Raw genomic sequence first — 72,089 nt, forward strand, 5'->3', positions numbered from 1 at the left:
CAGGCAATTGGTGAAGGCACCGATCATCTTCATCACGTCCATCATTCATGGCTCACGGTTTTGACTTCTTGGTTGCTCATCACCCCAAGACCTCATGTCCTTTCTTCTTCCTCGTGATCGAGGTGCACTTGCATTGTTGTCTGCTCTTAGCTTTTGACAGTTGGGTCTGGTATGTCCTTGCAATCTGCAATAGTGATAAACATATTTCGTTCTAGGACCCTGTTATGATCTTGGAATTGATCTCCTTCTAGCTCCATATCTGGATTCTGATTGATTACGGGACTTATTTATCACCCGTTGATCAATCACATTCTTCTTCTTCTCAACCTTAATTTTCTCAGGACTAGACCTATCCATAGTCGTCTCCTTAGCCATCACAAACTTCACTTCTTTTGTGACCTTGGCTGACGAGCTACTTCCTTCGGTGTATCCTAACCCGGACTTGTCTGAGGCAATTTTTTGAGATGAAATAACATCATCTAACTTCTTGGAGGAGACCCTATCTATCTTGGCATGAGCTTGCACTACCTCTTGCTCAGGAAATCTCATCTTTGTGTAAGCTTCTGATAGCTCACCATTAAGGGCTTCAATCTCACACTTTGCCTCCTTGTATCTGACCAGCAAGCTTTTGTAATCTTCCTCAGCTCTCTTCATTTTCTTCATAGCTGCCTTTGCCACCTTGGTGTACTCACCTGATTTTTCAAGAAGTAAGGTGTAATTCTTTTGAAGACTAGATGTATCTTCTTCTTCTTCAGCCTCTGATTCTTCAACAATCCCAGTAGACTCCGAATCAGAATATTCGCCAAGTTCCTTCACAAGTGAACCCAAATCATCCAAGGATTCCACATGTGCAATGGTCATGAATGTAGAGTAGTTTCCTTCTTCATCACAACTATCTTCAGAGTCAGAATTTGATGAATCAATATCACTTAAGGTAGTGGCATAGACCTTTCCTTTTGACTTCAAGTAATTAGGACATTCCTTTTTGAAGTGTTCATGTCCATTACACTCGAAGCACACAACGTTCGCAGGAGATTAAGAATCCTTTCCTTCACTTTTCTTAAAGTCTTTCCTATCACCTCTTGAGGATGGAAACTTCCCTCCGTTGAATGGTTTCCCACTATTCTTCATCTTCAGAAATTTTCGGAAGTTTTTCGCAAGGTACGCTACTTCCTTCTCCACTCCTTCTTCTTCGGAAGGATCATCCATTTTTTCGGTGATGGTTTTGAGAGCAAGCGATTTACTCGTCTTGTGGGAAGGCAGTCCTAGTTCATATGTTTGGAGAGACCCAATCAGCTCTTGAATTTTGATCTCATCCAGGTCTTTGTTCTCTTCTATGGTTGTGACTTTTGCTCGAAAACTCTCCGGTAAGGACCTCAAAATTTTTCTCACCAATCTAGTATCCTCAATCTTCTCACCGAGATTGAGCTTAGCAATAACAATTTCGTTGAGCTTCCCATAGAATGAATCAAACGATTCATCTTCACCCATCTTGAGCTCTTCAAACTTGGTGGTAAGCATTTGGAGGTTTGTGTCCTTCACCTTCTTAGTCCCCTCATATATAGTCTCCAAAATCTCCCAAACTTCCTTGGCTACCGTCATATGAGAGATCTTGTGGAATTCATCAGGAGACACACCACAAAAAATAGCATTTAACGCTTTACTATTAGCATTGGTTGCTGCAAGAGCTGCCTTATCCCAGGTGGATTTTTTAGCCTCTGGCCTGGTCCAACCTATTTCAACCGCATCCCACACGGTGTCATCAATAGAGCATAGAAATGCCCTCATTCTAACTTTCTAGAAGGGATAATTATTATCATAAAAAAATGGTGAAAAATTGAGAGATTGAGACCTATCCATCTCAACAAGGAGTCAAGGATCACACTCAGGTAATTAAACCACAACAAGTGTACCCACTCTGATATCAATTGAAAGTTCAAAAACGTGTAAAACACCTTTGAACATTTGGACCCCTAATTACAAAATTACCAATTCAAGCTTTATATCAAACAGTTAATGTGCGGAACATGATAACAAGCTTACAACGGAATTGATAAACAATCTAAGCCGAATATAAACACATCCACAGTAGTAAATATAAGGTAAATATAAAGGAAGGAAAGATGCAAACACACGGATAACACACGGACAACACACGATATGTTATCGAAGAGGAAACTGAAGTTCTCGGCGTAAAACCTCTCTGCCGCCCTCCAAGCGGTAAATAATTCACTAAAGAATGTAGTTGGGATACATGAACAGCAAAAGACCCTCCAAGCCTAATCTACCCAAGTACCTAAGCCCTCCAAACTTCTTTAACTTACCGGATTCCGTTACTAGACTATAGCATCAACCAGTGTATATTGGTTCCTTCCAAACTACTTCCCTTAACACCAAATGAACCTTCTCACAGACGTGGGTGTGGTGAGATAAGGATTTGGTCAATGGCCTCTCAAGGACGTGACAATGGAGAGGAAGAGAGTAGAGGAATTTGAAGAGTCTCTAAAGTAAAGATTGGGGATGAGGCAATTTTGTTTTTCTCTAGGGTTTCTTTCACAAAAATTCTCTTTCGAAGCTCTATCAATTTAGTGGGTATAAGGGTCTATATATAGTGGTGTGTGTTTGGAATACGAAGAGTTAGTTTTTGCCAAATAGGGCAGATTGGCGGCTTGACTTCGTGGCTTGTCCAAGTCGCGAGTTCAAGTTGCAACGTAACGGCCTGGGTAGCCTAGAACTTTTGTCCTATAGTGCGACAGCTGGCGCGACCCTTTAGCTTCCCTGTGTGCATCTCACATGCCAACATTTAACGGCTTGCAAGCTGTGAGTTAGCTGCGAGTCCTAGCCGTGAAACTCTGCCTTCTTGCACATACTTGAGTTTTTCTTCACATCATCTCACACACTACCCTTACAATGATCCCACCTAAATATAGGGTTACTAAGTGCTTAAATTACAAGCAAATTGGCACGGAATAAAGCCAACAAGATGGTTGATAAATTTCAATCTTACACTTTACCATGGTCACTTTGAATTTGATCAATCTTTAGACTCTTTTCATTCTGTAGTCTTGTGCACAAAGCCTCAATATGCTCAGGAGCATCAGACTTGGATCGTAGGAGAATGACCCAAATGTATCTAGTGAAGTCGTCTACCATAACCATGATGTATCTCTTACCACCAAGAGACTCAGTTCTAGTTGGACCCATAAGATCTAAATGTAGAGATCCAATGGTCTAGATGTAGCTGATGTCTTAGTACTCGAATGCTTAGCTTTCGTTTGTTTTCCAAGATGACATGGTCCACACACCACATTGCTCATTTTACTAAGTTTTGGTATCCTCAAGACTGATTCATGCTTAGATACAATATAAAGATGTTTGTAACTAGCATGTCCCATTCATTGATGCCATAGATCTTCATTAGGCAAACGAATGCCATTACACATAATATCAGCATCAGGAACCAATCCATAACAGTTGTCTAAAGTGCGAACTGTTAGGGTTGTGCCCTAAAATCCAATTTATTGGCATATCATAAATAATTAAGTTGTTTAATTATATGAGACTTTTTATGAACTAATGGGACATTATTAAAGTCCATGAGACGCATAGTATGAGATTTATGTGATTTAGTTGCAGAAAATATAAATCGCAAGTTCTTTGTAAACTCAGAATTTTAGTTCGTAGCCGGTGATGAAATTGGGCATTTCATCTGCGAAGACTATAACATATCAACTAAGATTATTTATCTTGATCATGGAAGTAGAGACTTCTAATTGGTATGTTGATATGTTTTAAGAGTTAAGACATATTGAACTGGACCGCTGTGAGATTTATTATTCTCCTAATGACTGTCAAATGAATAAAAAGCTCATAACTTCTATTTACATCAACTCTAAATCCTGAGAGAATAATGGACATGATCATAAGATGTAGGTTGCTTTGACATATCAGGAGAGATCTATAAGTTATGGTCAAAACCTCAATATGTTGGGTGGCCGCATTTAGTGTTGATGGAACATATATTCTCAAGATGGAATTCATAATCTCTTAACGGAGATATAAAATATTTCATTGAGATAAGTTTAATGGGTTTGGTTATTCAGAGTGTTGGGTCCAACCACTTTAGTAAAGAGTTACTAAAGTATATATTTATGAAATTGGATTTCATAAATATATTATGAATAACATAAAGGATTAAACTGGGTACTCAAAGATTAAGACGTAGTAACCTTCAAAGTGGCAGTTAATATTTATGACTTTGTATTACTACGAATATTTTAATGAAGGGGTTGTATGTATAATATAGTAATGGGATATAATTTATTAATAAGGCCTAGAGTGCAATTATATTCTTATAGTAATATTGAATATAGTTAATGGTAACTTTGAACTTGTCAAGAGTTGACAGAAAAGCCCAAGGCCCATTGGAGCTAGAGTCTTATTTGTTCCCTTTGGTCCCATTTCAAGCCACAAACTAAAGCCTAATTGGGTAGGCCCAAAAGGCTAACCCAATTAGATAATCAGTCATTATTTAATAAGAATTATTAAATAAAGAAACTAAGTGAATAGTTTGACGTACGTAAGACGAAAAGAAAAAGAAATCAGTTTTTCTCCACAAGGAGAAAAAGAAAGATTTTTCTTTGAGAGTTTATGTACAAAAGGACTGATTGAGAGACCACACATCCTGGACACCATGTGGAATTGAGATGAAGATTAAAGGTATTCTCAAGTCTAAGGTTTTGAAATTCACTGCATTAAGGTACGCTTTCTATTCTTTATTTTAGAATTCATGGTTACGTGTTTATCTTTCATGATTGAAGTAGATCCGTTTTTTGTTGCTTTTGCTGCGTGTGTTTTGTATGAGATACAAAATCAGATTTTTCCAACAAATGGTATCAGAGCGGTCTTCAATATCATGCTTGTATAACATGTGATTGAATTTTAGAATTAAAGAAAAATTGTTTTCTTGGTGTTTTTATTTTCTACAATAAAATTTCTGTACAACAGTGTTCTTTTATGAAAGACATCGTTTAAATTTTGTGAATATGAATGTAACTGAACTGCTTCAGTTGTTGGCAATTGGGCTTAGTTGTTCGAAGTGGTTCATGTTCTTGTTCATTATGATACGGTGCCATGCTTTCATAGACCCAGTTTGGATAGCGCGTTTCCTCGCGGTGCGTTTCCAGCTTTGCGTTTTCTCTTTTTTTTTTTTTTTTTTTTTGGCCGCACTTGCTGACTTTGGGGACAAAATTTACTGTGCATGTACTGTGCTGCACTGTTCATGCACTGTTTACGCAATATTTAATATTAAAAGTGAGTCCCACAATACTATTCATACATTTAAAAATTATTTTGCTACAGTGTTTTCAGCAACAATCAGTTTTTATCAACTTTCAGCAACAATAAGTGCTATCCAAACGGACCCATAGTATTGATTCACGTTTAACACAGTGGTCCATGATTATGCTTCTTTGATACGGTGCCAAGTCATGCTTTATTATTTCTATTCAATCCTATATATAAACATTGCAAGTCGGCACAGTCATAAAAGGATATACTGTACATTGGTTTATAGTATATTAAATATGGACGACTTGATCTTATATATAAACGCTTTGAATATTGAATCCGTATATATATTTATATGTTATCAAGGATTCAAGTCCTAACTTCATGAATTGATTAATATATATATATATATATATTAATGTGTGGATGTTCAAACCATGATATCAGTGCATGTTTATATGTATTAAGATCTGAATGTTGAACGAGTATTGTTGCTTGAGTTGCATTTTTTTTATTTTTTATGATCAAACAGTAAGTTAATGCTAGGATTATGAGATTTATTCCTAATGAGATTAGGATTGTGTTTTCAATGGTCTCTAGCATATTATGGTTCTTGATCTTGATATTGAAAACCCTAATGTTTGATCTGAAAGTCTTCGTTGATAAAATCAAAAAGTGTTTTTGGAAGAGAACAATGAAGATGTCAAAAACAATTAGTTGTTTGTTCAAGAAAAACCCTAGAAAATTGCCTTAGAAAATTTCTAGAAATTCGAGTTTCACGAGTTTCGATCGATCGAAAATCACTTTCGATCGATCGAGTGAAACAGTGATCAGACCTTTTAATTAGATTGATTTTCGATTGATAGTCGATCGATCGAATTTGTTTTTCGATCGATCGAATTTGTTTTTCGATCGATCGAAAGGCAATTGAGTATCGATCGAACAAGTCAGGTGGTCAAGTTCGAATTTTTTATTTTTTTCGATTGATCGAGAGGCACATTCGATCGATCGAAAGAAAGAAAATCAGAATTTTTTCTAAGTGTTTTCAAGTTTTTTAAGAGCAAGGTTATGTGTGATTAGATTACGCATGGTTCTAACTAATAGACCTAATGAGATCAAAGATGTTAGTTAAATAGAACTTTTAGTACTAAATCATTTAATGATTAAAAGTCCTTAATTTATTTTAATTAGAGGTTTTTAATGAGATTAAAATTCTAATTAAAGTTATATAGTTTCTAATTAGATTAGAATACTTTATCTAGTAAATTAAGGATAGAGTTCTATATAACTAATTTTTGATTCATTAGTGTTTAAGGAATCCTAAATAGTTTAGGACTTCCATTTTAGTTAGTGATTCTAATAAGATTAGAGTCTTTATCAAGTGCTAGGTTATTAGTTGTGACTCTGTTGATTCAAGCCCTATTTTGTGCAATTGATCATTGGGTTTTTGTGGGGACACATCATAAACATGATCCTTGCTTGTTAATTTGATCAATTTTGAGTTTGGTGAAAAATTGAAAAATCTAGGGTTTGTTCTTGATCCGATTTGGGGCTTTTGTTAATTGGTAGAATTTGATGAAATTGGCTTGTTGTGTTGATGTAATTAAGCATTATAATTTATGTGCTGTGTTTTGTAATGCTCAATTCATCAATTTGTTTAAAAATTTCAACAAGTGGTTTTCAATTTTTGGGGTTTTTGATAGAAATTCCCTGCTCAAGCCAATTTTGTCAATTTAATCTCAATTGAACTTAATAGCTTACTGCATTAGTACATGCATCATGGCATTGTATTTGTTCATGCATCATATAGATTTTCANTCATGTTTCGATTCAGCATTGTCATAATTTCCTATACATGATGCATTTATGGAAGATAGCTTATGATATGATCATAGTCTCCATTGAAATGCTAATATGTTACCTTGACTTCTATCTCAATTGTGTTATAGCATGAGATGCAAGAGTTAGTACTAAACTTAGAATTTATATCAAGTCTAAATGAGATGTTTGGAATGAATCATATTGAGTGCTAAGAAAAGCTTAAGAAGTTCCAATTCTATATCATTTTATGAAAATATTTTATTTTAAAAATGAATTGGAATTATTGGATGTAGAGATTAAATGTTAATCTTATGTGGATGTGATCCACAAGTCCTTGTTAGAATCATTTGATCAATTTAGATTGTTTTGAAAATAATTTTTTTTTATATTATTTGAATTGATTAGTGAATTCTACGTAATGGAAGACATCCTAAAAAGTTAAGGCTAGGATCAATATGATTTAATTCAAATTCTTAGCCTCAACCGAAAGGTAAGGGTGATAAGAAGAGGAATTATAATACCAAACAGTTGAACAAGTTAGTTGCCCTAGTAATTGCCAAAAGGAAATTAGTCTCAAAAGCATGACCAAAAGGAAATTGTTTTTGTTTTGGTAAAGCTAAGCATTGTCTATGATTGTTTTCTAGATTCAAATTTATATGTTTTACTTTTTAAAGAGAAAGTTTCTATCCTTTGGTTTTGTATGTTTTGACACTTATGTCTAGATCTTATTAATCTAAATGGTATTCAAGATTGGTGAAAGATGGGCTTTTAGAACCATTATTTTGTTATATTCACAATCTATGAATCCTATTTAGAGGATAGTATGATCTAGGGTGTCTTTTTGTAAAGGAATGAAGTTCCGATGACTTCTTTAAGTTAGTGCATACATAAAGGAGGAATAGGGCTCTTTCAAAGTAAAGGTAGATTGTTCTAGAAGAAAAATGTCAAAATTTGTTATAGGACAACTATAAAGTACATTTGGAAATGAGATGGTGTTAGGTACTAAAGGTTTAGGAATTTATGTATTTAGAACTCTAATTTGTAATATTGGCAAACCATGATCAAAACGATATGTTTAGTCTTGTTATAGTGTGCTCAAAGTTGTTTAATTATTGTAAAGTTGGAATCGAGAGACTGTAGATGCATTGGGGCATTTCGGTATGGCTCGATCGATCGAAGAATAGATTCGATCGATCGAAAGTCGACCAGATTGTGTTTTCTGCAGAATTTCCAACTCAGCCCTAACTCATTAAACGTTTATGGTTTTATGTTTTTGCACTAGGTATATAAGGCAAAACACTAGCCACGTTTTCAGAGTTGCTCCAGTTGTATTGTTGCTCATACATTGCTGTTTTGTGTAAATCTCTTATGAGATCTAGAGGAGCTTTCCTTTACACAAAGCTTAGGGTTTTCAAGTTAGAGATAGTATCAACATCTTGATGATCAACTTGGTTGCTACCATTGAAGCTTAAAGAATATCAAGCGTGAGTGCTTGTAGCTGATTGAAGAATTCAAGAAAGAAGGAGTCCGTGGATTCGGAGCTTGCACGTGATCGTGTCAGTAAGTTCTACTGGTGGGTAGCATTAGGAAGTCGAGCGGGGAGCTTGTAGTCCTTCTGTATGAACTTCGAGTCTTTCATAGTGGATTCAGGTTTGCCTTGAGGATCGGTGGGTCAAATCCTCCCCAGGTTTTTACCGTGTGGTTTCCTGGGTGATCATATCATTGTGTCTTTTATTATTTCGCTTCTTTATTATTTTGATATGATTATTTGATTGCTTTAACCTAGTATTGCATAATTTGACTAAGTAACAACTTGGCTAATTAATCTAGGCTAACCAATCTGGTTGTTCTAAGGGGTCTAAAACCGTTCAAGTGGTATCAGAGCAGGTAGCTCTTTTGTTTGAGATTTTTTGATCTCTGAGCTGATCCTTGACCCCCGTTGTCATGGAGCATGGACACTCTCTTGTTGTTCCTCTTCACTTTGATGGGAATAACTATGCTTATTGGAAAGTAAGGATGAAAGCATTCCTGAAATCCATTGATGAGAGAGTTTGGAATTCCGTTGAGTATGGATGGGAGAAGCCCACTACTCCTGTGAGTGAGTGGCAAACTTCTGAAAAAGAAGCAGCTGGCTTCAATAGCAAAGCTATGAATGCCATCTTTAATGCTGTTTCTATGGAGGAATTTAAGAGGATCTCTAATGTTGAGGTTGCTCATATTGCTTGAAAAATCCTCCAAACTGTGCATGAAAGCACAAAGGCAGTTAAGATAAACAAACTGCAGCAATTAACTTCTAGGTTTGAGAGCATTAGGATGTTTGATGATGAATCCTTTGATGAATTTTATGCCGAACAGAATGATATTGTTAATTCTGCTTTTAATTTGGGTGAAATCTATGATCAGCCTAAAATTGTTAGGAAGGTACTTAGATCTTTAACTGAAGACTTTAGACCCAAAGTGACTGCCATCACTGAAAGCAAGGATGTGGACTCCATCCCTGTTTATGAGCTTGTAGGATCTCTTCAGTCCTATGAGTTTGACCTACCTAAAGTGAACAAATCCAAATCAATGGCTCTTAAGTCAGTTGATGATGTTGATGGTGGTGGATTTGATGATGAACTCTCTGCTACAGAGATTGCCTATCTTACCAAAAACTTCAAAAACTTTCTTAGAAATACCAACAGAAAGGCAAGAGGTACATACATTGCTGAACCTAGAAATTTTAGAAAGAATGATCCCACTAAGGTTAATAACTTTGAAAAATCTAGAGAAAAATTTGGTCAATCTTTAGATAATTCTTTGGGTCCTCAGTGTTTTGGCTGTCAAGGGTATGGTCATGTGAAATCTGAATGTCCTACATTCTTGAGGACTAAGGGTAAAGTTGTGGCTTTAACCCTTAGCGATAATGAGGTTTCTGATGATAAGTCCGGATGTGATGAGGATGGAAACTTCATTGCTTTCACTACTACAGCTGTAGTCAATGAAAGCATATCTATTGAAGAGAACCCTTTTGATGGGGAACTCTCTGAGAATGCAGATCTTCAAGAGGCCTATAATAAACTTTGCAAAATTGCTGCAAGGGATGCTATGAATGTAGAACTTGGCCTGAAGAAAATTGAATCTCTTGAGCTTGAAAAGAAAAATTTGCTTGTTAAACTGTTTGATGCTAATGATCTTTTGAACAATGTTAAATCTGAGAACATGCTTTTGCTTGATAAAGTTAAAACTTTGGAACATGATTTATCTGTTGCTAGATCTGTTAGTTCTAAACTTGATCACATGCTGAATGTTCAAAAGTATCCTTCTGATAAATCTGGTTTAGGATATGTTGAAAGCATCTTTGATTCTGCACCACATTCCACGAATTTTGTTCCTTCATCTTCTTCTGAACCTTCTGTGAGTGAGGTTGTGAGTGAAACTGTCAAACCACCTATGAGTGAGGTAGTCAAACCCATAGAAGTTTCACCTCCTAAGAAGATTAGGGTTGATTTGAGAGAAACTAAACCTACCCTTTCTAAGGACAAGATGCATGGTAAACCTGCTTGGGTTTGTCATTTTTGTGGTAAGTCTAGACACATTCGTCCTAACTGTTACAAGCTTCAAGCTGCTAAGAGAGCAAACAAACCAAAAGTGTCTGTGTCTCAAGCACAAGATCCTATGACACTTATTGGTGAATTAGTGAAGGTGTTGAACCTTTATTCCAATCCTGGAGTTAGAAATCACTCGAATATGAATAAGAACTCCAATGCTCGTGATGCATCTAAAAGGTTTTGGATGCAAAAGACTCGACCTAATTGAGTCTTTCTGACATGGTCCTTGTGCTTCATTGCTCATTCCTCTGTGACCATTGTTCTTTAGTTTTTTATGTTTCTTTTATTTTGTTTCTAGGATTTGCATTGCATTACATTCATGCATTTCATTCTAGGATTTATTTTATTCTCTTAAATAATAATAAAAAAAAGAAAAAAAAAAGAAAAAAAAAGTAAAGGAGAAAATAAAAATGTGTTTGACGTTGTTTTCTTGGTTTTTGAAAACAAGGTTGGTCAATTTATTTACACATATTATGTTCTATGTACCTTGTTTAGCTTTGATGAGCTTATTTATTGCACTTGACTAGTTAAAGTTTTGTAGTGCATGTTGTGTGGGAAAGATGTGTATGGTTTTTAATCATTTTGTCTTGATCTTAAAGTCACATGTTATTTGATTGTCGGACTTGATCCTTTTGAGAAAGGCATAAATAACCATCTCACCACTGTTCACTAGCCAATCATGAACACCTTAGTGCATATCGTAAGATTTTGTGCTCGAGAAAGTGTAGCACATGCACAAAAAGAACATAAGGTGTAGCCTCTTTAATTGCTTAATGCTTAAAATTGGTGTGTACTATTAGGCTTGATGTCATCTCACATAAATAAAATTAGTGTGTACTATTAGGCTTGATGCCATCTCACAAAAAAAAAAAAAAAATGAGGCAAAAATATAAGAAACTTACATGATTGCAAGCTTTTGTTCTAGGAGATGTGGGAGTTATAGGATGTAACTCTTTAGGTGATAGTCTCTTTTAAATTCTATGTGATGGATTTTGTAGACTTTGTGATTGATTGCTATTCACATATCACCTCACACGTATCTCAAGTTTATGTTAGTTGCACACACTACACAAGTTACTCTTTGCTAAATTTTGTAAATGTTATTGTGTGTGTTTTTGGTCTGACCAACCAAGTTTGAAGATACATTGAGAATTATGCAAAACATTTTTTTTGCTTGTGAATTTGAAAGGAAGAATGGCTGAAATTATCTTTGAAGAAACTGGGATTAAAATTTGGGTTTTTGAAAAAGCATTCCATCTCATACTCATGCATTTTTTTGTAACTTAATGCTTTGAGGAGTTATTTTCAAAATATGGTTTGTGCTTTTCAAATCTTTGATTTTTCTCAAAAATTTTCTGAGCCTCTGCCTATTTCGATCGATCCAGTCTGATTTTCGATCAATCGAAAAAGTGCTTTATTTTGTTTAAAAATGACTGTCTCATTCGATCGATCGAATGTATTTTTCGATCAATCGAAAGTCGCGAATCAGGTTTTTAAAAACACTGTTCTTGACTTTTTCAAATACTTTTCAAAAGTCTTTTCTCTCTCTCCGACTTGGCAAGTTCAACTATTCCAATTTTTTGTCGTTTTCCTTCAGATTTTTTGCAAAGAATCTCTTTCCTCAAGCCGGTAAGACTCTTTTACCCTTCTTTTTGAATTTTTTTTTCATGATTTCATGCATAAATCCATGCATTTGAGGGAGATTTTCGAACTTAGCATTTTTGGGATTCTCTGTTGATTCAAGCCCTATTTTGTGCAATTGATCATTGGGTTTTTGTGGGGACACATCATAAACATGATCCTTGCTTGTTAATTTGATCAATTTTGAGTTTGGTGAAAAATTGAAAAATCTAGGGTTTGTTCTTGATCCGATTTGGGGCTTTTGTTAAATTGGTAGAATTTGATGAAATTGGCTTGTTGTGTTGATGTAATTAAGCATTATAATCTATGTGCTGTGTTTTGTAATGCTCAATTCATTAATTTGTTTAAAAATTTCAACAAGTGGTTTTCAATTTTTGGGGTTTTTGATAGAAATTCCCTGCTCAAGCCAATTTTGTCAATTTAATCTCAATTGAACTTAATTGCTTACTGCATTAGTACATGCATCATGGCATTGTATTTGTTCATGCATCATATAGATTTTCATTCTATTGTTTTTTTGTGCTAACTTGCAGTCTGCCCTTGGTTTTGTTTTCTTGTGTTCTTTTGGTTTTCTCTTTGGGTCTCTGTCCTTTCCTTAGCATCATGCCTAGGAAGACTAGAGCTCGTAGGACTATTCCTTCCTCTTCTCTGTCCCCTCCTTCCTTTGACCGTGAGAAGTTTCCGAGTGAGAAAAACCAAGAGATTTTTGAGAACCTAAACCTTAGGAGAAAGATTTGGGCTGAGCATTCTGTTTTGTTAGATGAACTTGATCCTGCTATTAGGGCAAACTTTGAGCGTCGGGGCTGGTTACCCTTGGTGGATGTTTCTGATCCTCCTCCACCTTCTGCCTTGATTAGAGAGTTCTTTTCGAACATCTCTATCCGCATCTATGATTCCAACACTTTAGTAAAGAGTTGGGTACGAGGCGTAGAGTACATCATTACTCCTCAGGTAGTGGCTGCTGCTTTAGGGGTACCATTGGTCCAGAATCCTGTTTATCCGTACGACGAGTCTCCCGAGTTGAGCGACGTTTTGTCTTACATCACTGGGACTACTGTCCAGTGGGGTTCTGATCCTAGGATAACTTCTGCTGAACTCTCCGGGTTGCACTATCTGTTCTTTAGGATAGCTTGTCATTCTATCTGGCCCATTTCTCATGTTCACACCATTCCTCTTGAGAGGTGTGTGTTTTTGTACGCCCTGGTTACTGATGCTCCTATTAGTTTTCCCCATCTCTTTCTTCGTTCTTTGAACGATGTTTATAGGAGTTCATCTACTACTCATGCTCTTGTACATCCTATTTTCATTCATAGGATTTTGCTTTATCTTGATCTTAGTGGCTTCCCTTCCTCTGAGCTCGTTCATGTGATAGCTCCCATAGGTGCGTCTTTTCTTAGACAGAGGGCCGCTCATCTTCGAGCTGGTCCTAAACATCCTAGGTCTGAGCCGTCTAGTAGCGCACCTCCTCCTTCTTCTTTTACAGGTCTTGCTGGTGAGGATGTTCCTGATCCAGTTGGTGATAATGCTGCTGCTGCTGATGTTCCTCCACCTCCTTCGGCCGACTTTGATGTTCGTCGTACTCTGGAGACTGTCATGACCGTTCAGGCGGCTCATGGCTAGATTTTGGTGGACTTACTAGATGAGATTCGTGCTCTCCGAGCCGACTTTGCGTGTCTTCATTCACCCTCACCACCTCCTTTTGATGGCAACTTGTGATTGCCCTTTGGCATTCCGTCACAAAAAGGGAGAGTGGAGTTTTGACTTGTAGAGGAGTTTTTGTAGTTAGGGGGAGATTTTTTTGTTACTTTTTGTTTGTGAGGAGCTTGTGGAGTTTTTAGATTGTATCTAGGTGCTTCACTTTGTATATCATTTTTTGGGGATATTCATGTTAGAGGGAGTAACATTGATTGATATACATGTTATATTCATTGATTCTTATTGTTTTGTGATTCACTGCTTATTGATTTATATTTATGAGTTGTTCATTCATATATGTCTTTATTTTGTGTTGTGTGAATCTTACAAGAATGTTATACCTGTTGTTTTACTCTTTTCTGTCACACATGCGTTTATGCGTTTGTTGAGTATTTCAGGAATATACAGGTTGATTCAACTAAGCTGCTGTCTACACTTGCAACTGATGGATAGTAGTTAGGGTTGAATTTGAGTTTATAAGCATTATATTTGTAAAGGGCTTTTTACTTATAAAACTTTGAGCTTTTAATTAGGGTTTTGTCACGAATTGCCAAAGGGGGAGTTTGTTAGGTTCTAAAGGTTTAGGAATTTATGTATTTAGAACTCTAATTTGTAATATTGGCAAACCATGATCAAAACGATATGTTTAGTCTTGTTATAGTGTGCTCAAAGTTGTTTAATTATTGTAAAGTTGGAATCGAGAGACTGTAGATGCATTGGGGCATTTTGGTCTGGCTCGATCGATCGAAGAATAGATTCGATCGATCGAAAGTCGACCAGATTGCGTTTTCTACAGAATTTTCAACTCAGCCCTAACTCATTAAACATTTAGGGTTTTATGTTTTTGCCCTAGGTATATAAGGCAAAGCCCTAGGTATATAAGGCAAAACCCTAGCCACGTTTTCAGAGTTGCTCCAGTTGTATTGTTGCTCATACATTGCTGTTTTGTGTAAATCTCTTGTGAGATCTAGAGGAGCTTTCCTTTACACAAAGCTTAGGGTTTTCAAGTTAAAGATAGTATCAACATCTTGATGATCAACTTGGTTGCTACCATTGAAGTTTAAAGAATATCAAGCGTGGGTGCTTGTAGCTGATTGAAGAATTCAAGGAAGAAGGAGTCCGTGGATTCAGAGCTTGCACGTGGTCATGTCAGTAAGTTCTACTAGTGGGTAGCATTAGGAAGTCGAGCGGGGAGCTTGTAGTCCTTCTGTATGAACTTCGATTCTTTCATAGTGGATTCAGGTTTGCCTTGAGAATCGGTGGGTCAAATCCTCCCTAGGTTTTTACCGTGTGGTTTCTTGGGTGATCATATCATTGTGTCTTTTATTATTCCGCTGCTTTATTATTTTGATATGATTATTTGATTGCTTTAACCTAGTATTGCATAATTTGACTAAGTAACAACTTGGCTAATTAATCTAGGCTAACCAATCTGGTTGTTCTAAGGGGTCTAAAACCGTTCAGATGGTTATATTAAACACACCACAAGACATTATTCTAGATATATAGCTAATACACGGGTATAATATCGTAGTGGAAGGATTACTAAATAAATTCATACTTTTGGGATAAACTTTTGAAGTCATTCCATAAGGATATGAATTTGATCCTCAGTCCTACGTAAAGGCAATAGATGATATGAATGTGGATTACTGATTCAAGGTTATGAGAATAGAATTAGATTCTATTTAAAGTCTAGAACTTGTAGAGGCGCTTAATTTCATTAAGCCTATTGTTTTCAAATTGGTTTACAAGTAAATGAGATTGATAGATTTGAAGGTGCAAACCTTCAAAGTCAAGACTAGTGGTGAAAAGATTTATTCAAAAAGAAATGATTCGACTATAAAAATATTTTTTCACCAATAGTCAAGTTTGATTCTATCTAGTTTCTCTCATCCATTATATTTCATTCGGATGAAATATGGTAATGGATATTAAGAAAGCTTCTTTTAGAAGCAATCTTGAGGGAGACATTTATATGATGTAACTAGACTTGTTCATAGCAAAAAACCAGTAGTGTTTAGTATGCTAGTTGCTTAAAATCTATTTATGGACTAAAGCAAGCATCTAAATCATAAAATATCATCTTTGATCAAGCAATCAAATGGTTTAATTTTGATCAAGTATTTAAAAGGCCTTATGTGTGTAAAGGCTATATAGAATAATAAATTTCTTAATGTATGTTGATGACATTCTAATCATTTAGAACGATATAGAGTTATTGTCATCAAAGGAGATTTTGGTTGTCTAGTCCAGTTTGATATAAAGTACTTGGGAAAGACTAGTCACATCCTAAGAATCATAACTTTGTTATAATTCAAAAATTAGGATGTTGGGTCTATCTTAAACTGCTTAAATAGATTAGATTCTAGCCAAGTATAGCATGTAATACTTCAAGAAAGGATTCTTTCCTTTTAAGTTTGAAGTTCCTTTATATGGGACTATAGTCCTAAGACATATAAAAGGAAGACCATATAAGACGGTTCCTTATATCAAATTGATAGGAAGTCTTTATGCTATGCTAAATACTAGGCTAAATGTCTATTTTGCGGTGGGCATAGTAAGCAAATATCAAGTGAATCAAAGATCACTTAATTTAGTGAGAGCAAAGCATATACTCAAATATCTTAGGAGAATGAGAGTTTATATGCTTGTCCACAAAAGTGAGGTTTTGATAGATATTGGATGTACAAATACTGACTTGTAGTTTGATTGTGATTCATGAAGTTGGACTTCAAGATATGTGTTCATCCTAGGTGGCGAAGATACACATTAAGCGTAAGTATCATCTCATTGGAGAGATATGAGTATGTGAAAAGTAGTAGTAGAAAAGATAATTTATGCATTAAATTTGGCTGAGACTTGTTTCCAAACCTTGCCTTAGAGGGACTATGAATTACTTTAAAGGGAGATAAGGGTCGGATATATGGTAAATTGCCTTTGAGGGTAAGTGGGAGATTGTTAGGGTTTGTGCCCTAAAATCCAATTTATTGGCATGTCATAAATAATTAAATTGTTTAATTATATGAGACTTTTTATGAACTAATGGGACATTATCATAGTCCATGAGATGCATAGTATGAGATTTATGTGATTTAGTCATAGAAGATATAAATCGCAAGTTCTTTGTAAACTCAAAATTTTAGTTTGTAGTCGGTGATGAAATTGGGCATTTCATTTGCGAAAACTATAACATATCAATAAGATGATTTGTCTTGATCATGGAAGTGGAGACTTCTAGTTGGTATGTTGATATGTTTTAAGAGTTAAGACATATTGAACTAGACTGCTGTGAGATTTATTATTCTCCTAATAACTGTCAAATGAATAATAAAACTCATGACTTCTATTTACATCAACTCTAAATCCTGAGAGAATAATGGACCTGATCATGAGATGTAGGTTGCTTTGACATATCAGGAGTGAGATCTATAAGTTATGGTCAAAACCTCAGTATGTTAGGTAGCCACATTTAGTGTTGATGGAACATATATTCTCAAGATGGAATTCATAATCTCTTAACGGAGATATAAAATATTCCCTTGAGATAAGTTTAATGGGTTTGGTTATTCAGAGTGTTGGGCCCAATCACTTTAGTAAAGAGTTACTAAAGTATATATTTATGGAATTGGATTTCATAAATATATTATGAATAATATAAAGGATTAAACCGGGTACTCAAGGATTAAGATGTAGTAACTTTCAAAGTGGCAGTCAATATTTATGATTTTGTATTACTACAAATATTTTATTGAAGGGGTTGTATGTATAATATAGTCTTGGGATATAATTTATTAATAAGGCCTAGAGTGCAATTATATTCTTATAGTGGTATTGAATATAATTAATGGTAACTTTGGACTTGTCAAGAGTTGACAGAAAAGCCCAAGGCCCATTGGAGCTAGAGTCTTATTTGTTCCCTTTGGTCCTATTTCAAGCCATAAACTAAAGCCCAATTGGGTAGGCCCAAAAGGCTAACCCAATTAGATAATCAGTCATTATTTAATAAGAATTATTAAATAAAGAAACTAAGTGAATAGTTTGACGTATATAAGACGAAAAGAAAAAGAAATCATTTTTTCTCCACAAGGAGAAAAAGAAGGATTTTTCTTTAAGAGTTTATGTACAAAAGGACTGATTGAGAGACCACACATCTTGGGCACCACTTGGAATTGAGATGAAGATTAAAGGTACCCTCAAGTCTAAGGTTTTGAAATTCACTGCATCAAGGTACGCTTTCTATTATTTATTCTAGAATTCATGGTTACGTGTTTATCTTTCATGATTGAAGTAGATCCGTTTTTTGTTGCTTCTGCTGCGTGTATTTTGTATGAGATACACAACCAGATTTTCCCAACACAAACACCACTAATAAGCTGCTTTCCAGACTCATCCATGACAAGACACTTTCCCTTTGAGAATAGTACTATGAGGTCTTGATCACAAATCTGGCTTATGCTCAACAAGTTCACCCTTAGACCTTCTACATAAAGAATATTTGTAATGTCCGGCAATCCAGGTAGAGAGATGATTCCTTTCCCTTTAATCTGTGACTTGCTCTCATTACCAAAAGTGACATTGCCACCTTTCTTAGACTCGAAAACCTTGAAGAAAGATCAATCTCCAGTCATGTGTCTTGAGTAGCCACTGTCAAGGTACCACAAACATGTGCCCATCACTTTAAATGCAGACTTCATCATAAAACACACTTCGTGCTTAGATAACAAATCAATGGGAAAGGTGCTTTCTCTCAACTGCCTTTTATGAGCTAAGCCTTTAACTTTCACTCTTCTCAGATGAACTCCTTTTCACATTTTCATTCTGAGACAGTCTAGTTTCTACTTAGCCAAACTGATATCTTTTCCAATAGTCATCATAAAAGAATTCAAATAACTTTTAGACTTGTATTTTCTGAGACATTCAAACAAATAGTGATTAGAAAAACAAGATGTATTTGAAAATAAAGATATCTTCAAGCCGGTTACAACCATGACAACAAGGGTCAGCTGATCAACACAACAAAGATTAAACCTAATCAGAGTGTGCCTGCTCTGATACCACTTGATAGGCCAAAAACGAATTGACCCCTTATGATTTAAATTAATTGATTAATCAAATTAATAAGCAAACGCGTGGTAGCAAAAACAAATCACCAATAAACTAATTATGCAGCAGAAAATAAATAACATGGTGATTTGTTTACGAATGGGGAAAACCTGACGGCAAAAACCCCATCGGGTGATTTTCAGGTCATCACTCCTGAAATTCTACTATTATCACAACAAGTGGTTACAAGTACAGAAATCCCAAGTATCTTACCAACCTAGAGTTGAACCCTTACCCTAATACCCATTTGGACTTGTTCTGTAGTGAAAATTTCCCCTTTTTGATGCACGGCTCCCAAGTACGTGACTAACCAATGCGCGGATCCCAATACGCGACTTCAAATACCAATTAGAGAAAGTTGTTGGCTGTAAAGTTTTTCAGTTCATCCACGATGAAGATCAAGAAGATGCTTGGTCACAAAACCCAAAGGTGCACATACACAACAACTTCTTCAGAAGAGAAGAACTAAGGCAAAACTTTGTCTCTGGTCACAAATTGCTTAAGCAGACTTTGCTCAATATTTGTGCAACTTGTGTTCTCTTTGACAGCCCTTAAAACAATCATTTTATATGTCTAGGGTTAGGAGAAAAGAAGGCCTAAACAAATAATCACGGATTAGAGTCAACACAAAACTGAAATTATGTTTTTCATAAACCTTGACAAATACCCTATTTGTCGAGATGCTGTCGTGCCACGGGGCTGAACAGCTCTACAGGTCTCGATAGATGCTAGCTGTCGGGATTTAATGACAAGCACTTTTCAGCTTGAATCTTAGACAGACTTGAAGGCTTCAACACTTGATCTTGAAACATGGTTTCTTGAGGTATTTCAACACATCCTAGATCTACCCAAATACAGGTAAAGTGTGTTTTTTCAAAGAATTAGCTAATTACATAAAATCATGACATATGTTCTTAACATGTGAACCACATATGTCCTAACATAACCCAATTGCTCATGCAACAATAAATGCACAATCAAATCAAATCAAATTTAAAATAAATAAAAAAAGAAAAAAAAAAGGATAAAGAAAATGGAACAAAGTTACCAATAGAAGAATTTCCACCGGTTGTGCTTTGCTTCCAAAAATTGCCTCTGAACATGCAGCAGCTCCCTGGCAATGGTGCCAAAATTGCTTCCTCACTCCCAAGTGTAGGAGATCGTAGTAATATAATTCTCGAAGTATTAAGGGTGAACCACAAAGGGTGGGGTAAATTCAAAGACAATGTAATTAAAAAAAAAAAAATTGGTGAAGATGAACAATAACTTTTTCCCGGTAATTGCAAACAAGAATTACAGTAATTTAAGTCAATAATGTAAATACTAGGACATCGGGGTGTTTCCCTATATCAATACGAAAATATTTGTGATCTAAGAAATTATATATTTCATAATTAATTGTTCTTATACAATTAAATACTTATGATTCAGTTGAACTGAGACAATTCAAGAACGCATGATAACCTAGATTAATAATGCGATTAGAAAAGCTTTTAGAAAAACCTATTCATTTTAAAACCTAATTTCTGTTTGAAACTATCAGAAATTAATCTAAACACTAAGAAAAACATGACTGAACTTATTAAAAACATGGAAGAACTAATACATCAAAATAAATCTAATTGAACACTCAAATATGTTGTTGATAAAATCCTACAAAGAATCACATTGAATATTCATACCGTATAGAAGAAACATAACCCCTAGCCCTAGCAAAGAGTTTAGGTTGCCAGTAAAGAAAGGAAAATATGAGGTTTTCTCTGCCAAATTAGTTCTACACAGCCTCCCTTCAAAAACCTAACGTCCAAGCGTCCAAAGGAAATAAAACTTTTACTATTTTAATTTTCGTCCAGATTTATAGCAGTAACTTGTGAGTTAATTTTGGCCTTGAAAAGTTGTGAATTCGAAAAACTCAAAACTAGAAAGTTGTAGATATTTGAGTCACATTTCCAACCAATCTAGCCTTGTGTCAATTGGATTTTTTAGGAGAGAGATACACCAAAAATACTGATCAGTGCTCAAATCTAATTTTTCCTTTTCAAATTTTGCCTCTTTAATTTCTTTCCTTATTTGACGCTTCCAAACATGGTGGACGTTTGAAGCACTCCAACTATACCTCCTTAGACATTTAAGCATGGTCATTTAGCTTCTCTTTATTTCTAGTTTGGCCTCCATTCTCTCACAAACTCCTGTAAACTCATCTTCTTCACATGATTTCCTAAAAGTAGAAAATTACACACAATGAATGACATATTATTCAAGAAATTATGTAAAGATAAATAATAGGGACTAATGCAAATCATGGCTTGGTTATACAAATTAAGTATAGTAATTATGTGACCGGGCATACACATGGTACATTGACTTGAAACCAGGGTCGATCCCGACATGCAACAATATGGTAGACATGTTCTGCACCAAGTACTTCCATAAAGAAGAAACAGTAATGCTTGCAACTTTGCGAGGAACTAAGCAAAAGAATGGTGAAGACCTGATGGAGTACATCAAGAGGTTCGAAGACATAGCCCTTCATTGCTATTATCACTATGAGGAGAAGACATTGGTGGAAATGTGCATGGGTAACATGATCATGGAGTACAAAGTTGTCCTGGAAGACTTGGAAATTTTTCAATTCGCACAACTATTGCAAAAAGCTAGAAAGACAGCTCAATCAGTCAAGCCTAGCTCTAACATGCCTAAGGAGCAAAGATCCATGCCGCAGGCCATAGCAGTATCCACTGGTGAGAAAAAGAGGAAGTTAGATGGAAGGGAGTATGAGAATCCCTCACCACTACCATGTATACCAAAGGAGCTGGATGTGCTCCTGGACAAATGGATTGCAAATGGGGTTTACAAACCTAATCAAGTTTCTAGAGAACCCACTGAGGAAGAATGGAGGGACACATGTTTCTATCGTTTGCATAATTATGTGCAACATCCTACCGCAGAATGTTAGGCACTCTGCAGGCTAGTGTACTGCAGAATTAGAGCGGGAACTCTTGAGCTGTCCTAGCTAGAAGTGTAGAGAAACCCAATCCCAAACCACAAGGTAAAGGGAGTCCTAGCAGTTGTTATTTGCACAGATTCGGGAAAGGATGAAGAAGAAAGTTCAGCCCTGCTTGCCACAGCCATTCCCACCTTGCAAAAAAGTTCTAGGTTCAATAACTTGTTTAATTAGCTAGAATTCATAGCCAATGAATGAAGAATTGCCATGGAAGCTCTAGTAAGCATAGCCTCAAGAGCAAAAGTAGAATGTCTCACGGTGGAAACCAGAGTTGACAAAGCTTTCCAATGAGATGCCAATGAGATTACCTTTAGCGACAAGGACATGGAGGTGGGGTATTTAGACCACAGGAGACCCATTTACTTAGCAGCCTCTATAAACCAAATCCCCATTAAGAGAGCCCTAGTTGATATGGGCACTTCAATGAATCTCATCCCATTTAGTACATTTGTAAGCAGCATGAATTTTAGAAAGCTAGATTCAGGGATGTCCAATGGAAGTAATGAGGTTCAGAGGAAGAGATGAGTATACCGTAGGCCACATTCAGCTATGGTTGAAAATAGGGCTGATAGCCTCCATGGCTCATTTCCATGGGGTGAAAACAGAAGTTTCATATTATATATTATTAGGAAGACCATGGTTGCACAAGCATCGTCTAGTTCCGTCTACCTATTACTAGTGAGTGAAGGGGAGATTGAATGGTAGGATGATACGGATAACAATGAACTTGTCACCATCTAAGCAAGCAGAAGCCCATTTAGTAGATACCATGTTCTATGTGTTGGAGAAATCTGGTTTTTGTATCTCATACAAAAACACACGCAGCGGAAGCAACAAAAACACGGATCTACTTCAATCATGAAAGATAAACATGTAACCAAGAATTCTAGAATCAAAGAATAGAAAGCGTACCTTGGTGCAGTGAATTTCAAAAACAAACTTGAGAATACCTTTAATCTTCATCTCAATTCCACATGGTGCCCAAGATGTGTGGTTTCTCAATTAGTCTTTTGTACGTAGATTCTCAAAGAAAAATCCTTCTTCTTTTCCTTGTGGAGAAAAACTGATTTCTTTTTCTTTTCATCTTACGTACGTTAAAACCATTCTCATAGTTTCTTTGTTTAATAACACTTATTAAATAATGACTGATTTCTAATTGGGTTAGCCTTTTGGGCCTACCCAATTGGGCTTTAGTTTGTGGCTTGAGATGGGATCAAGGGGACCAATAAGACATTAGCTCCAATGGGCCTTGAGCTTTTCCGTCAACTCTTGACAAGTCCAAAGTTACCATTAATTATATTCAATACCACTATAAGAATATAATTGCACTCTAGGCCTTATCTATAAATTATATCCCAAGACTTTATTATACATTCAACCCCTTCATTAAAATATTCGTAGTAACACAAAGTCAGTAATATTGACTGCCACTTTGAAGGTTACTACATCTTAATCCTTGAGTACCCGGTTTAATCTTTTATGTTATTCATCATATATTTATGAAATCAAATTCCATAAATATATACTTTAGTAACTTTTTACTAAAGTGGTTGGGCCCAACACTCTAAATAACCAAACCCATTAAACTTATCTCAAGAGAATATTTTATATCTCCATTAAGAGATTATGAATTCCATCTTGAGAATATATGTTCCATCAACACTAAATGCAGCTGCCCAACATATGAGGTTTTGACCATAACTTATAGATCTCACTCCTGATATATCAAAGCAACCTACATCTCATGATCAGGTCTATTATTCTCTCAGGATTTAGAGTTGATGTAAATAGAAGTCGTGAGCTTTATTATTCATTTGACAGTCATTAGGAGAATAATAAATCTCACAGCGGTCTAGTTCAATATGTCTTAACTCTTAAAACATATCAACATACCAACTAGAAGTCTCCACTTCCATGATCAAGACAAATCATCTTAGTTGATATGTTATAGTCTTCGCAGATGAAACGCCCAATTTCATCACTGACTACGAACTAAAATTCTGAGTTTACAAAGGACGTGTGATTTATATCTTTCTGTGACTTTTCACATAAATCACATACTATGCATCTCATGGACTAAGATAATGTCCCATTAGTTCATAAATGGTCTCAAATAATTAAGCAACTTAATTATTCATGACATGCCAATAAATTGGATTTTAGGGCACAAACCCTAACACTATGATGAATGGGCACCGACTGGTAAAGTTTGGTGTCCAAACTACAAGGAACTTTTGTCCCCAGATGGAAGGACGTCCAAGATGACCTAGAGCCTAACTTAAGAGAGCTGCTGATGTGGAGGAAGAAAAGAAAAGAAGTGCCCACTTCAAAGTTAAGTGGTATGCTGCAATGCGTTAGGATTCGAATGCCTGATGGTAGCATAGTTTACAAGTAATGAAGGTACGTGGGACCCACCAATAGTACGCAAAGGGGTCCCGAACGAGGGTCACGACATAAGAGTTTAGTGTGTTGTGTGGCTCAATAAAATTCAGAAAAAGAAAGCAACACGAAAAGTGAAGGAGAGGTTGCAATAGAAAAAGATGCGTAAGTGACGGCAGAAGAAAAATTAGAAGAAATTGACTTGGGCATGGACCTACAGAAGCCAAAAAATTTCCATAAGTTCAAAGTTGTCAGAGAAAGAAAATGTAGAATTGATCCTGCTGTTGAAAGAGTTTAGGGATGTCTTTGCATGGGACTACAGTGAGATGCTTATGTTAGACCCAGAATTGGTGGGACACACGCTCAATGTAGATCTTGAGGCAAGGTCGGTGGCTTAGCCTACTAGAGTGTTTCACACCAAAATAGAAGGGCAGATAGTGAAAGAAGTGAAAAGGTTGTTAGCGGCTGGCTTTATCAAACCCATCCAACACCTATGATGGTTGTCCAACATCGTACCGATAATGAAGAAAAATGGGTAGATGCAATGCTATATTGATTTCAGAAATCTTAACTGAGTTTGCCCTAAAGACGAATTCCCACTACCCAACATAAACCTATTAATAGACTTTGCAGTAGGGAATGCCATGTTCTCATTCATGGATGGATTCAGCAGGTACAACCAAATTTGAATGGTGCCAAAGGATGCAGAGAAAATCACTTTTAGGACACCCATAGGTAATTTCTACTACATTGTGATGCCCTTTGGGTTGAAAGAAACAGGTGCAACTTACTAGCGCACGATGACTGCCATATTCCATGACATGATGCATCACGAACTAGAAGACTATGTGGATGTCATAGTCGTGAAATCGAGAAGACGAGAAGATCATGTCAAAGTGTTAAGAAATTCATTTGAAAGGTGCAGACTTTTCAAGCTGAGGTTGAACCTACTAAAGTGCACATTCAGAGTGTCTGTGGAAAAATTCTTGGGGTTCCTAGTCCACAGCAGAGGGATAGAAGTAGTCCCAACTAAAGCAATGGCAATAGCGACCATGAAGCCACTAGCCATAGTAAAGGAATTGAAAAGCTTTTTAGGAAAGGTTTCCTACATCAGGAGGTTCATCCCTAGTCTAGCATCAATTACTTCAGCTTTTACGAGATTGCTAAAGAAGGGACAATGCTTTGAGTTGGGATAGGCATAGTAGATAGCTTTTCGAAAGCTACAGCAGATCATGATGAACCTCCCCACGGTACAAGCTCCAATTCGAAGGAAGCCACTGCTACTTTATTTGGCCTCAAGCTTGTCTGCTATAGGTGCCTTGATAGCCCAAGAAGATGGAGGTGGTGTCAAGCAGCCAGTTTATTACATAAGTTGCACCCAAAGGGAGACAAAGACTTACTACCCCAGAGTGGAAAAGGCGTGCTTGGGAATAGTCTATGCATCGCAAATACTACACCATTATTTCTTGGCCTATAAGATACATTTGATGACAAAATCCCACGTGATTAAAGCTCCTTTCCAAAAACCTATTCTTTTTGGTAGGATATCTTAGTGGTTGTTACAATTTTTGCAATATGACCTGAAGGCAGGAACACCCAAGACGGTGAAGAGTTAGGCCATAGCGGACTTATGGCCCAATTTCTAGGATAAGTGGTATTCTTGCTAGATGATGAGGTTTTAGGAGAAGTGGCTGTAGCAGAAGTGACTGAAGAACAGTGGGTGATGAAGTTTGATAGCTCTTCTATAGCAAATTTGGGAGGCGTAGGAGTGGTCCTTTATCATGAAGGAGAAAAAACCATGGTGCTCTCAATGAAGTTAGAGTTTCCATGTTCAAACAACACTACAGAATACAAGGTCTATCTCACTGGGTTTGCAATGACCCACGAGATGGGGATCAAACATTTGAAGGTGATAAGTGACTTCAATCTGGTGGTCTGCCAAGCTAAGGGGAGTTTCTCTTTAAAAGAACCAAGTCTGGCCCTGTACAAAACGTCATCCCAAAAAATGGAAGAAAGGGTTTTCATATTTGAGATAGAGCACGCTCTGGAGAGGGAGAATCGGTACACAGATGCGTTAATCGCATTAGGCTCATAGATAGCCTTCAAAGGGAGTAGTGCTAGAGTTGAAGTTAACAAGTAAAGAGAATCCACCATTGAAATACTTCAAGAAAGGTTCCAGGAAAAGCATGGATGTGAAAAGGATTGGAGGGTTCCCATTAAGGAAGCACTGTTAAAGAAGGGAGATGTGGCAGAATTAAAAACATTAAAGGACTATGTCTTGATGAAAGGGGAATTGTATCGTAGAATGCCAGGAGAAATTTTTTCCAGATATGTGGAGCATAAAAAGGCCCAATGAAAACTAAAGGAAGTGTACAGCAAAACCTGCGAGTTTTATGACGAGATTAGCCTATACTATGGGCTTTAGAGGGCAGGTTTTTATTGGCCAAACATGGATAAGGACGTAGACCTAGTCCAAACCTAGTGTGAGGTCTGCCATTTGGCCATAGATAGGGAAGAAAGCTATGCCGTGTTTGCCAATGAAGATTGGGGAAGCCCATTTATATAGTATCTGTTAGGAGGCGTCCTGCCACAGAAGCATAGTGAAAGATATAAACTCAGGAAGCTGGCAATCCACTACTTCCTACATGAAAGAATTCTTTTCAAAAATGGATACGATGGGGACCCATTACAATGTTTGGATCCCGAAGAGGCAGGATAAATGTTAAAGGAGGTACACACAGGGGAATGTGGAGAGCACCAAAGAGAGAATAAGCTATATCAGTGCATGCTGTAGATAGGTTATTACTGGCCCACCATGAGAAGGGATACAACAGAATTTGTGAAAAAAATACCACAACTGCCAAGTGCAAGCCAATTTGATCCACATCCACCCACAAAGCTTACATAGCATGGTCACCCTATGACCCTTTCACACTTAGGGGCTCGATTTGGTGGGACCAGTTAATCCACATTCTTATGGGTACATATGGATTCTTGCGGCTACAAAATATTTCACTAAATAGGTAAAGGTTGTACCACTCCATAAATCCATGGGTGGCGTTATGGCAAACTTCATTAAAGAAAATATAATTGTCCGATTTGGGGCACCTCACAGGATCATAAGTGACAATAGTATTCCATTTGTCAATTGAGAAGTAAGAAAGATGCTGTAGTTTTTTTAGGTCAAGCACCATCGATCATCCCTTTATTATCCTAAGGGAATGGGCAGGCGGAAGCAACGAACAAAACTCTCATCAAGATTATCAGCAAAATGAGCTAGAAATACATCGAAGGATGGGTAACGCATCTATCAGACACCCTTTGGGCCTACTAGAGCTCGGCCAAATCTACCACAGGATTTTCCCCCTTCTCTTTAGTGTATGGAACGGAGGTGATGAGTCCAGCAGAAGTGATGATACCTACTTTAAGGGTTATGCAAACACGAAAGAAGGAAAAAGAGAAGGAAGTCTTTGCAGCAGAAAGATGCGAGGACCTAGAAGGGTTGGACAAAAAAAGGGAGGAAGCCCAAAAGCAAAGCCGCAGATGCAGGCAAAGGATGACCGAAGCTTATGGCAGGACAACTAAAGACAGGGTTTTTGTTGAAGGATAGCTTGTATTGAAGACAATAGACCACGTCATGAGAGGTAGGGTAGGACCATCTAAATTCTAACCAAAATGGGAAGGACCCTTCGTGTTAAGGGAAGCAACAAACTTGTGTTAGTTTGTAGAGATTTAGTAGTGTTGCTGACCTATGCACTCTTTGTGGGAAACCGTAATATATTCTTGATCAACATATTCGTGATTTGAATATTGGAAAAAACTAGATAATATATAGAGAGGTATATTAAGACTTGGACAAAATTTATCTTCTCAACTCAATACCTGGCAATTTATAAAGAGTCCGAATTTGGAAAAGATAAGGTGTAAAACTCATGTTTTATATTATTCAATAAGAGATTGCTACATCAGTTTTTTACTTAAAACTCAATACATTCTACCACACATTATAACATCTTAATAATCTCACAATTAAGTCGGATTTTCAAATGGGCATTAGATTTTTTTTTTTTTTTTGTAGGGACTCAGTTTGGATTGACCCTGAGTACGAATGGGTTTTCAGCCCAATCCAGCCCAAACAATAAATTTATAGAGAGTGGGTTAAAGGTTTAGGCGCTGGCCGTCGTTCATCAAGCATGAACTTTCATTTATAAAAAGATACTTAGAGTTTCTATACAACTGGGAGGATGCTCCTCGGCCAGGGGCCGAGGTAGCCTTTTTCTTTTCTTTTTTTCCCCCCTTCTTTTACTTTACTTGCTTTCCTTATATAGTCTTCATCTTCCTATCTCCTTATTCCATCTGTTAATCATTCATTTGCCTCTCTTCTGGCTGCCTGTCCCATCAGAGGCCTTATCAGTACTCGAGTGGTTCATTCTGATCAACGTTGCCCTGCCAAGGGGTTATATCCTCATTAATGCGGCCAGGGGGATTAGGTGAATGCATTAAATGCGAGGGTGACAGCTTGCTTTGGGCTTGGTCTTTCCCGAAAGTCACCCTTGTCAGGCCGAGGATGAGGAGGTCCTCGGTGTGGATTGGAAAAAAAAGCTTTCCCCAATTTAGCCTTGAATAGCCAGTGCTCCTCGGCATGGGCCTTGGGCCTGCTACCCGATGGGCCGAGTCTATCAGGTCCACGGGCCCCACAGTAGGTATTTTAAATAGAGTTACAGATACATTTTAACTGGGTTATTCTCAAGTTTTTTCCCTCTATTCAACCTAAGAGATAATTCTAAACCATATAAAAATTCAGTTTAAAGAGAGGGATCATCTTATAGATAGTACAGATTACTACTTGCTAACATGGGCCACCTTCATCTTCTTACTTTCTTTTTCTTTCTTTTTCTTTTTCTTTTTTAGGTTTTATTTTTTTATATATAAGAGAAATATAATTTGGCCCATATACATTATTTTGTTCCCTAAAATTTATAAAGTAATAAAGTTTTATAAAATGAAAGTTATTGGACTTTAAAGTAAAACTAGAAATCGCACAAGTTTAAAAAATTAGCATTATTGGTCCCGTCGTTAATTTTTTTTTAGTTAAAAAGTTATGCTTTAGTATATGACTCAATTCTATTTATTTGAGCAATTTGTAAATGCTTCTATTTTTTTATATAAAAAACATTATTTGTTTTAGGTATAATATTGTAAAACAAAAACTAAAAATGAAATGATATCAACTACTATCAAACAAGCACGTATTTAAAATTCTAGCATTCCTTTTAAGATTAGATTTTATGACCTATTGACAATTAAATAATTTCAACTTGCACCATTTGAACCTTTTGCAGTAATATAGATATTTAATCTGTTGATATAATTTTGAAATTCAGAAATATAAAATATCTATGTAACTAGTTCTCTTTTTTTCTTTTTTCCTTTTTTTAATATAAGATAAAAATTCTATTCTATGTAACTATTTATGTAACTAGTTACAAAACAAGCACGTATTGCCTTGAGATTTTGTTTTAGTATAAGATTGGCCTAGATTCGACTTGAATTGGTTCAAATTTGAGTTCCTTGGCAACAAACAGTTGGATCTTGCACCAATGGATTCCTTTTCATGACACCAAGCTCTGTTATCTTTGTGGTGGAGAAGGTTGAGACTTCTCTTCTCAATCCAATTTTGATGTTTTTTGGGGTGAGTTAAATGGTAATGTTCTCCTTAGAGAAGCATATGAATGTTTGCCAAATTGTATTGATTTTTTTGAAGAGCATAGCAATGTTTGCATTTCAGATTGATTTTTTTCTTTTAGAGAGATCATTACAACATGCTGCTAACCTCGCAGCTCGAATCCTTTCCCCCCAAGACCTCCAAGCACTTTGTGCATGGGGAGGTACCAATTCAGCTACAAGGCCTTTGGCGCATTTCAGATTGGTTTAATGAAAGGTTATTAACCAAATTCTTGAACTTAAAAATAAAGGATATCATTTGCCTTTCACTTGAACTCCACAAACCCTTTCTTGGAAAGTTAACTCATCCTCTCCAAATGAGTTGGCACAGTCCTCCCCATTAAATCATAGTTAATGGTTATGATTTAAAGTTAAAGTAAATGTACGGTTCCTATTAAAAAAAATGTAAATGTAAATTATTTATAAAGTTTAGGTTGAGCCATTTAAAATTTAAATGGTTAAATTAATCTATAATTATAATTATAAAATTCTCAAAAAAAATCTATAATTATAAATTTTTAAATAAGTTGGCACAATTTAGAACCTTCATTTTCTCTAATCTAAATCTTAATAAGTCAATTATCTCTATAAATCTTAAGTTTTTTTTTTTTGGGTTGGGAAACTCTTTATTAGGTTGGCACTTGGCACAATTTTCACCTTCTATTCTTATATAATCTATATACTATTTATAAGAGAATTCTCATATTTGAATTGGAGTATTTTTATGTGGTTTAGAAATATCCATAAACCTTATGTTTAATAGGAAAAAAATTTGAGGACAATCCGGTAAAAATATATCTACAACTCCACTTAAAATGGCTACGAGATAGGACATTTTCCTACTAATTCATATTTTCAAAACAAACTTATCCACCACCGCACACCCTTGGTACGATGGTTACTCCACAAGTATAAGTAATTGTAAGGTGTAGGGGTAAGAGCCGGGGTTCAAGTCTCTAGAAGGTAGTTTCACACACATATACACTTAGATTAAGTTAGAGTAGAAATTATATCTTATTAAAAAAAAAAACAAACAAACAAACAACTTATCCAAAATTAAAAAAATATATATATAACACTAGACCCAAAAAAAAAATTCATTACATGCTCAAACTAAGCCGGTTTGGTAAGAGATTTTTAGTAACATTGTTTAAATGTTGTAGAAAAAAAAAACAAACAAACAAACTTATCCAAAATTAATATATATATATATATATAACACTAGACCAAAAAAAAAAAAAAAAATTCATTGCATGCTCAAACTAAGACCTATTTGGTAAGAGATTTTTAATAACATTGTTTAAATATTGTAAAAATACATTAGATAAAAAAGTATTATACTTTTTTATTTTTTGGGTTAACGTAATATACTGTTTAACAACAAAAATTATAGTTTAAACAACAGTATCAACTGCCTTACCATTCTATTATAAGCAAATCATTTCCCAACATTTTAAGGAACCACTAATGGCCCTTTATTTCCAAAAAGAATCACAGATATTTTCATCATATAAAAACTGTAAACCACAAAAGTGTCCAGTTCAGCTAGGACTGTTTAGATTTCCGCCGGGTAATTATCGGCCAATAAAGATTTCTCATTCATTTTCCATTTTCCACCTACTTTTTCTGTCACAAACTGAAAACTGAAACACCCGAAACCAAAGCCTTCTCTCCATTCACGTTGCCAATTCTCAATCTCTTTGCATATATCTGCCAAGCCTTAACAAACACAATCAGAGCCCTCTCTCTCTTTCATGGACATATTTTTTTCATTCATTCAGTTCTGTAGAATTTTACAAATAATCAAAACTTTTTGAGTCAAAACCAAAATTTTGATTAGAAAAGACAAACTTTTTGGCGTCAAAATCAGAGTTTTACATAATGGGTTTTGAAGCAGGGTCTTCCTCTAATGCATTGAAAGCTCCATCACCACCCAGAGAAGACACACCTCTTCTTGGTCACTCACCACAAGCTTTGTCCTCACAAGCCAAGACCTTTGCCAATGTTTTCATTGCCATTGTTGGTGCTGGTGTTTTAGGCCTTCCCTATTCTTTCAAGCGCACAGGTGGGTCATGAACCTCCTCATGATTTTCTCTGTGGCTGCTCTAACTCACTATTGCATGATGCTCTTGGTCTACACTCGCCGGAAGCTTGAATCTTCTAATGGATTCTCAAAGATTGCATCTTTTTGGAGATTTGGGTTCACCGTTTGTGGCCCAACTGTAGATTCCTTGTTGATATTCTGATTATTTTATCACAAGCTGGCTTTTGTGTTGGTTATTTGATTTTCATTGGCAATACTTTGGTTGATGTTGGTAATTGAGCACCACGATTCTGGGATTGGCACCCAGAGTTTTTACATATGGGGGTGCTTGCCTTTTCAGTTGGGGTTGAATTCAATTGCAAGTTTGACCCATTTAGCCCCTTTGAGTATTTTTGCTGATGTGGTTGATCTTGGAGCAATTGGGGTGGTGATGGTTGAGGATGTGTTGGTTTTTTTGAAACAGAGCCATGCTGTGAAGGCCTTTGGGGGTGTTTCTGTGTTCTTTTATGGAATGGGTGTGGCTGTTTATTCATTTGAAGGGGTTGGGATGGCTTTGCCTTTGAGTCAGAGATGAAAGATAAGGACAAGTTTGGGAAAGTCTTGGCCTTGACCATGGCTTTCATTGCCTTGATGTATGGGGGATTTGAGCATTCGGTTACTTTGCTTTTGGAGAAGATACAAAGGATATGATCACAGCTAATTTGGGTGGAGGCTTTGTGAGCACTCTCGTTAAACTTGGTCTTTGTGTGAATTTGTTCTTACATTGCCTATAATGATGAACCCAGTTATGAGATTGTTGAGAGGCGGTTTTGGGGTGGGTCTTACTGCCTGTGGCTGAGGTGGTTGCTGGTTGTATTGGTGAGTTTTGGTGGCTTTGTCTGTCCCAAATTTTGCTGACTTCTTCTGTCTTTGGTGGGGAGTGGTGTATGCTGTGGCTTTGGGCTTTGTTTTGCCTCCCTTGTTTCACTTAAAGGTGTTTAGAAGCGAGATAGGATGGAAAGGATGGACTCTGGATGTGGGGATTATGTTGTTAGGAATTGTTCTTGGGGTTTCAGGAACTTGGTATGCTCTGCTGGAGATTTTCTTCCCAACTGAATGATTTCAAATTGAGTGTACTGTGAATGGTAGTGTAGAGTGAACTATGAACCATGTTACCAATGTTGGTAAGAAATGGCATTATTATTTATATTCATTCATAAAAAATGCAGGTACAATATTACAATCTTACAGAAATTCTGAATTTCTTGTGAATTTCTTGTGGGGTATGTTTCAGTTACGTTACTTAGCCATTTTTCATATGATTTTACACATAATGTGTTATGAGAATCTCGATTTAAAGCTTTTGTTTCTTTCATCTTCTCTTGTATGGAGTAGCTGTTTTTGTCTTCAAAGGACTAGAATTGGAGTTACTTTCCATTTGGAAAAATCAGACTTCAGCTTGGAGTATATTTGTTAATGTCTGCAGAGTTGTTTCTCAAGTAGTACTTTGTCCAACTTTGTCACTTCGTGGTTTCTTTAATGACAATTCAATTTTGGCTCCATTAGTCTGGAGTTTTGCTATCTCGTCTTTGGTAGTGAGGGGCATCTGCCATGCACCATCTTTTGTCTTGCCTGTAGGTGTTCATAGTTTATTTATTGTTGTGTTTTGCAGTTCTGGAACAAGTCTTCTACTTCATAATTTGTCTCATAAAGGGCTGATAGACGTGTTCAAATTTAAATTGTCTATTTGTGATGATGCAAGTGCAACCTGACTTGTCAGTTGATTTTGCATTTCTGTCGCATAGAGAATTAACATTTTTGGTTTCTGAACCTATGTTTATTTTAGATGATCAAATCTTTAGATATGGCAATTCCTTAGTTCAGAAATTCCCATAGGGAAAAATGGGTTGATTAATTGATTTGTTCTACACTCGTTTCAAATCTCTTGTAAAATGTCTGTAGGCCAAGCCCCTAAAACAAGGGCAATACAGACATCGCCTAACAGGTTGATGTATCATAACCAACAATAATTTTTAATGCATTTGGCATATATCATTCCTCTTACAATATCTAGACCTACACAGTTGTGGGACATAAATGTTGTGAGCGAGATTTTTAAGACCATAGATTGTGAGAAGATGATGAATATGTCGGATGCAATAATAGTTACCATAACCTCGCAGATGAAATCATTTTTTAGTAACGTCTTCTCTAATTGCTAATGCTCATTGGCTGCTAATTTTGGTCGGGGGGTAAGTGTTGGTGTCCATATCAGGAAAGTGATAAGAATGCGATGTAAGATTGTGTAGGTGTATATTTGATATGGTTGTGACCAGCCCCTGAAATGGACTATGTCGTTCATCTTTTCAATCCTTTTTAATTCTAAAAAAGGTTTGAAATTCAACAATGTCTGCATCTTGAATGGAGTGTCAAATGGGGGGTTAAGTTAGGTCATAAGACCAGTTATATATATTAGACCTAACTTCGTTCTTAGATCTAAATTGCACGTATATATAACGCACAAAGACGGCATTGAAATGACCCAAGAGCTATAATATAAGTTAATTGATTATTGAAATTTTTAATTTAAATGAGTACTGTTTTCACTTCTTGCTAATTAACGTGAGTTGAATTTTAGGTGCTTGTACCTGGAGAAGGAAATCATTAAAGATCTAAAAATTAATTAAACCGGTAACATTTTCACCTTTTCCTTTAGAGTATGTTTGTATGAAGGTAAAATAGAGTGGATAGAAAAACTTTGGTAAAAAAAAAAGAAAATTAAAACTTTTTTAGAGTGTGTTTGGTACTCTCTTCTAATTCTTACTCTCTTTTTTTTGTCCTTTCCCTGGATGTTGACTTTTTTTTTTTTTGTTGTTTCATTTTTTAATTTTTTTGTTTAGATGTGATTTTTTTTTCTGACATGATTTTATTTTTAATAAATTTAGGTTATTGATGATTTTTTTTTTTTTGGGTGGTTTATAACTTTTTTGTTTTAATTGGATATCATTCTTTACACAAGGTATATGCATAAATTATATAAAATTACATTTTTCATTTCTCCATTTTTCACTCCCAACCAAACAAAAATTAAGAAAATTAAAATATTTTCTATAATCTATTTTTCCATCTTCCCACCAATTTGTTCTCTTCTCACTTAACCTCGTAAATAAAGACCGAATGAAACAGCGGGAAAACCCAAAAGATAAAACCAACTAAAAGTGAGGGGGTGCATAAGTTTTGAGCAACAGAAGAGCGCTCCAGGTTTGGGTGACACAAAATGCTGTCCCACCTTTTCTTGATTGACCAGTTCAACCCTGTCAATATTAATGCCACCACCCTACCTAATAAAATAACTACTCCATGTATAATCCAGACGTGTAATGATCCCTCCTCAAAGAAGGATGAAGCACCTATGATCTACCCGGCCTCGTCTCATTGCCATCTCTATGACCAGCTACCACCGTTGAAACTATCGTGTTAAATCTTACAAGTGATGACACTGACCGCAACACTACTCTTTCCAGATTCCACACTCCCAAAACACTCAAGTTCATCATCAATAAGAATCTCAAACAGATCCGGCTAAGCCATATTACTGATCAAACCCTTCACACACCAAGTATAGACCGACGGAGAAAGGCCATATTACTGGTTCACACAGAAGTGATAAGACGAAGAAGAAGAAGAAGAAGAGAGAGAGAGAGAGAGAGAGAGAGAGAGATAGTGAAGGGTGGGGTGATGAAAGACAATAGAGCCACCCACTGAAACATATTAAAAATTAATTTTAAGTTTTGGCCCATTCCCTTACCAATATAATTATGCATTACATGTAATTCTATTCAATGGAAAGATCCCAATAAAGCCACATTGACTTAACAAAATTTATTCAATAATTGCATAGAACAACACATCAGCGACCAAAAATTTATTCCAGATTTTAATTGCATACAACTAAGATAACATCCTTGATGATAAGATACACCTCATCAATGTGTTACAAATATATATATATATATATAGAAATTCTCTTTTAACAGAACTAGAAGACTGACAAAGATTGAAAAGAAAAAAAGAATACCCAAAGAGCTAGAAAAGTAAATGGAAAGAAAAAGAATAAAAGAAAGATAAAATGGAGGATGGATACACAAGGAGTAATACAAAAATACATTACAAGCACTCGATGGTTGCAAACCAAAGCATGCTGACTCAAACCACTCCAAGATTGCATCATCATGAAATAAACAGCACTCAGAAGGTTTTAACGCAGAAAAGCGACACACAGATAAGATGCAGAACCACTCAGCTAAAATGCATTTCCATTATCAGATGTTTTCCTAGCAGGTTGACTGGCAGGTTGGCTATCTATGGATGTTCTAAATGGCTCAGATCCAAAAAGGTCCGAGTCTTCGAAGGTTGGGAATCCATGACCTTGATCAGAGTCTCTACTGCTGAGAACAGAATCAAATCGTGCTAGTGTATGAGATTCACGTGGGGCAAAAAAGCCACTGTCATGCGTGCTGAAAGAATCAAATCTTGAAAAGCCATCAAAAGCGGGTCCTGACCCCTCATATCTATGTGGCGAATTGCTTGAACTGTAGAGTGGTGTGCTAGGAACAGACTCGTCAAAAGCAAATGTACTTTTCTTCTGGAAAAGGCCAGCGGGTGTGCTAGGAACAGACTCGTCAAAAGCAAATGTACTCTTCTTCTGGAAAAGGCCACCTGCCTGTGGTGACCCTGTTCTGATAGGGTTTAGACCAAAATCCCCATACCCAAATAAATAGTTATCTCCATTTCTTTCTTGAGCAGGCTCCTGCACAATTCAAGTCATTTTTTATATAAAAGCATGTGGAATTTAGAACCCAGCACATTAATGACCAAACATAAAGATTCAAGTGGCTATACAATCAAAGCCATAGAATTAATTAATGGGTCCTGTTAACGGATGCCCTTAGGGCATTTGTTAATAGACCATTTTAAAAAAGTTTTAATACCACTTTTATAGGAAATATAAAAGACTGTCAAAAAATCAGTTACTATTTTCTTTTCCCATAAAAAGTTTTTCAAAATATTTCTTAAACCAATACCCACCCATTAACTTTTCCCAAAAATAATTTTTGAGCCACCTCAAGAATTATCTTATTAAGGGTGTGGGATTGGTTGAGTTGTCAATTAAGAGTGAAGAAAAATAATGCGAAATTACATCAACCTACGAAATTTTAAAGGAATACATGCTCGTATGTTGGGAACTTTTGTATACAAGCTATCTTATTAGGCTTGGCCCTCCTTTTTATTTTCTAGATTTTTACTTCAACAAATGTTTCTTATTTTACATAATATATTATATTGCTTTTTCACAAGGTTTACAGGATATGTTGCAGCGTGACTATAGAGTACGTGAAGTCCTTTGTTAAATAAAATATTCAATAGGTGTTGCTTGTGTTGTTGTGATGGGGGATCAGTGGACCACCTTCTTCTTCATTGTAAGTTTTCTCATGCCTTATGGTGTGAAGTTTTTGCAGTGTTTGGGATTCAATGGGTAATGCCAAGGTCAATGAAATCTTTTTTCTTTATTTGGATAAATTGGTTTGGAAAGCATCTTTCAATCATTCGGAACATGGTCCCAGCATGTTTAATGTGGTTAGTCTGGCAGGAACGTAATGCCCGCATTTTTGAAGACAAGGCGAGAACTTTGGAACATCTAAAATGTTTACTTTTTCGTACTCTGTTTCTTTGGGCTCATATTTGGGGGTGTACGGATTGTACTGGTGTAGCTGATTTTTTTAGTTTCTATTTCTTTTAGCTCTTGATCTTCTTGTATTTGTTTCATTGTTCAAAGTATTCAATCGTGAACATGATGTTCAATTTTTTTCAATAAAAGTCTTATTATCTATCAAAAAAAAAAAAGTAGGTTTGCATACCTTGGTTGTTTTGATTGGATTAAAGCCCCACACTGAGTCAACATCATCATTAGCATCAAATGTTCCCCAAGCTGATTCATCAAAACTCTTATCACCAGAAAACATAGACCCCGCACCACCATCACTGCACATATAGTAAATACATAATTAGATGCGTAATATATTTATTTAAAAAATAAAAAAATAAAAAAAGATACGTGTAATATAAATTATAAGATTTACATCAAGTGGAGAGGACAAACCAGAGAATGTTGTAGAATGGCTAAGATATGCACTGGTATTCTAAAAGCTACTAATAAACTTAGATCACAGAAGCAACAAAAAGAACAGTACTTTCAAGTATTCAACTGTTACCATTTGACATGAACATGGGGTATTGAATATGAGTATTTCAATTTATGTATACATGAACAAAGTCATGGCAGGTAAATGTGTCTCATGCATATATCCAATGATGATGAGATGCATGAATTAAAGGTAAATGTCAGAAGTCAAAGGTATCACCATTTACAAAGAAGAGAACATGTAGGATTAGATTGCTATCACTTGCAATGACTACTAAAACTAGTAGCCAAAAACAATCAAACAAAGAAAGAGACCAGCAGTATTATCTGTTATCCGCAGATAAATGCCACACAAGGACAAACAGATGTCAAAAAGACTGCAATGCAATGTTTTGAGATTGGACATGATAGCTTCTTTTTTTCTTTTTATTAAGTTATAGCTTCCTTTTCTTTTATCCATCTCTCTGAATACATCAGACATGGTAACTAATAATTTACATTGAATGATGAAAGGGTCTCATATAGGAAAAAGTATTTTGTATCAAATGATACTACATCATCCGTATCAAAATCCAATAAATAAGAGACATGCATGTAAAAATAACTACCCAGTAACACATGTCTTTCAATTGTTAGTGGGTTAATTATTTTTTGTGGACATGTCTCACACTTAATAGATTTTGATACCGCTAATATGATATCATTTGATACCAAATACCTTCTCCTCATATAGAGCAGACTCAGGAAAAAACCATTAAAATAATGACCTCTGATAGTTGAGATAGGCCCATTAGTGATAATAAGAATAAATTGATATATTGTTGATTAGAAGGCATAATGAACAAAGAATGAGGGAACAATAACACTTCACCAAAATAAAAACAAAGAAGAAGACGTACAAATCTTAATGGGCAATTCAATCAAAAGATACACATTCAATGTTGAAACAAGGTGCTGCATTAATAAGCGTCAACTAAACACATATTGCAAGACAAAAACTTATATACCAATTTTAGAAGAATACCTTTGAAAATCTTTATTACTGGGTGAGGCATCTGCACTATGAGCCTTGTCAAAGTTAGAATCTGGGAATTCTCTTGGTGGACTTTCAACAGCACTCCTTGCAAAGGGACTGCTAGGGGCACTTTTTGCTGACTCATCTTCACTTCTATTATATGCCGATCCATTTTCAACAGCTTGGTCATCCATAGTCTGCAGCTTTTCCACCTTAACATCAGCTTTAGGTGAAGCAGCTGTTGGACTTTCAACTGTGGAGGCTTTTTCATTACTAGCTGATTTGGATTTTTCCTTTGGAGGTGCTATGACATTTTGGACGTCAAGAGTGAGCTCCTTCACAAAAGAGAATCCTGAAAAATTGGGCATTACTCATTAGCAACCACAGCCATCGGGCTCACAACCAGAGCACATTGCATAAGGGACAAATGGCAATACCAAAATATGCAAGACAATTATCATAACATATATATTTGAAAATGATTTATGACAAAGGCTTTGTTGTTGTGTATGTAGCAATGCATGATTGGTAACCCAATGTATCACATGCTCAAAGGTGAAATACCACTTGATATGCCCAGAATATCTCTTTAAGTTAATAAGTAAAGACTGATCTCATCCTATGTGGAATTATTTTTGCATACCTTCATCCTCAAACTTGTCCCAATCTTCATCCCAGTCAGCAGCACCCTCTTGGATCCCAGGTTGCCAACCTAACAAATAATAAAAACACTTTAGGTAAGTGAATGCAATATAACACAACACAAAATCTTCAGCAGTATGAAATAGGATAAACAAGCCAAGAGCCTTGTAACTCAATGGCTTGGTCTTCTTTATGAGGAGAAACACAGTTTGAATCCCCCCTCCTGCACTTGTTGTAACAATTAAATTATCAAAATAAAATTGGATGAACAGAAAAGGCAAACCCAGGATAACACTGACAGAACTAAAAGTAAATTGGGATTAAATCAATTGAAGCCTTGAAGAAGGGAAAAATATAGATCAATGATTGGGGCAGCAACATCCAATCATGCTGCAACACCATTTCTTCTCAATAATCAATCCATCCTTGTCAGATGCTTTACTATTTCACACTCAAAATGGGGAGATTGCAATTAATAAGTCACATTTAGTGTGCATTTGGCTTCAAATTAACAAGCCAACTTATTTTACCATTCAGCTTATTTTTGCTACTATTCATGGGTCACATTACACTTTTTAGTACTATTCATGGGTCTCACCATACTATTTTAACTAATTTTTACCTTTATCTACAGTATTTTCAGCAAAAAGTTTTCAGTTTCAGCAAAATAAACGGATCCCAAACAGACCCTTATTAAACATGATGAAAGCTTCTAATTAATTACAAATAGGAATAAATTTCATTCCCTGTGAAACAAAACTGCTTTTCATTGTTTAATGGAAAAAAGAATGAGTATTTCACAGACAAGTGTCACTATTTCTTACCACCAAGCAAAAGGACTCAAACATAGCTTGAGGGACAAAAAGTTTGTTAAGGAACTGTCTTAAAATAATAAAATGTTGCATTCTACATAATAACAAGGAAAAGATAGAAAATTTTAAAATGAATGATTAGGTAGTTCATAACAAAAATGTTTGCAATAAATCTTTTTTTTTCCCCTATCCTTTGTCATCCTTTCATAATCACATTTCAACTTAAGATTTCTATAATTTAATATTAATATCCAATTACAGTGCAAATACTTTTCCCACATAACAAAAAGAAAAAGTGAAGGATTACCAAGCCTTCCTCATTGGGTAAAGGGAATAAACAAAACAGGGCAAGTATGACAAAAACTTACCAAAGGGAAGCTCAGTCAATGTGGTTGGTTTCGCACGTAATCCATATTTCTTGCAGCGTTCATTTAAACCTTTTACTAGTTCATCAAGATCTGATTGGATATGATCAGCGTGGACCTGAAATTTGCAGTTGAAAATGAACATAAACAAGTTCTAAATAAGCCTGCACACCAGACCAAATTTGTGAAGACATACCTGAAGAACACCATCAGCACTGCCATCTTGTTCCATCTTAACAATGGCCTGATAAAGCTCCATTTTCCTCTCCTACAAATAAAAAGCATAAGATTGTTTAACATAAAACAGAAGGACTAGCACAATGACACACTTTTAATACTTTAATGACCAACGGCAGGCCATTTATAGGTCATTCATGAAAAGAAATTATGGCTACCTGTAAATCGCGAAATGTTGCTTCTTCAATAGTTAACTTGGAGGCTACATCTCCACTTTGCTTGTATTTCTCTTCATATTTCTTGGCCAGGGACTCGACCTGAAGACAGATACTGATCATTGAGCCCATATTACAAAAGAAACATGAGGAAACATACATAAGCTCAAGCATCCAAAAGATACCTCACGTTTATCAGCAGATGCTCTTTCTGTGATTTCATTTAGGCGATTGTCACATCTGCTCTTGTATAAAACCTTGTACCAAAGTGAAAAATAAATTTAGGGAAAACATAGCGGAATAATTAAGTATCATTGCTTCTGACTACAAAGAGAATAGTAGAAACAAGCGCAGTTCCCAGCCATCCAGAATAAGCACCTATAAGTTCAAAGTAAGAAACATGATGTCTTTACATTTTTTATCCACCTTTAATGCAGATTGCAATCAGAATAATGATCAGGAAAAAAGAGGTCTACTAACAAATTGACGATTAAATTCAGTCATTTTTTTTCATATTTGGGGAACAAAAACAAAAAAAAAAAAAAAAAAAACAAACAAACAAACAAACAAACCTAGGTGGATTAGATAACTAAAGACATGTCCATGCTGCTAGCATCAAAACATTTTTTTTTTTTTCAGTTATCATAACTAACAATGTCACATGCAAAGGAAACACTATTTTGCAGAGCATTGCATATATTGTGTGTGTTTGAGGATTTTTTTTTTTTTTTTTTGTTGAAAGTGTGTTGAAGTATACTTGTATTTTGAAAAAGTGAAGTTTTAAAAAGTTATTCATAAAAGCTTGTCATTAGCTGTAAGCAAAAGGACAAACAAGTATTTTCATTTATCAATATGTAACAATTAGATCCCCAACAACAATCAAAGGAACACACATATATTGTGGGTTTGGATACACGTTTTCTACGGTTGTGTTTGCGTTTTTCTTTCTTTTTTTTTCCCTTTTCTGCAGCACTCATTTCGGGGGACACAGCTACTGTTCATGCACTGTTCATGAACAGTAGCAGTATATTATTGACTTTTCAGCACATCAGTAAGTCTCATGCACTGTTCACGGGACCTACAAATCTTACTTTTTACCTTTTAGCAACTTTTTCATTAAAAATAGGTCCCACAGTACTATTCACACATTTGAAAATTATTTTGCTACAGTGTTTTCAGTTTTCAGTTTCAATAAAATAAGTTCTATCCAAACGGACCCATAATGTCATATAACCTTCAAAAAGAACATTAAATACTCACAAGTTCTTGCATTTTAGTGCGGCAGAATTCAATTTTCTGTCTAGAATCCAATATTTCTTTCTCCAGTTCTTCTACCTACAATTAAGAAAGGATCAGGTCAAAAGATGATTAGCAACTCTTGAAGGAAAGAGGAACACAAAATCTTGGTCAAAGTAAAAAAGCTACCAGGTGAAGATGATAAAAAGTATATTCAAGTCTATACCATGCCATGCGCTAAAGACTCATTATCACAACAGAAAGCTTTTATGTCAACTTAGCATAGATCTTCAAATTGGAACAAATAATAAAAAGAAAACAAAAAATTCAGGGCAAAACCAAAAGTTAAAACTTCAATGTTGCAAGAAGGGTCATCTATAATTTGCTATGTTGCTGGAAGAGAAACACGAAGGGCTTGGGTAGGGTGAATGGGTCAATTGTATGCAACCATAAACCTATAACAAGTTAACAACTAGAGAACTATGGTACAAAATATGTAAGATACAAAGATAGGGGGGAAAAACAGAAATGTGATATTAAAAATAGTAGATAGATTTAGATGCTAAATAAAGAGGTTACGGAAAAGTATAGGGTTCCAAGTGAAATAAATATAATGAAGAAATAGAAGAACAGACACTACCAAACTGATGTAGATTTCAACAATTAAAAAAGGCTACAGGCCCAGCATGGTTGAAAAAGCTTTCTCTTGCTGGTTGATCATGCAATATTAGTGTTCAGCTTGCAAGGTATGGCAAAGAGTAGAGCACAAGGGTAATCAAGTGGAGAACCAGTCAAAGAAACCAAATGTCATTGAACACCTAATTTTACTGCAACATCCCCAGATATAGCAAATAATGGGAATCCAGCAAAAATATCAAATGGCTAAAGAAAAATGATGCAAGAAACAGAGATAGAATAAGTGCCTTTTTATCAGCCTCTGTTGCTTCTTGGAACCTTGAATTGAGCAAGGTCTGCTCCTCAGTACTGAGTTGATCTACAAGGTGTTTCTCCAACACTGGAACTTTTGCCTTCTGCTGATTGGCCTGTGACCCTTCAGCCTGAGGGACTGCAACAGGCCTCGGAGGCCTTCCTGCTGCCATGTGCCGAGCACCAGGACCAGGCATCCCTTGCTGTTGTTGAAAACCTTTGAACAAAAAAAGGGTAAAGATTGGATCTATTTTGTAATAAATTACACCAGTTGGTACCATAAACTAAAAGACTCATGGTGTGGAAGAGTACCAGGCGCATGTCCCCATGCTGCATTGGAGTAGTTGGTAGGTTGGCCAGGGGTAGGTAAATCAGATATAATGCTGCTTGGGAGCACTGCTGGAAGAGGAGTGCCTTCTCTATACCGCTCCATCAAATACAGAGCAACACAGAACTCCCTGTGAGAAAGCATGCTATCATTATCTTGATCTGCCAAGTCCCACACCTGCTTTAAAACCTCTGAAATATAAACAATATATACTAGTGAGAACAATGTGATCATGGGATTATTAGCTGCCATTAAGAAATTATCTGCATAAAACATATGTAAGAAGTTGGGCCAAAAAACAAGATGCAGCCTTAGACCTGGCTATGTTGAGCCTTAGAATTTAAAAAATACCAAGATAGACCTTTCCTGGTTTAAAGCCAGTCTTTGGAAGCCACTAAACTTTAGAAACTTCTGTAAATAAAATTATCTGCTAGAGTTGAACATTGAGCATACCAAGATAAAAAATTAAAAATTAAAAAAAAAAAAAAATCATTAGTACATGATAAAACCCATCTTATACAACAATAGGTCCATGACATGGAGCTTGTGCAAACTCATAAGGCTATGTGATCACCAAAGATATTCAACAGCACACAAGTCACAAACGCACAATAAATGACCCAGTAGCCAAGCTCCTTCTATGCTAGAGTTATATATCAGATGATCTAGACCATTCTGGAAATTGGGCACTTAAACCATAACTTAATAATTTGAATAAACATTCCAGCAGGAAGTTAAACAGGAAAGAAACAATAACTCACAGCAACCTAAATTCAGATATAAGGATAGCAGAAGCTTTGAACTGATAGCATATTATGCATTCAGACTAAAAGAAAATACAAGAAAGTATAAACCTTTCATAAACCACATTAGCAATTTAGTAATGGGCATAAAGCCCAAAGACAAATTCCATAATGAAAAATAGTTCTACCTCTTGGCAGTCGCCAACTAAGAAATAAATTGCGGGCTTCTTCACCAGTTATCCTCCCATCTCTGTCCTTGTCTACATCCATAAATACTTTGGTATACTTCTGAACATCAGTTGGACTCATCCTAGGCCATGACTGTTGGGACTGACTGGAAGCAGAAATCCCAGCACCAAGTGATATTCCAGATGAACTAGATGCAGAAATGGTCTGTGTTGAAACCTTTTGGTACTGATTTGCAAGTGCCGGGACCTGCTGACGCTGACCACCAACAGGCTGTGTTGGGAGTGAAGTCTGCAAAGAAGGCTGGATCACTGAAGATACCGGAACAACTGATGATGAGACTGGTAAATTGCTTGCAGAAATCGTACGTGTGGAAGAATCTTGCTTTGGTTGAGATGGGGTAGCAGAAAAAACATCACCACCAAAAATTGAGTCAGATGCAAAACCATTTCCAGATATATCCAAGGGTTTAGAATCCTTAGCCGGTGGTCCGGCTGGCCTCATTCCAGATGTTGCTTGTGGCCTAGGTGGCAGTGTGGCAGGTGATCCAGATGTTGCCAGCCCAAATCCATCAGAACTGGCTGAGGTACTCATTCCACTGACTGGGACTTGTATGGCACCTGTCCTTCCACCAACCCAATCACTTGAGATGCTTGGATTTGGAGGGCGAGGCCCAGTCACAGCAACTACACCAGTTAATCCTTGAATGCCAACACCCTGTGTCGGGCGGGGAGCAGAGGAAGTTACAGCCTGTGGAGGCCTCATCAACTGACTTCCTTGTGAAGGAAAATGCTGCTGGTTGATACCCGCATTAGGAGGAACTTGTGGTCCCCTGAACCCAAGATTTTGGGAGGATGTTGGAGTAACCGGACCAACTGGAGGGGTAGGAGCTGATGCAGCAGCAGAAGTATTGAACTGAGGTGCAGGCATGGCAGTAACACTGATCTGTGGTGCAGGTATTTTAGCTGAAGCTGGGCCATACAATGCTGCCTTCACTATGTCAGGGGTTAGGTCTCGTTTACTTTGCGCCACAGTGACAAGTTTAAGGGCATTATAGAACTCTGGCCGACCAAGAAACCCACTCTGGCTCTGGTTGGCAATCGCCCATATCTGCAGATAAAGACACCAACATAAAACTAAAACTGATTAAATCATACACTTTCTCATGTTCATTCTACCCATAATTTTGTTCTTGTTTTCCTATGTAACTAAGAATGCTAGGTGCCAAAGGAGCTGCAACCCATATACACAAGAAGAAGTATACAGACGAGAAATTCCCCCAAAGAGCTATATCAAGCACTAAGATTTACAGTAAAGGAAATCTAAAAGTCAATACTCTCTGTTATCTCAGTGCGACGGGCGCATAATTACTATCAAAATGACAACAATTTTGCAGTCAGCTATGAATTCTCAACAAACTAATCACAGTTGCCACATTTATCCTATTTTGCCACTCTATTCAATCCTTAAAAGACATATCCTTTTTGACCACTCCCGAAAGTGAATCAAAAACACTCTTCAAAAAAAAGAAGACTCTATTCAATGCATTAACCCATTCCATGTCCCATTGCACACCGCTCTAATATACACATGTTCCTAACTATAATTGAAATCCCAATTGATATCAAAATTTAGCATCCAAAAAACCCTAGCACCAATCAGTGACATTAACAAAAGCTTAAACAACTAAAATACATCAAAATTTTCGAATAACTCCGATCCAACTCAATATCAAATTACATACACAAATAGATAGATAGAGAGAGAGAGAGAGAGAGAGAGAGAGAGAGAGAGACCTGAGCAAGAACTTGCTTGGACAAACCGGAGCCTTGGAAGAAGGAGACGGCTTCGGCGCCGCTGATTTTGCCATCGCGGTCCAAATCGGCGCGACGGAAATACGCATCGAAGAGATCCACATTCGGCGCTTGGTTCTGCGCCGAAGCCATTTCTTCTGCCGCAACCTCCGCCGCCGCTGAAATTCAAAACAGCCTCCGTGCGTGTGTGTGTGTGTGTGTGTGTGTGTGTTTGGAGGATCGATCAGTCAGAACATTGGAATAAAAGAAAAGGCAGTGATCGGAAGCGTGCGCGAGTGCATGAGAAAAAATCGGTGTGGTGAGAAGCACCGAGAACGATCAAAAAAATATGGTTTCGATTTGTATGAAATGAAATGAAATGATTTTTTATTTTTTTTTTTGGGTGTGCGATTCGATGAAAGAGAAAACAGATGGAGATAGTGAGAGAGAGAGAGAGAGAGAGAGATTGAAAAAAAAAAAAAAAAGGATGGATGTTTTTAATTTTCTGTTTTAAGTACAAAACTACCTCTGTCTTCTTACTCATTTCTCAAAACTACCATTGGCCCAGACCCACTCGCAAACCTCCGGCCCATTACCTAACTATGATAAATTTCTTCTTCTTTTTTTTCTTCTTTTTTTTCTTTTTTTTGGTAAATAAATAATATAAAATTAATGTAATTTTTCAATTTCAATTTTGAAGAAACTAAAATTTATGATTTGAAATTGAGTAAGCTGATGGGTTTAGTATGTGCTAATTTTTAAGAAGAAAAAAAATATTAAACATGTGTGAGATATATTTAAATGAGAAACGATATGTTTACAACATTTTCACAACAAATCTTATGTGACAAAATGTTACAAGTTATTATTAGTGGGGTAAAAAATTAATTTCAATGATAGGTTTAAATTATAACTAATAACAATTAATCATCTATGATTTGTTATGAAAATGTTGTAAAAATATTGTGTACGTACCACTTCTCATATTACCACCTCTCATATTTAAATAGGGTATGTGCTAATTTTTAGGAAAAAAACTTCTCTAGTAATTTTTTTAAAATTTTTTTGAATTAAAATTTTAATCCATTTTTTTTTTAAGAATAACGATTATCTAATTAGATTATAGGTATTTTTGGCATTTTTTGAAGTCATAATTAACTTTCCAAATTCTCTTAATATATAGAGAAGAGATAAAATATTATCAGATTAGTATAAGATTAAGAACCAATAATTTATTTATTATTCTAATAGTTTTAGCCTTTGCAACATAATATGAATATTTTTAAAAAAAAATACGCCAAAGGATGCATGATTTTCATGCTGTTTGGAGAAGAAAATATCAATATTTATGGAAAAAATTATTTATTGTATTAGTAACTAGTATTATTCCCGTGCAATGGACGGCTTGATGAAAAGTTACATTTAAGTTCAAAAATTTTAAAATAATTAAAAATAAATTATTAAATAAATAGTAATTGTGGGGGGAGAAAACCCAACCCAACTTATTGGGCCCAAGGCCCTGAATGAGGAACACTCTTCGTCCGAGGAGGTGTGACCTTCGGTCAGAGGCCCACGTCAAAGGGGAATGCCTTGAGACGAGCACGTGTGCCATCCGAGGAGGTAATCATGTGCCCGAGTAGTCCAACATCCTCGGATCCGAAGAGGTTTGACCCAACACGAGCACGGGAGGTTCAAATGATCTGTTGGACAAGTGTCTAGAGGGAGAGGAACCTCGGACACACATGAAGATAACGGGAACAGAGAAATTACTACTAAAATAACTGAAGGAAGATTCGGATAACTACTCTACTAAAAAAACTGAAGTTAAAGCCTCCCATGAAGGAGGTTAGAGCCTCCTATGAAGGAGATGAAACTTCAATTGCTATAAGTCATAGCACAAGAATCCTCTGTATGATTTTTGACTTAATGGATATACTTTGCTGCATTAATCACAGGTACGTATTAATAAGTGTTTCTTCAATGGGAGGATGTTAATCAGCGTTCTTTGTTATTAGTAGTTTAGCACCGGTGCCAATTGGATGTAATTTTAGATGTTGAAATTAATCGGTGGTGATAAATTCTTTTTTTTTTTTTTTTAACAAAATGAAATAAATGGCGTTGAAACCATCTTTACAAATCTATTAGGTTTACGTATATATTAAATTTTTATTAAAAATTTTTAAAATGATGTATTGTAACTTGCATTTATATTTTTTGATATTCCCAATTAGTTTATATAGAGATGTTTAATTAGAAGGGGACTGCCTTTCAATATAATTTGTGTATAAAACCAATCTTATTTAAGGTAAAGTTGCAAGAACAAAGGCTTCGTAGACATTGATTTCAGAAATAATTTGCTTAACTCTCTTATGCTTCTATTTTGGTATGGATTGTGTTGAACTAGGTGGGGATTTGACAATGATTCAAGTGTGTTGGATTCAACTCAATGGACTCCTCCGCATCCTATGTGGTTTAAGATCATTGTAGGTCCTCCCGTAGAATTGCTCTATAGTTCAAAGCATTGTGGAATGTGGACACTACATTATAGGCTGCATATTATGTTGCTCAGTTTGCTATTGGTGTTGGCATCTTTGAAACAAATGTGTTGCCTGCTGTTCAAGCTTTGAAGTTCTGTAATCCTAAATTATAGATTCATGTACATTTTGTTTCTTCATTGCTTTCTTCCATCCAAATTTATAGTGTTGCGATAATGTTAGCAAAGTAGGCTATTTTTATTACTGATGATTCTAATTGGTCGGAAGATTCATTTATTCAATTTATGCAAGCTGTCATTTCCCATGTACCAATGTAATTTTCATCCGCTTTCTCAAAAAAAAAAAAAATGTAATTTTCATCCTTCGAGCATTCATATTAGTCTCACCAATTTAATATTTCAACAAAAATTTATCTAAACTCAACCGAAACAAGCATGCATCAACTTTACTAAATTAACTAAAGTTTTTAAAGAGGATAGTCCCATTGCTACATATAGTGAGCCTCTATCCTCACTACATTAAATTTCAACGTTGATAAAGTATTGTAACTGATGTATGTATATGAAAATAATAAATAGCTAAACAAGCAAAAATAGAGTTTTTTTTATTTTATTAGTTTAACTAAATATTTGAGGAAATTGATGTAAATGCTCTTAATTAAATAGTTTTTTTAAAATACTTGGCAAACACAGTAGTCTGAGATCTCAATCAAAAGGATGTAGAGAGTCCAAAATTTCTTGATGACATTATCTATAGTTACGCACTTACACTATGTAATCAGTTCAGTACAAATTCTGGATTTGGAATTATTCATCATCACTAATTATTTATGGTTTGGAAATTTAATTAAATTAATGGATAATTTATGCTTCCAAATTTTACTCAGATCCAATAGTCTAAACGCAAAGCAATCACTTGGTTAAACGAGACCACAAATTCATTCAGTAGTCGTGGACTTTTGTAGAATTGGACAATTTTAGGTGGGTAAGCTTTACATAAGGATTTTACATGTTCAATTGGATAAGAAAATGTTTATGGGTGAGTGTAAGTTCAGGCGTGCTCATTTTTCTATACAAGATTTAATCACGCTCGAATCCATCTATTTTGATAATTGGCAAACGCATAAATCTCGAATTACATTAAATAAAAAACTTTGACATTCAAAAAAAAAACTCTTAATTGAAATTTTATGCATGTGTGAAATAAATGCATAACATTCATCACACTCTTAAAAATTTTTATGATTGAAAAATATAATAATCTTAAATTATGATAAATAAAAATTAATTTTTATAAACAAAAATATAAGAGCTTTAGAGCACGCTTATGAGCGCATGCTTAGAGGCAAGTAAATACTTACATGGACAAAATTTAGCTACAAAATTAGTTGTAGTCTTAGGCTACAAACTCAATAAAATAAATATTATTGTATATTTTGAAAATCTAACCGTTGAATTATATATTATTTATGCGCTTAATACACCTGTCTATTTTTGTGTCAATCGGATATTATTTATTATATAATCTATAATCTTATATTTTCTGTAAAATTTTAAATTATAAAAACTTGCAATTTTAAAAATTTATTAATGACATAGTTATTGATCTTTAATTTTCTTGAAATTTTGCAAACATGGAGGATATAAGAAGAATATGTAATCTAATAATGAATTTATTAAAATTTACCTCTAATAAAAAATATTAAGTAAGTTTATAATCTAAGGTTATAATTAATTTTATAGCTAAATTTTGCCCTAAATATAAATGATAGTCGACCAATCATAAGTTAAGCCGGCATGCACTTTCCGAACTAACCTACATCTAAAGAATGTCGGTTCCTCTTCCTAATACGACCTGTACTTTGTAAAACACAATTTCTCTAGAAGAACACAACTCAACTTCTTAGAAAGTTGAAACTCTCCTTATATATATATATATATATATATATACTCCACGCTATTCCTATTTCCCTCCACACACAAACACACTCTCTCTCCTTCTCTCTTGAATTCTCAGCTTTTTTTTTGGTTGGTTGGTATTTGACGCTCAGCTCTGCCTCTGCCCAACCATGGCAAGTTCGCTTGAAATTGCAAAGAAGGCAAAAGAAGCCTTTGTGGACGACAGCTTCAAACTCGCCGTTGACCTCTTCTCTGAGGCCATTGACTTAAGCCCTAACGACGCCAATCTCTTCGCAGACCGGGCCCAGGCCCATCTCAAACTCAACAATCTCACTGGTACCCCTATCCCACTACCTCCTCTTTTTTTTTTTTTTTGGTCGTCGGATAAAAATTTGGAGTTTAAACTATGTTAGGCCAAAAACCGATTGGTGTATTGTTCTTATCACAAAGAAAGAACGAATCGTCATGGAGTAGACACTATTTGAAATTCGTAAAGTAAAATAAAATTCGTTGTTCGTTAATTACACTTTGTTTTTTAAAATCAATAGTACAATGGGGAGGAGTATTTGAATTCGGGTTCTGTAACTTTTGTGTATAATAATTTTATGAGAACTTTGATTTTTTATGTTGATGTTTAAATTTTGAGCAGAAGCGGTTGCCGATGCAAGTAAGGCAATTGAGATTGATCCTTCCATGGCCAAGGCTTACCTTCGTAAAGGGTGTGTATATATACTATACTATACTATACATGACTTGAATTTAATACTTACAAGTTAATTCTAAATTATAAATCATTCGCTATTGGTTCTAAATAGCAATTTTAGCCTTTTAAGTTTAAAGCGGTCATCTTTTAGTCTAAAATTAAAATGCCTCACTCTATAGGAATTAAAAGCAATCACTTTAAGTTTGTTAGGTGCTTTTATCTGTCATGAATTGAAATTTCAGGTCTAAAATGAAAGATTTTAATAATATCTTCAAAATTGAACAATAATATAGAATAGCGGAATCCTATTGTGCAGGATGAATTTCTATCAATACAGAAAGTCATCATTAATAAATGAATTTTTTTCAATGTTCTTGAAATTTTTTGGTAATAGAGTTTTAATTGGAGCCCCACCTTATGGAACAAGCACCTCATGTAAGATCCAATTTTTTATGTTATTTATTTACTATTTATATATGGTCAAGGTGTGTAAATTTTTGTTAATATGACAATATTTAATATTTTTTATTGAATTAATATTTTGAAAATTTTCATCTTTGCATTATACATTCTCTATGTTCTTAATATGCATTCTAAATTTTATGACAATAAGATGTTATTTACTATCTAATCAATAAATTTATGTTTTTTGTAAAATTTTAAAGTACAAAATTTGAAAATTTAAACATTCTAATTTTATATATGAAATAGTTAGTTGTCACTATAGAGGCTTTAAGGAGACAATGTAAACCCAACAATGGATTTGTGAAAAGAACATATCCGATATAAAGTTATTAAGTAGTTTAACATTGATTGGTTATTCAATTAGCTTTAAATATTGTAAAATAGCTTCTTCTTCTTTTCTTTTCTTTTTGTGGTAATCCATAATATATTTTTCAATTCCCTTTGTGTTCCACAAGACCTGTACATTTTATAGTTTGCTCAATATTTTTTCCAGTCTCCTTGCATGTTTGGGGATCCCAATGACTTGGGAGTTCTAGAATATTTGAATCCTTGATTTAGCATTGCATATTCTTTTTTGAAGTAAATTGTTATTCATCTGATTATACAAGTGTTTTAATGATATTGAATTGTTATACTTCAAAACGATTAAAACTCTGAACTTATCCGTTGAGTTTTTTACTTTGTAATCTACAGCACTGCCTGTATGAAGCTTGGTGAATATCTTACTGCTAAGGAAGCCCTTGAGATTGGTGCATCTTTGGCACAAAATGATTCAAGATTCGCGAAGATGCTTAAAGAATGTGATCAGCATTTGGCAGGTATGTAATTGTCTCTAATCAGTCCGGACTTTAATGCTTTGCAGTTTTTAGAATCAAGCTCTGAGCTTTGATCTTTGGCAATTATTGCTTAGCTGGTAAATCTTTTAGAAGCGTTTAAGATAGTGTTATATATATTATTTTTTTCAAATCTTTATTCAGAGAAAACTAATGATCGAACCTAATGCTTGTCACCAGATTTTCAACCAAATACCGTACCTGCTTCTGTTGCCTCCAAATTGTCTGATACAACAGCTGGAACTCTTGAAGAATCTAAAAAAGGCTGTGGCATATCCCAGCAGATTAGCACGATTACATCAGTCAGACCAAAATACAGGTTCTTGCAGTTTCTCTTACTTAATATGTTGTGTCTTGACTACCCGGAATCTGTATTACAAAAAATATTTGCCCCTGTAACTGTGTAACTTTTCATTGAACTTGCTAGTCATCCTTCAAGCCCTTATGCATGCTTTCACTTCATCCATTGTACTATGATTATGTAGCCATAAATCAAAATATTAAAGCGGCAATGTGCTGAAACCCTTACTTAGCCTCTGTCTCACGAGTCAGAAATGGAGGAAAACCCTTAGATTACTCCACACACACACACACTATATATATATATATACAAAACTGTTGCTACATGGAATACCAAGCCAAATCATTTAGGGAACTAGGGTTTTTTGTGCCTCCTGTTGGACCTTACCGAGTTACAACAATTGCCTCTACTGTCCTCACCCCCTTCTGCCATTAAATCATTTTTAATGTCAATACTAGTACAACAAATGAAACAATAAAATGTTAGGTTGTTTATAACAAGGATAAATATGTTTCGTTCTTCCTTGGTTTTTTATTATTTTTATGGTCATCTGATAATTGATGGTTGAACAGCCATGGATACTACCAGAAGCTGGAGGAAGTGGTTGTCACAATTTATGCGAAGGGCATACCAGCAAACAACGTAGTTGTTGACTTTGGAGAACAGATTGTACGTTTCTCTTCTACAGATATCTTCTTCTTCTTTTTTTTCTTTTTTTTTTCCAAAACATAAATTATTCATTTTTTTACCCTCGTTTAAACTGCTGCTGTTTGTTGATTTATTCTGTTCAATATTAGATACCTTTTCTGGTATCTTTACAAATAGTTGATAAGCTAATTTAAATTTTTTTATGTTGCAGCTGAGTGTCACAATTGGCGTCCATGATGAAGATGCTTATTATTTTCAGCCTCGATTGTTTGGGAAGGTATTGCATGAATTTCATGATTTTATGGCATTTCTTCTTGCACGGATCCATGGATCATGTAAGAATTTACACTTCTTTATCTACTTGCTTGAATATTAGGAGGGCATTACTGTCAAATGCATAATCCATGTTTAATAATTGCAGTTATCCAAAGCTTTTGTCAAAGATAACATAGTTTTTTTTTTTTTGTTTTTTTTTTTTTTTTAATTTTTATTTTTAAGAATCTGAACGTGGGTTGGGTTTGGACTTGGTGTAGAAACCCCATTTTACAACCTGCATTTAACCAATATTAAGGGCAAAACAGTAATGTTGCACTAAGGGTATGATCGTAATTTCCACAGTTAGATTTTCAAATTTGTGATACAAAACAAATCTTGGTACTCTAACGATCACAATGGTTGTCATGGGCCTTGATCAGACCACCTGATCAAAAGTTATCACACAAATAATTTCCAATGATTGTGGCTCACCTACACAATAGGCCCGATCACGTCCTATTTTAAATACTTAATTTTGATTGGTTCCAACAAGAATTAATTTAAAATTAATTAAGTGTGAATTTTGATTGAATTTCATTTTATTTTATTATTTTTTTAAGAAATAATAAAAAAGGTTTTCCTTTATGGCATCTTATCTACTCTTTTGAAAAACAATTTGGATAGAGAAAAAGTTATGATCCATGAAAATTTTCAAAAATAACAGAAAATGCTAAAAAACGTTACTATTTTCAGCAGCAACTTGAATCGCATTTTTTGGCCTAGAAAACATTGAAATTTGGTTTTCTTTATTTCTGGAAAAGTTGTAGAGAATTGAATTTCCTTTCAATAATCATCAATCCCGAATCAATTGGAATTTTAAGTAAAAAGTTATAGCCAAAATACGAAACAGGTGTAGAAGAAAACACAAATTCAGCATCATCTTCAACTTTCTTTCAAAATTTCAAATGGGGATCAACACCAAATTTGTTCAAGCTTATCTAAGATGCTTATCTCCTCCCTTAGCTTCAGAAGAAGGCTTTTGAAAAACAATTTGGATAGAGAAAAAGATACATTTTATGAAAAATTTCAAAAAACAGAAAAATGCTAAAAAAAAGTTACTATTTTCAGCAGCAACTTGAATCACATTTTTGGCCTAGAAAACATTGAAATTTGGTTTTCTCTACTTTTGGAAAAGTTATAGAGAATTGAATTTCCTTTCAAAATACACAAATTTCAAATTAATTGAAATTTTGAGTAGAAAGTTATAGCCAAAATACGAAACAGGTGCAGAAAATAACACAAATTCAGCATCATCTTCAGATTTCTTTCAAAATTATCCCCCAAATCCGTTACAGCTTATCTAAATAGGTTTATCTCCTCCCTTAGCTTCAGAAGAAAGCTAATAACTTAGCTTTAAAGCTATGCCATCCCTTCCCCTATAAATAGAGAAGATCTCATCCATTTTCAGCACCTCATTCCCTCTAGAAAGCTAGTGAGAAAGCAAAAAAGAAAAGCTGTTGTGCAACCTTTGTTTTTACTTTGGTTGTAGTTTAGTACTTCCTTGCTTTCTCTCTAGCCCTTTAGGTGATTATTTTCCCCTTTAATTTATGCTCTATGTTGGTAAGTACTTAATTATGTTCTTAAATTTCAACACTAGTTTATTATTCCTTATATTTCTTGCTCTCTCTTTAGTCTTTCAGAAAATATTAAGATTCATTATAATTTGTCTCAAATTGCTGATTTGCTTTCCTTTATGTTCTCATAAAATATATGTAGATTTTGATTAAGCTTTCTTTTCATTACTCAGCTTCTTTCTTTTTAATCTTGTTTATATAATGTATCATACTAATAAACCATATGTACTGTCACGTGTATATAAACTATATGTATTGCATTGACTTGAGTTTATGATCCCATATATTTTTTATATTCGGCCTTTAGTTTGATATTCATGCTTAAATGTTGAGTTTGCTTAAACTTTTGGTTTGTTATCCTATGCCTAAGTTTCATTTTCCTCCAACATGCTTAAACTCTTGTTTGCTATCACATGCTTGATTTTCATTTTCTTCTAACATGTTTAAACTTTTGTTTTCTGTCACATGCTTGATTTTCTTTTTTCCTCCAATATGTTCAGATGGTAGTTCTTCATCACATGCTAAATACTTGAATTCCTTTTGCATGCAAATCCTTGATCTTTCATCTATACGTTGAATTTGTTCTCTTAACACATGCTGTTTTTTTTAACAAATATAGATATTGAATTGGTTTCTTGTAATACAATGCGTTTTCACATGAGATTAATGTAATAACATTCCCTAATCCCTTGATACATGACATTCAAATTTTCTAAAGTTTCGGTGATATACTTGGATGAACATGTCTAGATATCTCATTGATGTTCCTTTTACATGCTTAGATGAACACTTTAGGCTAATGCGCAACTTTCTCTTGAATGCTTAGATGAACATGTCTATGTAGTTGTTTTACTCTTTTTTTTTTTTTTTTTTAATGCTTAGATGAACATGTCTAAATATTTTGATTTTCTCTAGATGAACATGTCTAAGGGATTTTTCTTTACTTTTTTTATTTCATAATTGCTTGGATAATCAAATATGCTTAAATGTTTTGTTTTTCTCTTTGTAATTGTGTGGATGACAAATAGCATGACAATTCTCTGTTTTCCTTCACATGCTTGGACGAACACTTCTAAGTTATTATTTACCTTTTATAACATGATTGGATGAACATATCTAATTTTTTGATCTATTAAACATGCTTGGATGAACATGTCTAAGTTAGGAATTCTATGTTTTACATTAACTTCTTGGATGAACATGACATTACTTTCATGCTTTCTTTAAATTTACATTGTTATCTAACAAATTTCACTTTTTGTTTCTCTTTACATTAAATTCCCCAACACATATTTGTTTACAATTCTTGCAAATTAACATGTTTATGTGATATATTATTTGCATTTATTTGACATGATATGATATTGACCATCTTAACTTAGGAGACCGGTTTTACCAGGCGAGATGGGTGCTTAATCCCTTCCCATCTCATAAATTAGCCTCCGAACCAAGATCAAGGGTGCTAGACTAGGCTCTTGTATATGCAATTTTACATTTTTTAGAATGTAACTAGGAAAGAAATTAATGTAATTTACTTTCTTAGATTGTATCTAGGATCAACAAGGCATTGTAAATTTTGTTACAAAATTGATGTAAATTGTCATATATATTAATACAATAGAAGCATTTTTTTTTTTTTTAGAGAAGGTTTTCTTATTTTTCCATTTAAATTAAATAATTGACGACTCTATGTAAAACCCTCGATCAATAGAGGAGTACACTTTACAGTGAATTCGACATTTTGAGCATCACGATCCCACCCGTTCGCATGGGTTAGGCCCAGTTTGAGAAAAAATTGGAAGGCGGGGGTCGCGGTCGCTCACACTTGGTATTTGAAATTTTTTGGATTTGTGTTTTACTTTCAGGTTTTTTAGCAAAGTAGTTATCCGAAACTTTTTTTTTTATAGATTTGATATTGGTTTTTTTTTTTTTTTTTTAAAATAAATTTGAACATGGGTTTTTCTTAGGGAAATTTTGAACGTGGTTTTTTTTTTTTTTTTTTTTNTAATGGGACCCATGGGGATGGTCATTCTCCCTTCTTTGAAGGCGATAAGGGGAATAACTACTTCTCCCGTCTCCCGGTCTGTTAGAATCTTTTCTGGGGGGCAATACCTCACACCCACGTTGGGAGGTATGTGGTACGTGGCCCTAAACGCTTCTAATTGCTCAGGGGTATCCACCATGTACTCGAGTTTTCCCATGGTGCTTAGATGAAACTGTTGGCCGAAGAGAAAACTAAACGGTTTGGTGAACGATGACTCACCGGGACTAAATCGGAGAGATGATTTCAGGCTTGTAGGAGGGTTCTTGATGGCTCTGGGGAAGCCTGAGAGCAGCGACTGAGAGGTTTGGACGGAGCGGCACGTCTGTTCTCTCTGAAGCGTCTGAAGATTCGCAAAGTAAGGAAGAAATAGTGTCCTCTGAAGCTTTATACGGAGTCAAACGAAGGGTCAGGGACACTCCCGCCCAAATTTCGAAGAAAAACCACAGCCGTTGGATCATTCAATCACCGTTGGATACGAAGGACAAAGCGCCACCTGGTGCAATTAATGCAGCGCCTGGGGAATAAGGAAACCGCAGCGGCATTAATGAAGCGACAGCTCCTATGCTTATGCACGTGCCAATTCAAATTTGCCTGTTTACAAGCTTTTGCTCCGGGGCAAGTCAAAATCCTACTTTTTCTCTTCGGGTGCGAACGAAAAACTACAATTTTGAGGGGCTAATGTGGGGGGAGAAAAACCCAACCCAACTTATTGGGCCCAAGGCCCTGAATGAGGAACACTCTTCGTCCGAGAAGGTGTGACCTTCAGTCAGGCCCACGTCAAAGGGAAATGCCTTGAGACGAGCACGTGTGCCATCCGAGGAGGTAATCATGTGCCCGAGTAGTCCAATATCCTCGGATCCGAAGAGGTTTGACCCAACACGAGCACGGGAGGTTCAAATGATCTGTTGGACAAGTGTCTAGAGGGAGAGGAACCTCGGACACACATGAAGATAACGGGAACAGAGAAATGTCAGGGAGGCATACTTCAACCACCACATTTAATGCACTGCACCTACCTTCCTGGCCGCATTTATGTGGATAAGACCCCTGAACAGTGCTTTCTCAGCTACCGCCACTCACATACGGCTAAAAGTGGGGTGATGAGACTTGCACTCAAATGGGTGCCTGGATGATGAACAAGTGGACGGAGGAGATGTAAGAAGGCAGCGCTATATAAAGGAAGAAAGGGATTAAAGAAGTGGGGGAGGCAAAAAAGGAAAATTGAGGTATTTGATTATTGTAGCTCCAGGAATTGTAATCCTAGATTATCAATGAAAAGCACCTCTTCAGACAGAGCACTCATTAGTCCAAGAACACATTAATTCAAATCCTCCCATTGGTGTTGCCGTTTAATACTGTTATTTTCATTATTAGCCTAGCCCTTTCACCCACTCTCTACAAAATTTATTGTTTTGGGCTCGGTGGGCTCCTAATCCATACTTCCTTGGGCATGGGCCGCAAAAACTGACCCTACACTTTATTTTAAAAAAAATTTTGTTGATATTAATGATTTTTTTTATTTAAATTTGATTTTTTGACATACCACTAATTCATCAATAAAAGTAAATTGTTGATGATCTTTATGTTAAATGATATTTATTGATAATTTAACTGAAGAATTCCAAGATTGTAATTCCAATTCTTTTAACTTAAAATGTAAAAAAAAAAAAAAAAAAAAATTCAAATTAGCCTTTTTAAAATAAAATTTTAGCTATATACTTAAAAAATTAAAAGTGAGTATTTTCAAAAACATGATTTGGATTAAAACAATCATGCTCTTAAATAATTTTAAAGTGAATACATGTGTGTGTTGTAACTTGTAACAAGATGGAAGTACACACAAAATACAATGAATTGAAACCCTTCAAAAGAATTGGCCAAAGACATAAATTATTTCTTAAAAAAATTGAATAAATGATTTTTTTTTTTTTTTTTAAAACTGGTTTTCGTAAATATAAGTTATTAAAAAAAATGCAAAATTTTCGACTAAAAGCCCCTGAACCATTCATATCACGCCACGTCAGAACAACCAGTTTCCCTCCAGTTAACTTCCTACGATAATTACTTTTCAACTCATTCCGTACAGTTTCTCCGTCCGCTTCTCTCTCTCTAATCAAAACTCGCTCACTCGCGCTCGAATGTGATCATCGTGACTCACCTCGACTCACTGAGTCATGAAGTGCCAATCCGTGGCGTGCATATGGTCAGCCACGCCTCCGTCTCACCGAGCCACCGCCACGGCGGTGCTCGACTCTCCTCCGACTCTCTACACCGGCGGATCCGATGGCTCTATCATTTGGTGGAACCTCTCCTCCACCGAGTCCAACCCGGTAACTCAACTCGCTCCTCTTCAAAATTCTTCCTTTCTATCATTACTCTTTGTTTTTTTGGCTCACCACCTGTTTGTTAAAATCACTGAACCAAAAATTTTAGCTGAATTGCACTAGTTTTGCACTAAAATACTTCAAATGGAATTTTGTTTGGGTTTTGAAATGCGGTTCTGTTTGTTTGCTGAGAAAATGTAGTGATAATTAAAATTTCAATCTTAGCTTGCGTCCTCTTCATTCGCTTTCTATCATTACTCGTTTTTTTTTGGCTCACCACCTCTGATCCAAAACTTTTAACTGAATCGCACAAATTATGTTCTAATATAGTTGGAATGGATTTTTTATTTTGGTTTTGAAATGCGGCTCTGTTTGTTTGCTGAGGAAATTTAGTAATATAGTTAAAATTTTAATTGTAGTTAGCGTCCTTTTAATTTACTTTCTTGCATTACTCATTGTTTGTTAAAATCCCTGATTCTAAACTTTTAGCTGAATCGCACAAATTAGTTCTAATATAATTCGAATGGATTTTTGTTTTGGTTTTGAAATGTGGTTCTGTATGCTTGCTGAGAAAATGTTGTTATTAGTTAAATTTTCAATTTTAAGTTGTGGCATTTTCTTTGCCTACATTTTCTCAGGAACCAAACATAAGCTTCAGTTTGGAATTTGTGTCAGTCTAGTGCTATTCTTAGATTTGAGCAAATTTCCTTTTTTCAACCACAGTACTTGGCTGGATTAAATTCTTGTTTGTTTATAAATAATTTTGTTTCTCTATAATTTATAGAAAATATAAAAAAACCAGATTTTTCTTCCAGCAAAATTGGTCATGGCCTAATGTGATAACTTTTCATTTGGAACAGGAAATTACACCAATAGCTATGTTGTGTGGCCATGCTGCACCCATAGCTGATCTCAGGACTTGTTATCCTGTTGTGGCGTTTGGAAATGAGAAGAAAGATTCTTTGACTAATGGTGGGGGGAACTCTACTTCTGGTTATTATGGTGCGTTAATCAGTGCGTGTACTGATGGTGTGTTGTGTGTGTGGAGCAGAAGCAGTGGGCATTGCAGACGAAGGAGGAGATTGCCACCTTGGGTAGGTAGTCCATCCATGGTTCGAACATTGCCTTCGAATGGAAGATATGTATGCATTGGCTGTTCTTTTGTAGACACTGTCCATGTGTCTGGTCATCATTCCACTGACCCTGCAGAAGGAGGTGAAGGGTCAGTGGATAGAGTGTCTCAGCAGAGAAAACCACCAAAGTGTACTGTAGTAGTTGTTGATACGTATACCCTTACAATTGTCCAAACTGTTTTTCATGGGAATTTATCTATTGGCTCGTTGAAGTTTATGGCTGTAGTTCCACCCACTGAGCATAGAGAGAAACATTCTGTAGTTATGGGTGATTTGTCTGGTAGATTGCAATTGGTTTCGATATTAAAGGATCCCCACCGAGATGGGGAGGTTGGGACTGGTTCACATAAAAGTTCTTCTCAGTCAGGAATGACTGTTTGGGCAGATGAATTGAGTGAGGGCGGACAGGTTTTGTCAATTGCAACCTGTGGGGATGTTATCGCTTTTGTTTTGCAAAACCGATGTGTATTTAGGCTGTTAGCCAGTGGTACTACAATTGGAGAGATTTCTTTTGAGGACAATTTCATTTGTCTAGAAAGCAAGTCAGCTCAATCTCATGTCATAGGGGGAATGTTTCTTGAAAGTGAAGATTTTGGGAGTGAGCTGAACAACGATGAACTAAATGAATTATTTTCTAAAAAATTTTCCGTGTGGAATAATAAAGGTTTTGCAGTTGTGTATACAATATCATTTTCAAATAGCATATTCAAAAGTGAGCTACTTTGTGAGATCCCTTCCACTTCTCATCCCCATGATGTAAGATTGTCAGTTTGTTTAATTCAACTGAACTGCTATCTTCTTCGCATTGACTCACTTTGCTTTGGTGTTGAAGAACCTTTACAGTGGAAACCACACATCACAATCTGGTCACTACATTCAGAACATGATGACCACGGAAAATTGTGCTTGCAATGCAGAATGCTTGGAGAAAGTAGTTTTTTTGTTGATTGGATTGCAAACTTTACTCTACTTCAAGAAATTGAGGGCCCTGCTGGTTGGAAGAATGAGTTAAGTTCTAAGCAATCTTCTGATCCAAGTTCAACAAGTGTTAATAATATACATGAAGATGATTATAATTATGGCTGTGTGCATAAGGGACAGATTATATCTTCTTCCATGGTTATTTCAGAAAATCTCTTCGCACCTTATGGTATTGTGTATGGCTTCTTTAGTGGGGAAATAGAGGTTGTAAGACTTGATTTGTTTCATGGACTTACTTCTCATGGTAATAGTCCACGATGTGCAGTGAGTTCACATGTATCCAGGCAATATTTTCTAGGACACACAGGTGCTGTATTGTGTTTGGCAGCGCATCGAATGGTGGGTACTAGCAAAGGATGGAGTTTCAATCAGGTTTTAGTGTCTGGAGGCATGGACTGCACGGTTCGTATATGGGATCTTGACACAGGAAATATCATTACGGTAATGCACCAACATGTGGCTCCAGTGTGCCAAATAATTCTTCCTCCATCTCGGACTGACCGCCCTTGGAGTGATTGCTTCCTTTCTGTTGGGGAGGACTCATGTGTTGCTCTCGCTTCTCTTGAGACTTTGCGGGTTGAAAGAATATTTCCCGGACACCCCAGCTGTCCTGCTAAAGTTGTATGGGATGGTGTAAGAGGTTATATTGCATGCCTCTGCCGAAACCATTCAGGAACGTCTGATGCCAATGATGTTCTATATATTTGGGATGTAAAGTCTGGCGCCAGGGAGCGGGTTCTTCGTGGGACTGCTTCTCATTCAATGTTTGATCATTTCTGTAAAGGCATCAGCTTGAATTCCTTATATGGCACTGTATTGAATGGAAATACCTCAGTTTCCTTATTAAATCTTCCAATAATTGATGATGGAAGCTTTTCTCCTTCTAATTTAAATAATAAAGAGAAGTTGGTTACTTTGTCAAATGTGGTGCCGGGTATTACAAATATAATTGAGCCCAATACTTCCCAAGCGAATGTTAGTAAAGGAATTTCTGTCAAACCATATTTAAGCACTCAATCAATCCTTCAAAGCATCAAGCCTTCCATCAAATGCTATTGTCCATTCCCTGGAATTTCAACTCTGATTTTTGACCTTGGATTGTTGATGTTTCCCTGTCAGAGGCGTGAATCCACTGCTAATGGCAATGATAAGGCAGATAGTACCAATGTGAAGGAAAAGGTTACTGAAAGACCAAGCCCACGCCACATTAATATAGATGATGGTTCTGATATGCATGGAAGCATGACTGATTCTATGGAAGAACTTGACTGGATTAGATCACTTGAAGAATGTTTACTTCGATTTAGCTTGTCATTTTTACACTTGTGGAATGTAGATTGTGAGCTTGATAATTTACTTATAACTGACATGAAGCTAAAGAGGCCGGAGAATCTTATTGTAGCTTCTGGTTTGCTTGGGGACAAAGGGTCTTTGACGTTGACATTTCCTGGTTTGAGTTCTATTCTTGAGGTATTTTGGATGAACTGTTTTAAATGTTGGGACATGTTTTCTTGTTTGGTTCCTTCCACTTTTTCCTGAGATGTTGAAAACAATATTTCAGCTTTGGAAATCTTCTTCCGAATTTTGTGCAATGAGATCACTGACAATAGTGTCCCTTGCCCAACGCATGATTAGCTTGTCTCACTCTGGCTCCACTGCTAGTAGGTAATACAAAGGTTCCATACACTGCGTTATATAATTTCTATTAGACTTATTATTCCTCATCCTGTTCAGTTATTCATTTTTTAGTTGCAATATTGCTGGAAATTTGTGTAGAAAAGGTAAGAATGTCAAAAATTTTGAAATAGCTAAAAATGATAAAGAAAAAATTAACTAGCTCCATTTTGGCTGATATCTGAAGAGGTTTGTGGACAATTTTCGTGATTAAAAGAATTGTAGGTTTGTAATCTCTTTGGCCATCTGGAATATGTTCTTTAAATCAAGTTATTGTCTTGTCTACTGGGCAATTGTTGACTCCAAATGGTGAGCAATATATATATTTTGACTCAAAAGAAAACTTCAAATGAAGATTAGGTATATTTCATTCAGTTGACCTTAGGCCTAGCTGACCTTTTACTTTAAAGGAAGCCTGATACTAAGGTGTCCTCTGCAGTAGAATAAATGTAATTATGGTGCTTAATTTTAATTCCCTTATTTCCTTTTCTAGGTTATTAGTGTAGCAATGTTCTCTCTAAATGTCAATCATGCCAACTGAGCATTTCCTCTGGTCTTTTTATTCCCTGTATTATCATTGTTTTCCCTTAGAAGTAATGTAGACTAGTTATATATATTTTTATTGCTAATTTTTCAACATAATGGGAATTATTTGCAGTGCTTTAGCAGCATTCTATACTAGGAATTTTGCAGAAAGATATCCAGATTTGAAGCCACCCTTACTCCAGGTTCTATCTTGTGCTAATGCTTTTGTTATTCTATATTCCTGATCTGAACCTAATATTGTGTGAAATTTACTTACTAAATATAAGACAAATATTCTTGATGTTTTTCATTCTATCCGAAGGAGGCTCGTTTTTTATTAGTCCAGCCTTAATAATGTTTATTACCTTAAGAAAGCAACAAAACTACTTTATTTTCTTAATGATGTATGACATTATTTGAACTACTCACTTAGGCTGATGTCAGATCTGAATGAACTCCTATCAAGGAACAAGGTCATTAAATTGTGTTAACTAAATTACTAATCGGGATTTCCCTTCCTGATGTTCTAGAGGTGATGAGTACCTGAAAAGCTTCTATTTTTCAACGACTGTTTTGATTTGCTGTCAGGCACAGGATTCATACATTATAGGATTCTTCTGTGTGTATATAAATGGCTTCTCACCTGGTTTTTGTCTAACCTGAGGGTACAGAAGAATTCTATATTATTGTAGTAATTTCACATGATAATTTATTATAAGCAATTAAGATAACATGTGATGCAGATATATCTTCTGAAAGTATATACTGATTTTTAGTCCTCACTGTGCACATCTGATACATTTGGTTGCTGAGGAGATTGCGATGTAGAAACAATACTTAAAATTCTAAAAACATTGTTCCTGGTCTGAGTTCTCCCCAACCAAACATAGCATTAAATAAAATTAGTAGTTCAGTGAATTGCAAAACTCCAGGTAAGGTTTAATTACATTTTATATGTGTATTAACAGGATGGAATCCTGACAGCCTGGTTTCAGTTTTTTCAAATACCTAGCATTTATCCTAATGACCTTCATAAGTAACTTTTTACTTATTAAAAAAAACATTTATCCTTGTTAGAAGTATGTGGTTAAATAATTAAATTTATCATATCCTAATATCTTAAGCTTTTGGGATAATCGGTAATTTAATATGGTATCAGAGCATGGGGTCCTAAGTTCTATCCCTGTCTCCTCCATTCTACCTCTCATATAAAATCCCATGTGTTGGGCCTCACCTATTAAAAAGGAGTTCGAGCCCATACGTGAGGGGGAGTGTTAGAAGTGTGTGGTTAAATGATTAAATTTATCATATCCCAATAGCTTAAGCTTTTGGGACAATCAATAATTTAACAAGCCTAATGTCTAGTGAGAAATCATGTGTGTTTCATTGTTCTAGTATTCTGTAAGATAATATGAGAAAAATGACTTCAAGTTGAGCTAGTGGCATGGCTGAATAGACCAGGTAGTTTTGGTTAATTTTAAGTTATTTATTTCTTATTCTCTGTTTTACAGCTTTTGGTGAGTTTCTGGCAAGATGAAAGTGAACACGTACGTATGGCTGCTCGTTCTTTATTCCACCGTGCCGTTTCACGGGCAATTCCACTTCCTCTACGGAGTCAAAAAGCAACTGATCAAGTAAATCTGAACTCTCTAATTGGAATCAGAGAAAATGAACATGACAAATTAAACATAGAAGGAACATCTGCTAACGGATTGCATTCTGACCAGCTGCTGGAAACACAAGGGATTTCTCAGGTTGAGGAATCTAAGATACTTGCTTGGCTGGAATCATTTGAAATGCAAGACTGGATTTCATGTGTAGGAGGAACGAGCCAAGATGCAATGACTTCTCATATTATTGTTGCAGCAGCATTGTCTATTTGGTATCCCAGCCTTGTCAAACCAAATCTTGCCATGCTGGTTGTTCATCCATTAGTGAAATTGGTTATGGCAATGAATGGGAAATATAGTTCTACTGCAGCAGAGCTCCTTGCAGAAGGCATGGAAAGTACATGGAAAGCTTGCCTTGGTTCTGAAATACCTCGTTTGGTTGGAGATATATTCTTCCAAATAGAGTGTGTTAGTAGTCCATCAGCGAACTCAGCTGCACAGAATTTAGTTATACCAGTTGCCATTCGGGAAACTTTGGTTGAGATTCTTCTTCCAAGTTTAGCACTGGCTGATATACCAGGATTTTTAACTTTTATAGAGAGCCAAGTCTGGTCTACAGCATCCGATTCACCTGTTCATTTGGTATCCCTTATGACACTCATCAGGGTTATCCGTGGTTCTCCAAGAAGCTTAGCTCAGTACCTTGATAAGGTTTGTATGGCCAATTCCAATTGAGCAGCAAATAGTCCATGTGCTTTTGTTATTTTTTTTCGGTTTTTTTTTTTTTTTTGGGGGGGGGGGGGTGGGGGGGGGGAGAGATTAAAATGATAAAATCTTAAATTCATGACATCATGCAAAATTATAGAAAATTCAGCATTGTGTGTAGCAGCATAAAGGAGGCATGGGTGATGCGATTAATGTTCTTGATATATGGTTTTGAGATCTGTTAGATTTAGTATGTCAGGTTGGAATGCTGATGATAGGATTTGGAGCCTCTATATGAGTCATTTTATATATTGCTTTACATATCTTGGACTCTTAGTTTGTTGACGTGTATCCTATTCTTTCCATGTTAAGATAATTACATTGAGAGTCATGATATATTGCGTTTGTATGTGCTTATGTATATGTACTCAGTTATAACTGCTGAATGAATAATTTCAGTAATCATCTTTTTATTTTGTATTGTGTTTGTTTCAAATCTTTTAGGGAAGTTCGTGTCATAACTGCTTGTTGCTTCACACATTTGGTTTTTACTCAAATATTTTATCTGTGGGCTCATGCTTCTATCACTTTCCTTTTTATTATTGTTATTACTTGATTGGTGGTGACTGATCCAATTTCACAGGCTATCAAGATTTTTTGTAGTCCACCAAAAGTTAACACCCTTGCTGATCCCTGTTTTTTTTTATCTGTCTATTGCAGTTATTCACAATGCTGAGGAATATTTTACTTCTCTTAAATTTAAATCAGTTTTCACCACCAAAAAATATTGTTATTGAGTCAATATGAATTTATATATGACATTTGGACAGATTTGCAGGTGGTTAACTTCATTTTACAAACTATGGACCCTAGCAATTCTGTCATGCGTAAAACTTGCTTTCAAAGTTCAATGACAGCCTTAAAGGAAGTTGCACGTGTATTCCCTATGGTAGCCTTGAATGACACATGGACCAGATTGGCTATTGGGGATGTGATTGGAGAGCTCAACAATGCTAGCATTCGGGTATATGATGTGCAAAGGTACTAGGAGATCCAATATAACCTTTTCCATTTAAATGAATGCACAAATGGGACTAACAGTGTTGGATTATTAAATATGTCAGACCTTCCAGCGTGTTATCAAAAAAATCCCTTGCATAACCCACCCCCCCCCCCCCCCCACCCCCAACAACACAAAAAGTAAAAGAAAAAAGAAATACACAAGCATAGTTGGACAACCATTTAATTTTTTAGTTTTCGAGCATGGGCAAAAGCCTAATGGAGCAGTGCCGCTTGGAGGTAGAAGGCCTACAGATCATGATCTTCTTTTCCTGGAGGCAAGGCAATGACAGTATCTGGGGAATCAGGAAAAGGAACTTGGGAAGCTGATGCTATATTTTTGAGGTCCCATTAATTATATTTAACTCAAAAATTGGAGAAAAACCCATGCATTTAGTACTCTGTTTAGGTGATTAATTATTAATTAGCTTCCAAGCTGGTGCATATGTTATCAAATTAATTATTTGTTTATATGATGAATTGTCTGTTGGGGTCATATTTAATAAAAAAAGACTTATTCATCATATACAACAATAACAACAAAGCCTTCATCCCAAATTTGGGGTCGGCTATGCATCCTTGACAGATCAATTCTTCATATATGTGGCACAAATTTATTTTAAATTACTTTTGATCTTTAATTTTTCTCAATACAAGCAAGAATTTCTTCTTCCTGACACCCTTGGAGTTTAGTTTTATATTTCTTATGTACTTTATATGTTTTTCTTGAACTGTTTCAGTCATCTTGCTTCTTGTATTTCTTTTCAAAGATTATGGAAGAGAACAATTGTTTCAATTTTTTTTGTCTTTGACTTCCAATGTAGTGTGATGAAAATCAAAGTTTTGGATGCAATTGGACCTCCTGGACTTCCAACTTTGCTTGCAACAGCATCAGAAACGGTGGTAACTACTGCAATTTCAGCTTTGAGCTTTTCGCCAGATGGAGAGGTACTTAGTTATTTGCTGATAGACTCTAGAAACACAAATTTTCCTTTTCATGCTTGTTCATAATACAATGACCAACCTTATTTTTCTCTATAGCATCTTTATTTCTGCATGTATTCACTAGGCAGATAGTTAAAATAAGATTTATTAAGAGTGGCAATGTCCGAACAAACCTGGTAACCAACCTGATTTAGAAGGTTTGGTCTTGATTCTGGATCTGACTGACCAGTGCCAACCCAGTTTGCTTCTTTTTTCTTTTTCTTTTTTTCTTTTCTTTTTTTCTTTTATAAAAGAAAATATTAGTCTTTTCATTTTTTTGTTTGGAGATCCCTATAATGTTAAGTGCCATTATATTGTAGTTTGAATAATTGTGGGTTAGCAGGTTTAGTTAGGTTGAGTGATTGTGAACCATTAGTAGAATAATGGTTAAGTGATTAATTAACCATTACCAATCAATTTAAGTTTTTGGGACAAGTTATTATTTATCATGATATCAGAGCAAGTGGTCTTAAGTTCAAACCATGTCTGCAATCTACTTTCGATTTTAAAGTCGTAAATTCCATGTGTTGGGTACCTGCACTTGGAATTTTTAAATTCGTGAAGGGTAGATCTAACACTCCCCCGTACGTGTGGGCCTAGACTCTCTATCAATAGGTGGGACCAACATGTGGAATTTATAACTTTTAAATGGGAAGTAGATAAGAGAAAATTCAAACTCAGGACCACCTGTTCTAATAACATGATAAATTACAACTTGAACCAAGAACTTAAGCTTAAGCTTATAGGAGATGCTAAATCACTTAACCATTTTTCTAGCATGATCCTTCCCAAGTCTACTCCATGGTAATTTATCTTTTTTCTTATAGATTAAATTGGGGCTTAGCACTTATATGGCAGGGGCAAGAATTATTTGTGTTGTGAATACATGCAAAATAATAAAATACCAAGCACCAGAACACAAAAAAAAAAAAAAAAAATTACATGGTTAGGCCAACTCCAAGCCCACCTCTATGGGCAATGCCAACCAAAGTTCACTATTAATAATAGAAATTAAAACCACACAAACTGTCACAAAAAGACTCTCAAACATAAACTAACCCAAAACCCCAACACACCCAAAGGTGCCCTCACTCTAACTCACTAGGCAAAGCTAGTCTTTACCTCTCACAAGACAGTTTTTCCGAGTGAGTTAGTTCAAACTTCTTGTATTCTTTTTGTTCTTAATCTTTTTGTCAATTCATTATTTGACTTAGTTTCAACCATGGTATGCGAGCCAGCTGCATTGATCTTATTCACATTTGAAAATAAGGCTTTATTATGCTCTAGCTGTCTAGCGTTTATTGTTAATGGATTCTAGTCCTATCTTTTCCAGTTGCCTTCTCCACTGATTTTTTGAATTGGTGAAGTTTAATTTGTATCCTATTAAATGCAGGGGCTGCTTGCTTTTTCTGAGCATGGGTTGATGATCAGATGGTGGTCATTGGGATCTGTATGGTGGGAAAGATTGAGCCGGAATTTTGTTCCTGTGCAATGCACCAAACTGATCTTTGTTCCTCCATGGGAGGGACTCTCACCTAATTCTTCGAGGTTGAGCATCATGGCAAGCATAACGGGAAACGGCAGACAGGTCAATTCACAGGTATTTTTCCTTTGTGTTATCAGTTATGTTGCATTTATAGACATGAATTTTGAAGCTGATACTACCATCTATCCTTGTATATTTTTCACTTTAGTCTGTTTGATTATGACTTCTGCCAATAATACTGCCATCTATATATTTTGCATCTATCTGGTTTTGTTGACCCACTAAGGATCACTGCAAGTGTTCCTTGTTGAAGATAACACCTTATTATCTTTCTTTTTGCAGGAGAATGCTAGCAGTGTGAGTCATGCGGACAGTTTGAAACTGTTGATTCATAATCTTGATCTGTCTTATCGGCTAGAATGGGTTGCTGAACGGAAAGTACTTCTTATAGGGCATGGCCACGAGTTGGGCACTTTCCAGTTATAAGCATCATGTCATGTGGATTCTCATGGCCAAGCTCTTGGAAGATTTTCCTCATTTAAGTTCGGAGCCCAATCATATGGCATATTCAGTTCAGTTCTCTTACCAATAATATTTTTTTTTGGGTTGGTAGAGAAAATTCTTCCAAATTTTACCTGCTTGAGACATCTTGCTCTTTAGTTTAATCATTGACATAAGCTTTTGGTGTGCAATTCTGTTTCCTAGACCCAGTCTTAGAGAAGGGTATAGATGCACTCTTGCGGCATGACCAATTCAACACATGTAATGTTTGTTCAAAGTAGATAGCTGTGGAGGTTATGATGTATGTATTTGATTATTTGTTTTTCTTTGGCTGGAAAAGATGAAGGGTGGTATGCACGTGATTCTTAACAGTAGAGGACTGAATTAATTAGAATGCACCATTATGTTTACTGATATACAGTGAATTTCCTGTTGTAGCCTTTTCCGGTTTTAGATGCTTCAGGGAATATCTTGTAATGATTTTGAAACCGTTGCAGAAGGTTCCACGGGTGGTAAGAAGTATTGTGCAAAACAGGTTGATGGTTTGCTTTGGGTTGAAGGAGAGAAAAGATGTGTGGAGAGGGGAGATTTGGGAAAAGGTTTAGGGTTTTGTTAATCAGCCACTCACTTGTGCTCATATTTATATAATTATATTAGAGTGATATGGCGACTGGCGAGATTACACGAATACCACTATGGTAAATAGAAAACACTGCTAAGGTAAAATAATGACAGTAATTATAACACTCCTCAAACATGCCCAACTTAAAAAGGTAGACGTTGAATTAGGCTTCAACTAAATGCCTTGTGAGTATGTCATCTTTTTCTTGATAAATTGTGAGAATGTCATCTAAGCGAACTATTGCCACATTAACATATATCGAATAAAGCAACAGTCTCTCATGGAAAACAAAATTT

General features: G+C 35.6%; 4 protein-coding genes across 7 annotated transcripts; 3 read left to right on the forward strand and 1 right to left on the reverse strand.

Annotated features, from left to right (window-relative positions):
* The first annotated feature begins 31,729 nt into the window (after positions 1 to 31,729).
* Positions 31,730 to 33,474, forward strand: LOC111985573 (amino acid transporter AVT3B). The gene is given in 9 exon segments (XM_024017227.2): positions 31,730 to 32,311; positions 32,314 to 32,469; positions 32,472 to 32,565; positions 32,567 to 32,850; positions 32,853 to 32,936; positions 32,939 to 33,049; positions 33,052 to 33,078; positions 33,081 to 33,157; positions 33,159 to 33,474. Coding segments are annotated over 9 exon segments (1,248 nt in total). The 5' UTR covers positions 31,730 to 32,130; the 3' UTR covers positions 33,393 to 33,474.
* Positions 33,475 to 36,386: 2,912 nt separating this feature from the next.
* LOC136068696 (uncharacterized) lies at positions 36,387 to 47,352 on the reverse strand. The gene is made up of 13 exons (XM_065776183.1): positions 46,917 to 47,352; positions 45,123 to 46,230; positions 44,176 to 44,382; positions 43,860 to 44,080; positions 42,961 to 43,035; positions 41,886 to 41,957; positions 41,704 to 41,802; positions 41,505 to 41,576; positions 41,312 to 41,426; positions 40,133 to 40,201; positions 39,499 to 39,841; positions 38,191 to 38,314; positions 36,387 to 37,082 (listed from the first exon to the last, which is right to left on the reverse strand). The coding sequence occupies exons 1-13, from the start codon at positions 47,064 to 47,066 to the stop codon at positions 36,576 to 36,578; spliced, it is 3,162 nt and encodes a 1,053-aa protein (XP_065632255.1). The 5' UTR covers positions 47,067 to 47,352; the 3' UTR covers positions 36,387 to 36,575.
* Positions 47,353 to 51,253: 3,901 nt separating this feature from the next.
* LOC112022762 (protein SGT1 homolog) lies at positions 51,254 to 54,670 on the forward strand. The gene is made up of 6 exons (XM_065776130.1): positions 51,254 to 51,642; positions 51,956 to 52,025; positions 53,168 to 53,292; positions 53,488 to 53,626; positions 54,181 to 54,277; positions 54,468 to 54,670. The coding sequence occupies exons 1-6, from the start codon at positions 51,477 to 51,479 to the stop codon at positions 54,630 to 54,632; spliced, it is 762 nt and encodes a 253-aa protein (XP_065632202.1). The 5' UTR covers positions 51,254 to 51,476; the 3' UTR covers positions 54,633 to 54,670.
* Positions 54,671 to 60,254: 5,584 nt separating this feature from the next.
* Positions 60,255 to 71,585, forward strand: LOC112022753 (uncharacterized). Of its 4 annotated transcripts, XM_024055383.2 has the most exons (10): positions 60,257 to 60,519; positions 61,374 to 64,097; positions 64,189 to 64,292; positions 64,960 to 65,029; positions 66,338 to 66,460; positions 66,554 to 67,147; positions 67,980 to 68,182; positions 69,025 to 69,148; positions 70,578 to 70,784; positions 71,013 to 71,585. In XM_024055383.2, the coding sequence occupies exons 1-10, from the start codon at positions 60,364 to 60,366 to the stop codon at positions 71,154 to 71,156; spliced, it is 4,449 nt and encodes a 1,482-aa protein (XP_023911151.2). In that variant the 5' UTR covers positions 60,257 to 60,363; the 3' UTR covers positions 71,157 to 71,585. The 4 variants fall into 4 exon arrangements, with proteins under 4 accessions (XP_065632258.1, XP_023911151.2, XP_023911150.2 ...); XM_024055382.2 differs by having other exon boundaries at positions 66,338 to 67,147; XM_065776185.1 differs by lacking the exon at positions 60,257 to 60,519 and having other exon boundaries at positions 61,381 to 61,485; positions 61,565 to 64,097; positions 66,338 to 67,147.
* Positions 71,586 to 72,089: the final 504 nt, after the last annotated feature.

Source organism: Quercus suber, unplaced genomic scaffold, assembly GCF_002906115.3.
Source record: "Quercus suber isolate HL8 unplaced genomic scaffold, Cork oak 2.0 scaffold_129, whole genome shotgun sequence".
Taxonomy (NCBI): Eukaryota; Viridiplantae; Streptophyta; class Magnoliopsida; order Fagales; family Fagaceae; genus Quercus; species Quercus suber.

Coding starts and splice junctions, on each gene's coding strand:
- LOC136068696 (XM_065776183.1), bottom strand. CDS start 47,066: ATGGCTTCGGCGCAGAACCAAGCGCCGAATGTGGATCTCTTCGATGCG. Junction 44,081..44,175: donor AGCATGGGGACATGCGCCTG/GTACTCTTCCAC, acceptor TTTTGTTCAAAG/GTTTTCAACAACAGCAAGGG. Junction 39,842..40,132: donor GGACAAGTTTGAGGATGAAG/GTATGCAAAAAT, acceptor CCAATTTTTCAG/GATTCTCTTTTGTGAAGGAG.
- LOC112022762 (XM_065776130.1), top strand. CDS start 51,477: ATGGCAAGTTCGCTTGAAATTGCAAAGAAGGCAAAAGAAGCCTTTGTG. Junction 51,643..51,955: donor CAAACTCAACAATCTCACTG/GTACCCCTATCC, acceptor AATTTTGAGCAG/AAGCGGTTGCCGATGCAAGT. Junction 54,278..54,467: donor TTGACTTTGGAGAACAGATT/GTACGTTTCTCT, acceptor TTTATGTTGCAG/CTGAGTGTCACAATTGGCGT.
- LOC112022753 (XM_024055382.2), top strand. CDS start 60,364: ATGAAGTGCCAATCCGTGGCGTGCATATGGTCAGCCACGCCTCCGTCT. Junction 64,098..64,188: donor GTTTGAGTTCTATTCTTGAG/GTATTTTGGATG, acceptor ACAATATTTCAG/CTTTGGAAATCTTCTTCCGA. Junction 65,030..66,337: donor TGAAGCCACCCTTACTCCAG/GTTCTATCTTGT, acceptor TCTGTTTTACAG/CTTTTGGTGAGTTTCTGGCA.